At 40.4% G+C, this 72089-nt stretch overlaps 2 protein-coding genes across 2 annotated transcripts; one reads left to right on the forward strand and one right to left on the reverse strand.

Moving 5' to 3' along the window:
* Positions 1–13195: 13195 nt before the first annotated feature.
* On the reverse strand, positions 13196–21248 carry CCT5 (chaperonin containing TCP1 subunit 5). Its single transcript, XM_042048702.1, has 11 exons — positions 21082–21248; positions 20108–20168; positions 19850–20014; positions 19171–19369; positions 18224–18416; positions 17174–17323; positions 16728–16847; positions 16139–16324; positions 14987–15124; positions 14430–14610; positions 13196–13480 (listed from the first exon to the last, which is right to left on the reverse strand). Exons 1-11 carry the CDS (start codon positions 21184–21186, stop codon positions 13353–13355), a joined length of 1626 nt encoding a protein of 541 aa, XP_041904636.1. The 5' UTR covers positions 21187–21248; the 3' UTR covers positions 13196–13352.
* A 149-nt stretch (positions 21249–21397) lies between these two features.
* On the forward strand, positions 21398–40652 carry ATPSCKMT (ATP synthase c subunit lysine N-methyltransferase). The gene is made up of 5 exons (XM_042048703.1): positions 21398–21612; positions 22057–22328; positions 24187–24324; positions 25062–25112; positions 29853–40652. Exons 2-5 carry the CDS (start codon positions 22062–22064, stop codon positions 30048–30050), a joined length of 654 nt encoding a protein of 217 aa, XP_041904637.1. The 5' UTR covers positions 21398–21612; positions 22057–22061; the 3' UTR covers positions 30051–40652.
* The last annotated feature ends 31437 nt before the right edge of the window (positions 40653–72089 follow it).

Below are 72089 nucleotides of genomic sequence, written 5' to 3' on the forward strand. Positions count from 1 at the left end.
CCCAACCTTCATGAATTTAGCAGTTAGGCTTCTGGAGTGATTTCTAGAAGCTTCCATGTAACTTTCCTTCTGCCTTGTCCACTCCAATGCTATGTTATTTCCATCCCTTCCCACTTAAACCCCCTTAAGTATCATTACTGTGTTTGAATCAGTTTCTTAGGAAGGGTAGTATTTCCCAGCTTTCCCTGAACAAGACCACATGCTGACCACCCTTTGTGACCCTTCCCACTCCACCCACAAATGTCAGGTCTTGATACTGCAAAAGGACTGAGCACCAGATACCAAAAATGAGTGGGGGAAAGCATCTCAGGCCAGGGAATATGATAGGGCAGATGCAGGACTGCATGATGTGTGAGCCTGACTCCTCCCACACTGCTTGTTCTTGAGTTTTCTTTCACTTCAAAGACAAATCAGGCCAGAGCTTTGTTAAAAACCATAAAATATGTCCCTGTTCTGAGCAACTCTCCTTCTGAGCACAGGGATGGAAAGAGAAAGTAGATAGGGAATAGAAATGGTGAAATTTGTTACCTTTCATTCTTACTTGTGTAGGGGCATGTTGATGATAACTACAACCCAGCTGATGTCTTCTAGAGCTGCCTGTAGCTGAGAAGCCATGAGAAGTCATAAAATGCCATTGTCATGCCGAAGAGTTGCAGGATATAAAGTGGCTGGATGTCCTGGGTTGCAGTGTATTCTATTACCATCCCCATCAGCTGTTAAAATCAGGTGGGGCAGTGTTTCCTTGCCTCCTCCCCCCCAGACTATCTTGCTGTTAATTGCCCATCATTGTCCTGCCGCCTGACTCAGAGATAACTCCCTCCGGACTATCTTCTGTTAATGAGCCTAATCAACACTTGGCCTCATGACTCGTTACCCCATTGTGAGATGCTCCACCCAGAGGGAGGAACCAAGCATCCCATCGTGGATATAAGCTGAGGCTGAACACCAGAGACACTGGGCTTCCCACTGGATTTCCAGAGGACAGGAGCTACACAGCCACCACTGGGCTTCCAGAGGAAGAGCAGACTGCTTCACTACAGGATCACTGCTTCAGAGGACTGCAGCCACCATTCTACCAGACTGCTACCACCACCCTGCCTAACAGGGTGTCAGGTTGTACCTTGACTCTGTCAGTTTGACAGTGTTTTCTTTTACCTTTTTTTTTCTCCTTTTCTTTAATTTCCATTAAATTGTTATTCTGACTTGGTGCCTCCCACTGGTTTGTTTTCAAACTAGCACACTGGAGTACAAGATACCTGGAATTTCAGTTTTTAGCCTTTTTTATCTCTATCCTGCATCCCTGGGTGGAGATGAAGAAACCAGAGGGAAACACCTCAGACAGTGAGATCAAAGGAACCGCCTCGGTGTTTTTCACATCCCATAGCTTGGGTTGCACAGCACCTTGCTACCCATACTGTAATTTTAGTTCCCCTTGTGCTGCACTGTGCTATCTGTGTTGCTGCTGACCACAAGAAGAGAAGTTAACACCACTAAATCCCCTAATGGCCAGTATCAGCCAGTATCCTAGACTTCCCTACTTAGGATGCACTGAGGTCTGACAGCCAGGCACACCAGCCAATACTCTGGGCTTGCCCATATACAGGTCTGCCTGTTGCTGTGGTGCATTTGTTTTTTTTCCCCAGGGCTGACAGGCAGCTGGGCATGTTTATAAGCCTGGTGCCTTGGCTCAGCTTTGTGCAAGAGAGGGAGGAAAGGGGATTTGGCCTGGCCCAGGGTGGTGACAGAAGGCAGTCATGGTTGTCACACAGACTAATTGCACTTCTAACCCTCTTTGCTGTTTACAAGCTGCCCCCCACCAAGGACTTGTGACTCTGGCTGGCACCTGCATCTCAGGGTAGACTCACACAAGGCTCTGGCTTCCCTGGTAGCCACCTTCTGTGTGCTAACTCAGAGTGCAGCTTCCACCTGTACTTTGCTGACGTATTTCTTAGGGGATAGCAGGAAAAAGGACTCATGACTGAACAGATTTATTTAAGTGTGGTGCTTAGGAGAAAATTTATCTTAAGTGGTAAAACTAGTTTTTTTAAGTGTGTATCTGACATCTAGATATACAGAGCTGGCTTCAAGCAAAGCAGTCATGTTACCATGATAGAGGTTGTGCAGATGTCTTCAAACAGCTGCTTGAACAGTGCTCTGTCCTTGACCCCAGAGCTCCCCAGTGCCTGGCTCAGCCGGTTGTCTTCCCTTGCACTGGAGGAATAGGAGATGGAAGCAGAGCAAGGACAGAAATGTCAGAACATTGGTTGACATCTGCAGAATCTGCTCTTTCCAAATTCAGGTAGAGAAAAAGTGGCAGCTTTCACATCCCGTTGTTCTGTCACTAACAGTTGTTGCAGCTGACATTTGCTTTGAGATACTGTTTTATCTTCCTCATCAGGACAGTAAATCTCGCAGACATTGCCAAATGCAGAGCTAACTCATAATTGTCTTCCCCAGGGGCATCATGGACAGGCTTAACTCCTGACAGTTCCTTCAGCAGAGCCTCTCTCTGCTTTATCCTGCACCCCTTTCCACAGTTGCTGCATAACTTTTGGCTTCTCAGACCTCTTGGAAGGAACCAAGACACATTTAGTTGTTCATACCTTTATGATATGATAAGCCCTTTGTTGCCTACAGGTCAAATCCCTGAGGTGTGGATTTGTTTACCCATCCAAACCCCTGGAAGTGAGTAAGATGAGCAAATGGTAAACCTCCATGCCTTTGAACTGGACAATACAGATTAAGTGCAGGAATTTCACAACACACCAGATTTACATGATGGATTGAAGTACAGACAGACCCATGCCTGCCCGAGTCCAGGACTCAGCATTGTTGCATACAGCCACATCTCTATCATGGAGGCATGATAGGAAATAACTGTGCTATCCTCAAAGGTCCAGATCATCCCAGGTGGGTGGTGAGAGCTGCTCCATGGATATGAGGCTTTGGTAAAATTACAGTGCTCACACTGCTGTGCACTGACATCCCTTACATTGAAGAAAGGAAATTACCAGGGATTCTTTTCCTCCTTCATCTATGAGGAACTTTCAGGAATTTTCCTTCTGTGGTACAGCTTATTTTCTATTTCTTGCATTTTGTTCAGTCTCTCTCACTCCTTAATCTCTGCTTCTGTATCACTTGTCCATCCACATTTTCACCTTGCTGGGATCATCCTGGTGCAAAGGAAGTATCCTTTGATACCAGACCTTGGAAGACTTTATATTCTCAAGAAGCAACACAGGGCACTCACTGTACAAGTCAGTGGCTCCTTTCACTCATGTGGGAGAGGTGCCACCCATTTGGATCAATTCACCTCCTTGCACCACTGATCTGGGGACTGTAGCAAGAAGCAGCATGCACTTGTGTCCTCAGGTTCTCCTCTCTCACAGCCAGACTGCTCAGAGTACTTCAGAGAAGACTGCAGTGCCTTTATCCCATCAGGACTGTTTATGCCTCAGCTGGAAACATAGGAGAACACTTGCACAAAGAGAAGCTCCTGTTTGGGTACTGCTGGTAGTGGGGTAGGAGGGGACTTCAGCAGGCAAGTTGGGTGGCTTCTATTCCCAGCACCGGCGGAGGTGAGTGCTGAGGAAGCTGGACCTCCTGGTGATTCTCTGCATGTCTTTGAAGGTATCCATTGCCAATCTCTGTTTGAGTTTACCATTGCTGGGCTGTCCCAGGAACTGCTGAACTCATTGGTCTCTTCTGTACTGCTCCATATGGAAATCTGGGGATGAAGTGGGAGCCACGACAGGCAGCCATTCTGCCCTATCCCTGCACAGCCTGCTACCCTCCCACTGGTTCCTGGCTACACAAGGGCATGTCAGGAATTGGATAGGGCTGGCAGAGACCTGGCTGTAACAGGATGCCCCTGTCCTTTCCTTTCTTTCTGTAACAGGAGAGAAATGAGTTTATGGCATGTGGTGTGTGGGGGCTGCCAAGTGGCACTGGTGAAAAGAATGGTGGCACCTCAAGAGGGTAGCTTGCCACCCACCACCACAAATCTGTTTGGTTCAATGAGTGGAAGCCTTGCTGATAAGCAATTTGGACACAAAGCAAAGTCTTGAGCTGCAACGTGGGTCGCCCAGCAGGCTGGAAACTATACTTTAGTAATCCTGACTTCAGGTCTCCTTAATCGTTAGATGTATCACTGTTCTTCCAGAGTTAGGCAGAGAACTGCAAGTCCTGACCCTGACTGCTCATTTTCCTTTCCACTCATTCCCTTCTTACCTCATGCTAGCGAAAGCAAGGGCAATAATGTCTGTATGGACCCAGGTCCTGTTTCCTGTGCTTCCAGTTTTTGGCGTGGCTACTTATTTTGCCAAGCTCTGATACAGATTTTGTTGCTGTCCTTTAGCAGCTCAGGAGACTGTTTTGAGCTCTCTAGCAGAGACAGGATGGCTGGGTATCATCCTTATGTTGGAATTATGCAGGGGAGAGTAGCAGGTAAGGACCAATGCTCAGGTTGGATTAGGCTGGATTTCACATCCCTGCTTCTAAATTTTCATCTTCTTAAGGTTTGAAGAAAATGGCATGGGGAAACTGCTATTTTCCCATATGTAATCCTAATTAGATAATGGTAAAGGAAAAGAAACTCTTTGCTAGAGGAGAGGAACCCTTTCTTACCAAGAGCAATACCAGAGCTCCAGGTCTGCTGCAGGTCTCTAGCAAGGCTGGCTCACTTTAGGCTGGATACTGTTCAGCTCTTTCTTCCGGCTCTTCCCTTTATTCTGGGGTCTCATGGGATACTGGAAGAAATTTCCATGCTGTCCACAAAGCTGTTGCTTTGCAAATCTCCCTCATTAGCCTCAGCTTCATTGTCTTTGTGATTTAAAGATGTATTTACTTCAGAGATAAATCTAGCCACCATTTCATTGACAAATAATTTTCTTGCAATTAGGAGGCAAGGGCTACTACCTGGCAGGCTGCAGACAAGGGAAGAGCTTATGTAGACACATATTGCTTAGATTAAAGGAGTAAATCTCACCCTTCTGTGTAGCTTGTCTGGTAAGCACCAGCACACCAGTCATATCTGGGCAGTCCCTAAAGCAGACAATTTCTTGCCTGTGTCATGGGGCTGAAAAGAAGCATTTAAGAACAGAAAATCAGCCAATACATGTCTTGAGACAGACTTCGCAGCCTCAGAGAAGAGGAATTTATTGGATTGTCTTCACATTCACACATTTTCTTTCCTTATAGTGCTGTCACTAGGCTACTGATTAGGGAATAGCTGAGAATAGTTGCTGAGAAAGGGGTTTATAGCCTTCTCAAACCTTCTCAATTTTCAGGTCTACAGCTTTGCCCCAAGATTTAGTTATATTAGTATGCAGAGAGGATAAATATACGTGTTTACTGTAGGTTAGTAAATCAAGCACTAGATAAATTCAGCATTACATTAGGGGCTGGTAAACTGTGGTAGCATGTAAACTGGGGTATGTGTAAATGATTTCCTGCACATCCTTTCTGTATCCCTGCTCCATGATGGAGCACAGCCTGGGTGTGCACTGTTACTGGTCACTCAGGTCCTGACTTCCACAGAAATCCTGACACACACAGCAGAAGCCAACAGGACCAGGTCTCTGATGTGGACAATCAGGACACCAGATTCACTGAGTTACCCTCTTTGTGTGCTTGGCAAGACTCTGCTAATCTCATCTGTGGCACTGCTTAAACCCTCATAGGAGCTGGCCCATCTTCCTTTAATGAGCTGGAGCAGAGACTGCAGCTCAGATCTGGAAGTAAGGATTATACTCCCACACTAACTACCAGTGGTGTGTGGTCCTGTCCCCTATTCTGCCTTATCTGCAGAGCAATTTCTTGGAGCAAGGTATGATCTGCTTTTTGCATTACCTTAAAGGGACTGTTTCACTACAGGAATTCTCACTGCCACATCTCAGTCCCTTGGATGCTCACACTGCTGCATTGCAGTAGCTGAAGCTTCCAGTGCTGGGAGCACGCCAAGGATTCAAACACCCATACCCACTATAACTCCTGCCTCAGGAATCCAGATTTGCCTGGGACTTAGTAACATGACCTGTTTTCCAGCAGCTCTAAAGTGCTCCCTCCAGAACTGAGTTTCATCTCCTCCCATACTTATTTTCAGCCAGGGAATGAAATCACTGCAGCAGTCTCTGAACTTTGTTGTCCCAGTTAACTTCTGTACTTCTACTGAAAATCATTAATATTCACTGCTCAGTTTTGGAACAGGTACATCCTCTGCTCTCTGCTCTTCCTAACAATCAGGAGCTGGAGGCTACATACTTTCTATATTAGCAAAAGAGAAGAAATTGGTGCAAACTTCCTTTGTCAAGGAAAAGAAGGCAAGGCTGTGATCATCTGTCCATCTCCTGGGAACTCACATGATCCCTGCATGAAATAGCAAGAGAGAGAGCTTGACCCAGATCCTGGGGAGTCAGAAATGGAGCTCCCATGGGATTTGTAGCAGTAGCTTTTCTTAGGAGCGAGTCAATGTAGCTGAAATGCAAGGCAGCGTAGCAAGTGTTAAGAGGATGTACCATTGCAACCTTGTGCCGAAGTTACTTGGCTAAGGATGTTTCCTAAGTGGATTTTCAGTCATTTCAGTCACTCCTTCTTCCCCACTCCTTGGCCCAAATCACCTTCTGTCCCTCTGTGCTCACTCCCAGTCACTAGCACTTGCACTCACTTAACCTTAACTATTAGTGCTGCCCTTAAATCAAAGGCAGTGCTGGAAACTTGCCTTTCCCAGCCTTTGGCCTTCTTCCAATTGCAGCGGACGCGTTAATGAGAAGACCTCATATCGAACTGTCTAGTCAAGGCACTTGCAAAATGCCAGCCAGCACAGTAGCTGGATGTGGAAAACAGAAACCAGCTAACGTCAGCTCAGAGCAAGACTCAAATTCAAAGAGCAGCAGAGAGCAGGGAGAATCCATGACTACTTGGGGTGAGCACATCAAGACATGGTTCAAGGGTTCTTGGAGAAGTGTTATTTTCACTGGAAAACCCAGCTGAGTGTGGGGACCATCAGCTCCTGCCAGTGGGTTGTGGGTACACACACCTAGCAGCAGGCAGCTGGGGAGTCAGTGGTGCACACATAGGGGAATGGTCAGGAGATTGCAGAGGACTTCTCACTTGTGAGCTGGGTGATGAGAATGGTCAGTGAGTGATGAGTACAAGCAGCTGGTAGAGAATTTCCCCACGAGACAGTTCAGTTTAGAGAGTGGGAACTCAGCAATTTCAATGTTGGGCAGTTTTTTTATGATACTCTGAGAACTAGGTGCCATAAGGCACATAAATCAAATCTTGAAACTGAGACAGTGTGAGACCCTGATGCCCTGAGATCAGAGCAGCTGATGTGACACCAGATAGTTCCCTGTGTACATAGCCTCTGTTTGTGCCAGCAGGGAAACCACTCCCTCATGATCTGGAGAGAAAAAATAAATGACATTTTTTAGGAATCAGCTTGGTTACTTACAAGTTGTAGAGAAACGGACGATTTTCTTCACATGGTATAAAAAGGCACCATACTGCATCAGAAATCACAAAACCTTTAAATTCAAAACAGATTTTTAAATATTTGACTTCTATTAATTTTTCTTTTAAAACCAAATAATTTCAAATTAAATGTGAATTCAAGGAAATCTTTTCAAGACTGTTCATTTAATATTCAACTAATCAAAATATTTAAAGGAGGAAAGCAATGTTGCTTCAGTGGCATCTCTGTAAATTTTAATGAGTTAAATGTTTTGTTAATTGAACTTATACAAGATTGACCCAAATATAAAAAAAAAAAATTGTTTTCTCACAGAAATTAGGCTATGGGAAGAATGTACTCTTCCTGTAACTTTGGACTATGCTCCAGGAAAAGAGGTACATCTAAAAGTCTTAGATGTACCTCTTTAGAAGTCTTAGACAGCTACATATTTTTGACAATTGCCTTGTGAGAATCAGAAACAATCTGCCAGTTCACCAGTGTTAGCCAGTTACTCCTTGCTCTTTACATCAGCTAGTTTTATCTATAGCACAAAGTTTGAAGAGCTTGTCTCAACATAGTTAAACTTCCACATTAAACCAAGGGTTTAACCTAATCCAATATCCTGTCTCTTAAAAATAGTTATAAGGACAAGGCAAGCATATAGTCACAATTCCTCAAAGACACTTCCCAGCTTTCAGCAGATTTTGACTTAGGAGGAGCCTGCAGATAGGTGGAGAATAAGTGTAGCGGTCTGTTGGAGTGAAAGCTCCTCTGGACTCAGGCCCAGGGGGAAGCCAAAGCACAGGGGTTGAATTAAAACCTTTGGACAAGCTGACATACATGAAGCCACACCAAAGTGAAATAGAAATAGAGATTTTTAACTTTTAGTAGAAATATATGCTAAGTGCTTTCAACATTAAAAAGCTGCAGCAGAGACCTCAAACACAGTTCTTACTGCAGCAGTGTTACCTTTTCACAGAATTTTTTACTTTAGACAAAATATAGATAGAATTATACTGCTCACATTTTTTAGATAGTGTTCACATAAACAATAAGAGCTGATAGAAACTGTACACACAAATCTGTGTAATACCTATGTAACACTTGTGTAAGACTTAGAACTGTTAGAATTAGACCAGGATAGGTTAAGAAAAACTAGAACTGTGTGTTAATCTTATTGGTCAGATAACAAATAAAATCCACACTTCTGTAAGAAAAAATATAGAGTCTAGAAAATAGAGTATATAGAGGATAGAGTATAATGTATAGAGCATATAGAAGAAGAAGCAGCTGTTTTTGCCTGCTGCTGCTGTTGCTGCTTGCCCTTCGAACTCTGCCTTCATGAGACTATGAAGTAAAGAACTTAGCAGAACAGCAGCCTCCTCTGCTCTTTTACCCTGGTCTGAGAAGGAAGGGTACCCCACCAAAAGCTCAACAACAGTCCTTTATAGATGTTTTCCTCCCCCATGGATTTGAGAATTAAACTGCATATTGCAGTCCAGGGAAGGGAATATATATCTTCCTTGGCAGCACAGCTGGTTCATACAGAGGAAGAAGTTCTTCATTGCTGCTCCCTCTTCAGCCACTGCACTGGAATACTTTGAAGATGACACTGAAGCAGTCATTATCTTTTCTTCTTGTCAAAAACCACTGTATCCCATTATGGGCCCTACTTCAAACAGATAAAGAGTTGGAATACACACCAAGCGTTTGAAATCCTGGGTTACTCAGCTGCTTGACTTTTCTGAGAGGGAGAGAGAGCTTCTGCTAGTACCTCATCCCTCAGAGCTGATGCCTTTAGCAGTCCATGACAGCTCATACTGACATCTATTTTCCTAATTCTAATATTTTATATTTCTTTACAACCTGACTAAAGTTCCAAGTGCCCACCATTCCCTGTGATCAAGTTATCAGATTGTGCTGATTTCCTTGAGATTCTCCATCTTTCCTTTGCTCACTCTACTTTTGCTTGAACAGACCTTCTTGCTTGTACACTGCAGGAGAGCTGCCCATGTCAAAGAGTAAGGACTCCTTCAATAGCCTTCAGAAATTCTCTTTCCAGACTACTTCTGGCCACTGTTCTCTTCCAGAGATCCTTGGCTTCAATGTACCCAAACAAAAAAAAGCAGGGCAGGTTCAGCCACAGTGACCAGGGTCAGTGAAAAGTCAAGATCACCAGGCAAGTCCAACTTGACAAGGCAAAACTGAGGACAAGCCAGAAAGCCAAACCAGCATCAGTATCAGCAAGGCACAGGCATAACTGAGACATAGTTCAGGCAAGCAGCAAGGGCATGGTCTGAGCTTAAATGCAGCACTGGAGCAGAGGAGGGAGAGCTTCTCCCCAGCTCTCTCTCACCCCCACCATTTTCCCATGCTCAGTGAGCACCTAGGCACCAGAGAGCTGGCAGAGACCTGTGTCTCTCAGTGCCTGTGCTGCAGTGAGCCAGGAGCCTCACCACAACACCACTACTGGTCCCAAATAGCTTGGGGAGGAATCTCACAAGGAACACGGATTCTAGTGCATGTATACCAGGCAGGTATCACAGAGTCCACATCTTACAGAGAACAGACTACAGCTTTACTCCAGAGTCATTTGAGTTTAGCAAAGTGTCTCTCTTGTGTCACAGAGATGAGTTGCTTATAAAGCAAACACTGTCAGTCCAGTTAATTAGCTCTTTAACGTGGTGAGAAATGTTCCCTGGCAGAAGGTTCCTGGGAAACCCTCCAAGACATGAAATGGAGAGGTACTTCTGTGCAGGGAGGACAAACAAGGGTCTCCCAGACCCAAACCTAACAACTGAGTCATCGCTCCTCAGATGATGATAATGAGAGTCCAGAGGGTGTAATAACCATGCCCATGGCCAATGTAACAGCAATTATTAATACTGCAAGGGACAGTCCTGCCATCCTGCCACAGAGGAGAGCAGCTACCATGGTGCCCGCTTTCCTGCGCAGACTTAGCATAAAAACATACAGCCCAGGCAGGTTCTGGAGCCACTGAGCTTAGATTAGGTACGTCTAGGTATCCTAATATCCAATTGTCTTGATATTAGTGGGAGAGCTAACAGACCTGCGGATTAGCAAAACCTGCTTGATTTGCTCCACTTATGATCCTATCTGTAAACTTGTCAGATTGGATCATTGGGATGGGAACTGTTCACATCATAAGGCATCTTTCCCCATGCAGTATGCAGAAATGATCAAAAAGTGACTTTTTTCCTAAGCAAAGGAAGAATTAAAGTGTCTGTAGAGAAACGAAAGTTGCTTCACAGCTCTGCTTAATCCTATTCCTGAAAAAAGTCCACTCAGACTGTGACGCACCTGAAGTCAAAAGCTCAGCCCTGGATGCACGGCCCCCCACAGCTGCTACAGTCTGAGTGTGACCAGGAGGGAGCGAGAGGAGTCTGTGCACTGTGCATTGTGCTCCTGGCAGCCTTGCCTTGTGTCCCTGCACTGAGGAGGAAAGGAGCCCAGGCTTGGCAACACAGCAGGAGAGACCAACAGATGAGGCTGGGGAAAGGCAGCTGGTACCAGAGATAGAGGTAGCAGGACATTCAGGCAGGGCCAAGTTAAGGGTCCTATGACGATGTGACAACTTAGATGTAAGAGGGCACATGGAACTAGTAATGAAATTATCTCAAGTAACTGAGCCCTTGAGGGGAAGTTGGAAAGATTCAGGTCTTGCTGATGACATCCATGTGCGCCCTCAGTGATGCCGGGAAAGACCCGCCGGCTGCCTCAGCTCGATTTTAAAAAATCCACATGCAGTCTGCCACGGCAGTGATGGGTGTAGGTTGCCCTCCGGTGGTGAACCCTGCATTTTCCCAGGAGTCATGGAGCAGTGTGTGAACTGTGGGCCCATGGACCTTATTTCCAAACACACCAGCAGGCCAGGCTTTTATTGCCCAGTAGTTACAAATGTACCGTGATTAATTTGAACATCACTGTTTGCCTTGCCCAACCTTGCTGTTATTCAGATGTTTCCTGTTTTGTTTGACCAGAGCCAGACCAGCACACAAATTACCAATATGGGTATTCCCACTGTTCTGTCAAAGCACAAATGTAATTACTCCTGCTGCGAAAGTGTACCAGTTTGAGCTGCAGTTGCTGCATTAATTTGGTTTAATACTTCCAGTTTCATGTTGCATGCTGTGATGAAAGCCATTTGTCCTCCAGTTGCCTCGATGCAGCACTGACTGACAGTGCTAATGCCACACATTTGTTATGTTGCAGAAGTACAAACCCCTGAAAAAATGAACCACTTCCATTTCTTACAATTTTATCAAAGTCCCATTGCCAAGCTTCAGACTTCCCATACTAAGATCTAGTTGAACATTAACAAGTATTTATATACAGACCACAAAATGTTTATTTCCTCAAGTCAGATCAGTAAAGCCGTAATTTCAACTTTCAAAGTCATTTGTCCTGTGTTCCTAGGGGCTTCTGTATTAGGCAGCAGTTTAGTCAAAAACTGTAACTTCATGGAGCTTAGATGGCAAAAGGGGTTCGACCATGCCAGAGGAAAGAAGGTGAATAGTAAAACTGGACTGTTTTCTCACTTCCTTTCTACCACATGGACAACTTCACCATGAGGTGAAAGGGGTACATTAGTAGAACTACACTGCTCCCTTTCAAGTTCTAGCTACAGCTGTTTTCCTCTTGTATTAGCAAGCAAAGTAAGAGGTGGCTCTACATGAGCCCAGGTATTTATGGATTTTTAGACTCACACAACCCTGAACAGATTCAGAATGCCAGAGCTCAGCAGCAGTAAAACTGATAAACTGTTGTTGCATCTAAATGAAGCTGATTTGGGAAAAGTCAAAAGAGTAATGATGAAACACCTACGACTAATTTTTTATCAATGACAATAAAGCTTTGCATGATTCCTCCTCTAACAGTTCTAGAAATAAAACCAGTCCTGTAATTAGTCAACTTGTTTCTACCATTCTTCCTCTATCAACACTCACTGAAGAGTTTTGTTTGACTCAAGGGAGGTATAGTCACAGCAAAAACCCATCAGAACATGACCTGCTAGCAAACAGTGGCCAGTAAAGAGCTTCCTCTGCCCTACGTAACACAAGTAATGCCAAGTTGGCATTGTTACTTGTATTTGTAACACTTCCCTCACTTTTAAAATCTTTCAAGGAAATCATACATTAGCTCTGGTCTACCACTTGTTTCTTGCTGACAGTTTCACAGCCAAGGCACTTTACTAATCAATCTTACTCTACCACTCTAAGATCATACTGGGGACTTTTTAAGTAGGCACACTCACCTGTGGTATTATAGACAAAGTTTTGGGAAGAACCCTCACTTGGCTGAATGTGTATGACCCTGGGAAAAAACTCTCCTTAATCCTCATAAATCAGGAACAGGGCAACAAGAAGAGAAAAAAATGGAAGCAACTGGAAGCAAGAAATACAGTTCCTTTAAATCTTCAGATTGAAATGTTATACTTAATATATTTAACATATGAGAATTACTGGAGGCTAAAATAATTAGTTAATATTTAATTAAATTTAGTTAAAATAATTGAAGTAATTTCTGCTAGTTTCACTGAAGAGTGACAGACCACTTAAAATGAGACTCTATGGGCTTCCCCCATAAGGAACAATGGAAAAGGATCCATCACATTTTACTGCTGCATTATTTATGCTTTTTTCCCTATACATTCAAGAAGTGTTTTCTATGAATACTCACACCTGTCTAAGAAAAGATACAACAATACTTCTGAAACAAGTCTTGAAATCACCAGTGCTAAATTGTTTTATTTCCAGCAACTAGCCATTACAGTATGTGAAACAAGAAGTGTCCAGAATAAATAGCTGAAGATGAAGCATCAGAATACTACCGTCTTCGCTACTGCTGTGGCCCCTTAATGTTTCCTGCTTTTCAACCTTCACTCTTCAGATTCCCCAGGCCTACGGATATCATCAATCTTCAGGATCATCCTAACAACCTGCGTTGCCAGAGAAATCTGCTGTTTCTTGCCAATCAAGGTTTCTATAACATGCTGCTGCTTCATATCTGCCAAAAGGAAGCAGAAAAATTAGACACCCTCCTCAAATCTGGATGTAACACCTAACCTGTAAGTGTTAGTAATCAGTGATACTAAATTCCACATCATTTTAAAGAACACTTTGAAATTACTACTCTTGGCCATTGTGGTTTACAAACATAATTTGTACAAACAAGAGTTTTACATCTGGGTTCTTACCAAAGATCCTAGGACAATAAGATACAACTCTTTTCCCAACTAGATTCTGCTTTTCAAAACGTAATGCAGAATGGTGGAAAGCAAAGTTTCCATAAACATATATTAAAAGCACCCAAAGCTGACCAAATGCTAAAGAAGTGAAAGTTCAAATGCCATCAAACAGGAACATTTAATCAAAGAAGGGTTATGAATGTACAAGTAACAGTTTACCACATTCTTTTCTGAAAAAAACCAACAGAGAAAGAAGGTGAGAAGTGTAGATCCAGATGAAAATAACGTTTTATACACTGGCTTCTTAGTCTTCACATATTTGCTCCAGGTTTATATATGCAGACATATTGGTGTGAATATCATTGTCTACAAATATTTCCAGCCTTTTGTCCACAAAAAGCTTCTTCACAAGCTGTTTCTGAAAACAACTGTTTCTAGGACTGTAGTGTAACCTGGATCACTAAAACTGCAGTATTTAAAGCACAGCCTACTCATCTCATCATAAAGCAACCTTCTTTCCAGCACTACAATATCAGTCAACATCTTTAACTAATCTTGACACCAAATAGAGGTTTTCAAACAATTATACATTTTCTTCCTGGAAGACATGCATGTACTCTCCATGTACATTCCCATTTATTATGGCAAGGCACAACAGTTAGAATAATTCAAGTGATGCACAGGTTTAAAAAAACCATATTGAGTGTTTTGAGCTTTTGAGAAAGAAAAGCTTTTATGCTCCTCCATCTCCACGTTGCAGTTTCTTACCGTTTGTTCCCTTCTGCAAACAGTCAATGCCCAGGGCAGGATTATTTTCTTTCACCTGCCTCGCCCGCACTTCGGTCATCGTCTGTATTGGATTCATACCACTGTTCTCCGAGAGGGCCATGGGAATTACTTCCAGGGCATCTGCAAAAGCTCTCACAGCATACTGTTCCAAAGATGGGCACTAGATGAAAAGAAATTCAAATTCATAAGTTATTAAACTTCAATGCTAGTAAAAGCAGATTTTCATGCTAGATATAAAATATATACACACAATATGCAGGTTTTATTTGGGTTATAATAACTTAGCGAATACCTCTGGATGATAACTACTTGAAAATTAAAGAAAAATTAAACTGCTCCTAGCACAGAAGGTAAAAAGTACTGGTAATGACTTTTTACAGGGAAGGGAAGGATAACTTTTAACGCTGGTTATCAGGGAATGTCAGAAAGCGCATGTTACGGAACTTTCTGGAAGATCTTTGAAGTTCTTCTGGAATCTCTTTAGGCAGGCTTAATCCTTCATACATTAAAGGAAGTTTTAACTGCTCCTTTCTTACCTTATCTGCTGCCTCACTGACTGCCAAGGCACAAGATATTTCAGCAGCGCCACCACCGTACACAATACGATTGTCACGAACGAGATTCCGGATCACACACAAGGCATCGTGAAGAGAGCGCTTTGCTTCTTCAATGATCTGGAAGCACAGAATAGCGTGTGTTGGACAATACACACATCTGAAGGCTGTGAAGATACAGTTCCTAATACAGACATGGAAACTGCAAATAAACTGTAAGATCTTTTTATGGCTCCAATGCAGCTCTACTACTGCTATGGTACACTATTTAAAAATAGAGAATGTTAGACATCCAGTGGCAAAGAAGGAATAAAAATATACACAAAAATACACTGTTATTTGTTAAATCTATAATTTGAAATAACAAAAGCTTACATGGATAAGATTTTCAATCTTGCATATGTACAAGACAAAAACCACTGAACTTTAAATGCCAACATTATTTTCAGGCTGCAGTTTCTGTCCTCTCTCCGCTTCAAGAGATGTAGGAGATTAAACAGAAACGCTAACCTTTAAAGCAGTATTTCTGCTTTCTTAAAAGAAATTTTCAGACTAGGGTATGCCCTTTTTTTCCCAAGGTTTTTCATTTAAAGTAACACTTGACCTATAGTAAATATAATTTAACACTAATAGTGCAACCAAAACCCAGTTTAAATACATAAGCATTTAAAGTGGTTTCAGTTCTGGGGGAGTGGGGGATATAAGGTGTTGGGATATACAGTTTGCACTAGTTGGGGGTTTTTATTTTAAATAATTTTAACTGGACTAAATCAGAGGTGATACAACTAGGTCTACAATAAAACCAAATCTTTCAAATATGCTAATATGTCTTTACTCATAAAAGTGGCCCTCTCATGAGACAAAAAAATTAAGAGCATCCACAGGTAAAATTATTTTTGTATTTATGAACTACATGGTCTAACAGAGAGAAAACAGAAGTTTTCATTCAAAAACATAGGATGTAAATCTGACAAAGTTACTTCTGACACACAGTCCTGACTGCCTATGAGCCTTACCCATTTTTATTTGCCCACACTCTAAAAAAAATGTAGACAAAAATCAAGAAGGGTGTACTAATCTGCTTTACAAAGAAACTAGACATTCTGCAACTATGTATCAAACCAAGCATCTCACCATTTTATTTCCTCCTCTAATGAAAATGGTCACAGCTCTGGAGTTCTGACACTGCTCGATGAGAAGCATTCTGTCCTTGGTTGTTCCGAAGGAGATCTCTCGCACCACACCCGCAAAGCCCAGCTTCTCTGCCGTGAGCTCGCAGAAGCGAGGCACAATGCGCCCTCCCGTCGCAATGGCGATCAGCTGAAGTTAAACAGCCACGAGTTATTCTAACAGAGTATTTCCATGGTGTTTTCAGAACATAAAACTAGTGGAAAACCATCTGTCAAATGCCTGCTCCAAAAGGTTATCTTCCCATCGCTTCAAAGTACTTCAGACACTGTTTTATTTCTGCAAACATCAGGACTAAAGCAGAAACATTCCTAGACACCTACAACTTTTATTAAGCAATATGCACATGCTCCAATTATAAAGCATAATCCCCTTCACGGTAGGTTCTTCTCAAAAATCCCCAACAATTTTTCTCCAGTACCCACCCCATGTACACAATTATGCAGTTCTACCCAGAAAGCCTGAACTTTTAGCTGGTACAGCCCATTACTTCACCAATGTTTTGACAACTGGTACAAAGTCCAGTTTTACTTACTTCTATTTCAGGTCCACCAACCCAACGAACAGCAGGCAGCTCATTCTGGAGCAGCAAGTGATTTGCCTCATCATCAAAACCCCACTGGCAAATGGCAAGGTTTGCACCAGTGTCTTTTATCTGAAAGCAACACAAATCATCAACTTCTGATCAGAACTAACAAAGGAATAAAAAACACTGTCCATGGTTTTAATTCTCCCAACTTACTCAAAAGACAATTCTCAAGAAGAAACCTCTGGCACACAGAGAGATCAGAATATATTTTAAACCAAGCTGGCATCTCTTTCTTACATAAACTTAACTTTGATTCATAGTATTACAATCACTTGGTATGTTGCTTCCCACCAGGATTAGCAGCTCATTTACAGGAATAAATCAATGCACTATGCTGTTTTTTCCTGAAGGCCATGAAAGACAAAGAAAACAGGTATCATCTTAAAGGTTACCTGCTTCACCATCTCTTCAAACTTCTCTTTTTCATATTTCTGCAGTGCCTTGTAATCATCCACAGATGTGACATCAAGCTTATGTTTGGTTTTAGGCTTAGGTGGCTCAAATGGACAAGTAAGGATTGCAATTTTAGCATCTTTTAGCTCCTGGGCAATTAAAAAAAAAAAAAAGAAAGATGATTTTTGACCTCATTAACATAGCTTTCTTGTATCTGCAAAACATACAGTCATATCTTTATAAACACAAGCATAGCAGGAAATGTGAAGATCATTTAACTTATTCTGAAGTGAACTAATTACATCAAAATAATTCTGTCAATAGTCTCTATAAACCACTTAGAACAAATTCCATAGCTCCAAGACACTGTTTAAGCCCTTAACAATCTTTACCAGTGATGCCTTTTTATGGTTTAATGTTTCACAAACAAAACCAATTTCAATTAAACCATCCCTATGCACTGTGACCACTGAGAATACTACTCATCTTTGTAACAACCTTTCAACTACTAGATGAGTGATACTTTCCACTTGTCTTCCTTTTCACAGGATACAGTGTCACCTGCTAGAAAAATATTTTATAACAGTAGAAGTTTTCTTGAAGTACACTGCCCAAAGACTTGGAGACCTTACCTACACCAAGCATAAAACCAAGGACAGCTTCTGGGGTGTTCCAAACAGGACAACATGGCAATTCATAAAGGTTAAGAATCTCGACACTGCATTGCACTAAGCATATTAAGCATATCACACATGAGGAATAATTATTTCTACACAACATAGAACCCTGCACCTGTCCTCACTTAGTAATACAGTAATTCCCCCCTTCCACCACAATTTCTCAATATTGTTGTAAATTCTGACTTGATCTCTTCCAATATGAAAAATGTCATGCTCCTTGTCCCTTCCTCTGCTGATACATGGGTCAAAAGCCAAGCCAAACCACAAGACCGTGTAAATACTTAATAAATGAGGGTGACATCTGAGGTAGACTAGAAATTCTTATTTAAGCCGTTACACACAAGAAATGCACACAAGGACATCACTTACTTTAGGCATCTGTGGATGACTGAAATCTTTATCCACAATCACTCCTTTAACCAACTGAGTATCTTCCAGTCTACCACCCACTTTGCCTTGCACTTTGATCAGCTCAAAATCAACATCTTTACGTTCCATGTCTGCTACTGTCAGTACGGCGTTGACGGCAATCTCTGCCATTTGCCTGTGACAGCGGTTCACTCTAGGTTTGAAAAAAATACAATCAAGTTGCACTCCATTTCCCCAATTTGGAAGAAAAAGGTGATTTTATCAATCAATCAATCTCAAACAGCAAAAAAGTATCACTATAGCAATCAACTTTTGCACACTACACTAAAAGAGGAGGCCCTGCTTGTTTGTTTACAGAAATAGAAGGTGCTGGCTATCGCAGAAAACAGAACACACAATATGGTTAGTGTGAGGAGCCTTTGTGAACATAGTCTCAATACAGATTTGGAACAAGTCAGGAGAACTAACTACTATAGAATATTCAAGAAACAGAAACCACTCTTAAGACAGCTCTGCAAAGGAAGCCCTTCTAATGTCTGAATTTATGAATTACACACAGAACCCATAAAGGAAAATGAACTTAAGGAACCATCCTAAGTTAAAATTTTTTTAGCGGGGAAAAAAGCCAACAAAAGATGACACATAATTATTTTTAACAGACTTACATTACTTTTGGAACCTGCTATGATGCAGAAACCTGGAACTAACAGGTTAGAATGAAATTGATGCTGCAGCTGTTTAACTTCATGGAATTGACCCTTTAGAGACACAATTTCTTATCCTGAGACATGAGTCCACTGAGGAATTAGCCAAAACAAAACACAGAAGAGCCTTCAGCAGCATCCAATAACACAAACAATTTAATAATCCACCAAAACACCAGGATTTCTCCTTTCCACGCACAGGGTTTTCAACGGAAGGTTAAATACTCTGTTTTTATGACTCACACTTTAGAGCCCAGAGTTGTCTTCGCTGTCTGGATCAGAGGCTCAATGTTCTGTGGATCAACTGGGAAGCTGTCACTGATTTTGTCTAGATGCTCAATAGCAATGCGTGCTGCCTGCTCATAACCATCTGCTATTCTGATGGGGTGAATGCCTCGGTCTAGTAACTGCTCAGCCTGTTCCAATAATGCCCCAGCCAGAACTATAAAAAAAAATTAAAGGTTACTCTTGATTGGTGCATAATTTTAAGTACATTATCAACAGATTAAAAAGTACACTTTCTGATTTTTTCTGCAGTATTTTAAGAGTTCAAGGTTTCCTAAATAACAAAATGAGTCCAAGAAAACCCCTACTTGCTACGCTTAGGAGAAAAAACCACATTATGTTAAGACCAAAATAAAGCACAGGCACCAAGGCAGGACAAGTAGATTACAGAAGAAAATTATGCAGAAGAATTTTGAGGGTATAAAAAGGGCTCTCAGCACTACTTTAAAACATAACCATACTTAAAATGGACACAAAAGTTTCTTTCTAATTAGAAGACTTCTAATACAAGAACTCACAGGAATACTGCAACAATAAATACTCTAAAGAAGAACTTCTCAAAACGTTTCTTAAAATAGCTGAAGCATCTTGATTTTAACACTGGAAAAGCACAGTTAAATTTAAAAGACTTTCTTACCAACGACTCCAGTAGTTCCATCCCCAATCTCATCATCTTGAGATTTAGCCAGCTCCACCATAAGTTTGGCTATCTGGTGGTCCACATCCATCATATTCAGGATGGTAGCACCATCATTTGTCACAGTCACCTCACCATCCTTGTCCACCATCATTTTATCCAAGCCTAAAAAACGCATGTTGAAAGGATGAAGGAAAGTCTAGAAAATCCCCCCCAATAATTACAAAGAGAGAACCATTAGAAGTTTTTCATTATTACCATTAGGCCCAAGGGACGTTCTCAGAGTACTTGCTACAGCCTTTGCTGCCATTATGTGAGACTGTACAACAAAGGAGAATAAAGACAGAAGTTAAATCATTATCATGTATTCTGAAATCACAACATTAAGCTATGAAAGACACAGTGAGTACTGCAAATGCTGTAATTCAACTGACAACTAACTATGACTGGGTTTATGACAGAAACATTTCCTATGCCTTTTCTTGTATTGCTTGTGCTGGCTGTGATAAAGCATTCGAAAGGAGAACAGCCAAATGACAGCCCTAATGCTCAGAGCATTACTAAAAGCTGGCAATACTAAAAAGAGAAGGCAGTGCAATTTCACCCATCACAGAATCATCACAAAATGGTTTGGGTTGGAAGGGACCTTGGAGATCTTCCAGGTCCCACCCCCTGTCAGGGGCAGGAACACCTTTCACTAGACCAGGTTGTTCAGTGCCCCATTCAACCCCCCCTTGAACGCTGCCAGGGATGGAGCACCCACAACCTCTCTGTTCCAGTGTCTGCTCCATTCTTCTGTCGGGATTTGTATCACCCGCACTCAGCCCCGGCCTTCCTTCGGCGGCCAAGGTTCAGGCGGCGGTCTAAGGGAGGGGGCAGCGGGGACCTGGGCAGGACCCACGGGGAGAAGCGCGCTGCACCCACGGGGGTGACTGCCCCAAAGCCCCGGGGCGGATCTGCGGCACGGAGACCCCACGGACGCCGTGCCGCCGATTCCCAGCACCAGGGGCGAAGTCTTCTCTCTTCCTCCATCTCTCCCATGCTTACAGGCCCAGACCAGGCTCCATCCGCCCTGCGCTTCGGGCGGGGCTGGCGATGAGCGCGGCAGCGCCTCGCCCCAGGGGCTGCATCCTCCCGCCCCTCGCGGCAGCATGGCTCTGCACAGCATGGCGCGGCGCGGCCCAACCAGCGCGGGCCCGCGGGCAGCCCCGGCGGCCGCCCCGCTCGCTCACCTTGAGCGCCTCCAACCCCATGAGGCGCGTCTTGCGCTCCTGGTCCTTGAGGATGAGGAAGGGCCGCCCATACTCATCAAACGCCAGAGTCCCCATGGCCGACATGGCTGCGACTCCCGCTCCGACCGCCGCCGCTCGCGCGCTCCGCCCGGAAGCCGCCGCGCCCGCCGCGACTCCGCGCAGCGCCCCGCGCCTGCGCAGCCGCCGCAGCCGCGCTCTATTTCGCGGGCGGGACCTTTGTGGCGCCCCCAGCGGAGCCTTCTGGAAGCGTCCGGCGCCGGGGGAGGAGCGCGGCGCTCGCGGCCGCATCCCCCCGCTCACGGGGGCGGGGAGGGAAGGAGGGAGGATGTACTGAACGGGGTGGAGTACGAGCGCCGAGCGCGGCGGCAGGGGGCTGCGCCGGGGGACGTGAGGGCGGAGGAGTGAAGACAGGCACACGGCGGAAACTGTGTGCGGCGCTTCTCTCCGGAGCGTCTTCAGAAAGGTTTCGGTCCCCCACCATTGCGTAGTGAAGTGGTACTGCCCTTCTGTGTAAGTGTTGCAGGCCGAGCGTAGTGCTGGGCTGGTCATTGGCCAGTCGGGGCGTGTTCAGGGATATATCGCTATGTCCCAGGGAAAAGTTCCTCCGCAGAGCAACAGCAGTAACCCCGGGACGTGTCCCCGGTCGCGGGCTCCCGGGCGGTCCGTGGCGGGAAGGTCCCTGTTGAGCTGTTCGGGGCCCGCTGCTGCCCGCTCTCGTGTGGAGGGCCGCAGGTTTAAATGGAAACCGCATTCCTGCCCCCTCGTGCGCCAGCTTTTCAGCAGCTGTAGCATTTCTCTGGGATCTGGGAATCGTCTGCAGGGGTATAAAGTGCTTTTTTTTTTTTTTTTTTTTTTCTCTTTTACGTCCCATCTCTTTGCTACAATGTACTGATTTTTCTCAAGTGAGCGTTTAATAAATGTGACAGCGAAAACACTCTCTTTGTCCGTCCCCAGGCGCGATGTCCCAGGCGGTAGCGAAGGAGATCCCGCAGGAGCAGGGCGAGGGCGGCTCCCGGAGGAGCAGCTGGGGGCTGCTGGTCACGGCCGGTGTGGGAGGGACCTTGGTGGCCCTCTATGCTGTGGCCACCCCCTTCGTGACCCCGGCCCTGAGGAAGGTGTGCCTGCCCTTCGTTCCTGCAACTGCCGCTCAGATCCAGAATGTGCTGAAAATGCTGGAAAACAGAAGTGGCTCCCTAGTTGATATTGGTAGCGGGGATGGCCGCATTGTAAGTTACGGATGTTGTCTTCCTCTTAGATCACCTCTTAAAAAGGTGCCAAAGTGCTGGGGCTGTATTTTCTCACACTTATGAGTGTCTTGTCTTTGGCATCCAGTGGTTTTGCCTGAGTCTTATGAAGAGGATCAAAGCTGAGAAAGGTTTACATTCAGTTTTGATGAGTAGTAGTTTTTGCTGCAGTCTTACCAGCAGCTTGACCAAGGTAGTGGACAAAATGTCATTGTGCTGACTGGAGGGAATCACAGTACATTCACGTGAAAAGATGGGATCAGAGTCTTGATACTGATTCCACAAAGGTGTGTAACTGCAGCAAATGAGGCTGTGAGGTGCTTAATGCATAAAGGTGATAGAAGTGCAAAAAGAAATGAGCACTGAGCGATGGATTATAAAAATAAAAATCCTGGTGTGGCTAGAACTGTAGTCTTCGCACCTTTGTGCAGTGCTGGCTTCCCCACTTCCAAGTCCATGTGGTGAAACCAGAATAAACACCAAGGGAAATGGTGAGAATCATGAAAGACAAAGTGATACTGTGTTTCCAGGGTATTGTTTGAGCCCCAGTTTGTGAAATGTGGTGGTGAGGATATAGAGGAGAACGTTGTCATTTGGTTTTTCTTTGTTGTTGTGATGTTCCGTGTGCTTTCTCATAACTATCTGCTTCAAGTCCTATTTAGCAACAGGGTGGTGGTTTTTTATGGAAACAAGCAAGTTCTTGAATGCTACGTTTGTCCATGTTTTATGTGAATGAGTCAACACATGCAAAAAAAAATTGATTTGGAAACCCAAATCTGTGAAGATTGCTTGAATTGTGCCTGGGTAGGAAAAAGACCAAAAAACTTAGGCGTTACATAAGTGCAGTTTCTGATGCCCTGTCTGTTCATCATTCTGGCTGCTGACTCTCATCAGAGGTATCTAATTCGAATAGGTATTGCACCGTTAATTCCGATGCATTATATACGTACCTAAATGGAGACTGAAGACTGCTTGGAAAGCCAGGTACCTAAAATTGAATGCTTGGTGCTTCCTTAATGCATCTGTTTTGAAAAAAGTATGTTCAGATGCTTTTAAATATTTAGCACTTACTCAGGTGTAATCGGCGGATAAATATGAAGATATTTACCACATTTCCATGTCAGGTTTTTGGTGAATTTGCAAGTGCTCTCTGATGGAAGATGCATTATTTTAACAGTGTGAAATATACTGTCCAGGTAATGCTGTTTGAGAAGTTTTGGTAAGAAATGTGACTTCCTGATTTCACCTTGCTTGTTTTGAAGTTAACAGTTCATCAGGTGATTCCTGATTAGAAGTTGGCAGTAACCTTTTAAATTGTGTCTCAAACCTTTATTCTAGAAATCAGTGCATTTTTGGATTTTTTAAAATGTAGATTGACAGATCACTTTCAGACTCTTTCTATTGGCATGTCATTTTGGCTCTGATTCAGGGGCTGCTCAAGTGCCTTCCCCTCACTGCTTTTCAAATAAGTGGTCTAATTTTGAGCATTTTTGCTTGTGAGTTTCACTGTTCTCTCAGTGGTACTCTTTAATTTCAAGACAGCATCATGAATGAGTTAAATTAAACTTTCATGTAAGTCACAGATGTACTGCAAGCTGACAGCTTTGCCCTGTGAATGTTTGTTTTCATATTGTTTGCCTGACTATATTTCAGTTGGACTAGTAATAATAGTAAAATGTAGTTTTGAGTTCTTGTTCACTATACAACTAATCTGTTGGGCATTAAAACCTGGGTGACTTAGAAAAGTGCTTTCCCTTATATTTTAAATAAAACTGTGTGCTCCTGTTTAGGTGAATAGACTTTTATGTTTCTAAGTGAAGATTTTTTTTCTTCCTTGTAGGTGATAGCAGCTGCAAAAAAGGGATTCCAAGCTGTCGGTTATGAATTAAATCCGTGGCTAGTCTGGTACTCCAGATACCGTGCCTGGAGAGATGGGGTACATCAGAATACCAAATTTCATATTTCAGACTTATGGAAGGTAGGTAGTGAATTATGTAAGGATGAATCCGGGGTGATTGAGAGATTTCATTAGTTTGGAAATACTTTCCTGAAAGAGCTGAAATGCTGTCTGACCACAAGGTTCTATATTGGGCTTTGAGTAAAGTACTTGTGCTGGGAATCTGGTTTCTGTGGGCTCAGTATGCTGTTTGCTGCTTTTGTGCTTTGTTGAAGTGATTCCTTTATCAGTAGAGGCTCCTTGAGCAGGCCTGGGCCTGATGAATTATCTGGGAGGTTTTATGTGGGTACGGGGGTTTTTGTGTTCAGAGAGAAGCATAGGAGAACTTCACGGCAGTGACTGGAAGAACCCAGTCACTAGAATGCCTAGAAAGTTTTTGGAGCTAGCTAACATTTAACAAAAGAAGGGGCAAACTTAAAGCATACATGATTATATCATATACAGGAGTTGTGAGAATAACCCCTTAGTTATTAGTAAAATCATGTAGGTATTTTCTAAACTAATGCTTTCTGTGCTACTAGAATTGGTGCTATATTCTTGGCCAGACAGTAGAAGTTTTTTGCTGTTCAGCAATATAAAGTTTTCTTTATGTGGAAATTTTTGTGATGAAAAGTTGGTAAGGGATCTCCTTACATATTTTTGGTCTAAATCCTTGTTGAAAGAAGTGCAGCTAGAGGGATTGGGAGAAAAAAATGGTCAGAATTTTTTCTACTATAAGTACCATTTTCAGTAAGATTTGTTCTCAAATTTTATTTCAGGTTTCTTTTTCCCATTATACAAATGTTGTTGTTTTTGGAGTACCTCAAATGGTAAGCTTACTGTTTATTTTATATTTTTATTATAGTATTGTATTTTATTTATTATACTGCTTAATTATTTGTTACGATGTTTAGATATTTTAATACCAAGGTATTCAGTGTTAATACATTCATCTGCAACATGGATCAACCTGCAGACGGTCAAAGGTAGTCAGTAACAATCATAGAATATTAAGGGATTGGAAGGGACCTTAAACATCATCAAGTCCCAACGCTCCTGTGCTTGGGATACCTCCCACTAGATCAGGTTGCTCAAGACCTTATCCAACCTGGCTTTGAACAGTGCTAGGATTGGGGCATCCAGAACCTTCCTGGGCAACCTGTTCCAGTGTCTCACCGCCCTCACAGTAAAGAATTTCTTCCTAATACCTAACCCATATTTCCCCTTTCAATTTGTATCCATTCTCCCTTGTTCTATCACTACTGTTCCTGATGAAGAGTCCCTCTCCAGCTTCCCTGTAGGCCCCCTTCAGATACTGGAACATTGCTATGAGGTCTCCGTGCAACTTTCTTTTCTCTAGTTCCAACCACCCTGCCATGAGCAGGGGCACTTTTGACTAAACCAGGCTCCTCAGAGCTCTGTCCAACTTGGTTTGAACAATTCCAGGGCTGGGGCATCCACAACTTCTCTGAGCAACCTGTTTCATTGCTTCACTACCCTCAAGTGAAGAATTTCTTGCTGATATCCAATCTAAAGCTACTGTCTTTCAGTTTGAAGACATTCACCCTTGTGCTGTCACTACATGTGCTTTTAAAAAGTCCTTTCCCATCTTGTAGGATCCCTTCAGGTACTGGAAGACAATTAGGTCACCATGTAGCCTTCTCTTTTCCATGCTGAACAGAGCCAATTCTGTCAGCCTTTGCTTCTGTATTGCTTGTTCCTTTGCTAAGGCAGATGTGAGATGAAGTGAGTGAAGAGCTGTATGTGGTGCCATACTACACAGCATACACTGAAAACATTTCTGCAGCGGTAACAGGAAGCAAAATAAACCTTTCTATTCTGTGCTTTTTTGTTTGCTTGTTTGTTTTTTCAACGGCACTGGAAGTAAATCTCTACTTCTGATTCCAGTTGTAACCAGTATTGGAAACTGAAGTGGATGCGAGTGGGGTATTAGTGAGCACCGTGGTGCTCCTCATGCTGCCAGCTCTGGGTGGTACGTGCTCTCTTGCCTGAGTTCCGGCAGGGGGCGCTGGAAACGTTTGGATTTGCCGTCAGGAATTCTCTCTTTGCACCGAGAGGAAAAGTGCTGGTGGGGAAAGATGTCTCAGTAAACTAGGAATAAACAAATGCCCTGGGAAAATGTGAGTAAGCCCAGCAGAAATACTGAATTAACTTTTAAATGTAATAAAGCAGGATACATTAGTAACAACTGTGATAAAATGGGTTCAGAATAAGTCTCAGAATAAGTTTTGTTGTTTCAGCAACAGTACTGTCATAAATGCAACAGATGCAAACATACGAACCTCCGTGTTTCCTGAGTATTTGTTTGCTTATGATCCCCTTTAAATTTATTTCAGGAGCTGTTAATGCTCAGCCTCCTGAATGACTAACTTAATTTTCTAGAAACCTTAATGCATTTCTTCTTTTTTACTGAGGAACAATAGATCTCTTTAGCTTTTTAAATAATGCTGGCCTGATCTGATGCTGTCACACAGTGCTTTTATTTCATATACAAGATTAGCTTTAAAAACCTGAATTTATTGATCTTCAGGGAAGACTAAGACCTCTCTTGTTCTTGCAAGCATCTGGGGGGAAGGTGTGTTTGTTTCTGAGTCATTGCAGAGAGAGACTTACTTGTTCTGGGTGGGATGATGGAATTCTTACCAGGTGTTCATGTTTGCAGCTCCTGTGTATTTTAACTGATTATATACTGTACAAAAGGTTTACTAAACTATGTATCTCTGTTGACACACCAAAAAAAAAGCCCAAACTCTGGCTTCACATAAAATACAGTATGATTTTAACACCTAATGTAACTGATATATTTCGATTAAAAACTAGCTTGACTGGTTTAAGGATGCAATTCTTTTTTGGCTAAACTTGGCTGAACTATTAGTGATGTTTTCTAATTTGAGCTAATATGGACAATGCAGTGTCACTAATTTTCGTAATTACTCCTAAAAAATTAGTCCATATCTGTAATTTCTGTAACAAATCAAAAAATTTTCTGGTGCCTCACCTCAGTTTTAGATAACAAAGTGGGCTTATTTTTCTAGTTTGTTTAAGGTGCGGCAGCAAAAGTATTTGCAGTGGATGAAATCAAAGCCTTAAAAATATTTGGAAGTAACTCTTTGATCTATTAGATCTATGACTATAATTTTACTAAAATACTCCATTGTTAGCTTAAATGTAGCTGTAATAGGATATTACATCAAAGGCACACCCTGCATGTATGTGATAGTGGAAGCTCTTTGCAGCCTTTGGAAATACATTTTCTTCAGTCAGTCTTACTTTCTAATAATTTTTTTTTGGGCTTTGTTTCTTTTTTCTTTTTTGTGAAATTTTATATATTTAGTGTCTTTGTGGCTTACTGCTCTCTTAATTTTTTAATATCTAAACATTACAGCATGATATCAAAGTAAATAGTGTTTTACATGTGATAGAAGTAGCCTGTAGAGTTTGCTGTTAAAATTATTCATTCAGATAGATACAATATATAAGAACAAAAGGAACTCCAAATGCATGTGCAGTGCTGATCTCCTTAAGCATACCATCAAACTTTTCCAAAGGACAAAAGTGGCTAAATCTGTTACATTTCTTTTTTTTTTCCTAGAACATAATCGCTATCTGGGATGGGAAAGAAATTTCTTTGAAGTCTACATGTGTTAATTTATTTCTCACTTAATCCATGGCAGGATTTGCAAAGCACTTAGTAGAAAAAGAGCATCTGGCTGTTCATGGTGTTGCTCTGCTCCAGGAGGGTAGTGATATTTCCCCTGACTTTGATCTCCTCTCAGTTTTTGTGAATGGAGGAAAGCTGGACTGTAGGTGTTCAACCAAGGAGAGTTGCATAGTGGTTTGTGACACAGTTCCCCCCAGCACCCTGCTCTCCAAATTGAAGAGAGATGGATTTGGTGGATGGACTGTTCAGTGGATGAGGAATTGTCTGGATGACTGCATTCAGACAATCAATGTCTCAGTGTCCAGATGAAGATCAGTTACAATTGGTGTCCTTCAGGGGTCTGTTTTAGGAGCAGTCTTGCTTAATATTTTCATCAATGACATAAATAGTGGGATTAAGTGCACTCTCAGAAAAAATTGCAGATGACACCAAGCTGAGTGGTGCAGGTGACATGCCTGAAGGACAGAATGCCAGCCAGATGGACCTGGACAAGAAGTGGGTCCATGAGAGTCTTATGAGGTTCAACAAGACTGAGTGCAAGGTGCTGCTCCTGGCTGGGGCAACCCCCAGAACCAACACAGGCTGGGGGATGAACAAATCAGAGCAGCCCTGCCCAGAAGGACGTGGGGGTGCTGGGGGATGAGAGGCTGGACATGACCCAGCACTGTGCACTCACAGCCCAGAAAGCCAAACGTGTCCTGGGCTGCATCCAAGGCAGGGTGGGCAGCAGGGTGAGGGAGGGGATTCTGCCCCTCTGCTCTGCTCTGGTGAGACCCCACCTGCAGTGCTGCATCCAGCTCTGGGGTCCCAGCACAGGACAGTTGGGGACCTGTTGGAGTGGGTTCAGAGGAGCTCCTTTCCTATGAACACGGGCTGAGGGAATTGGTGTTATTCAGCCTGGAGAAGACTTGACTCTGGGGAGACCTTATTGTGGCCTATTAGTACTTAAAGGGGGCTTGTAAACAAGATGGGGACAGACTTTTTAGTAAGGCCTGTAGGGACAGGACAAGGGGTAATAATTTTAAACTAAAAGAAGGCAGATTCATATTAGATATAAGAAAGAAAAATTTTGTGAGTAGGGTGATGGAACACTGGAACAGGTTGCCCAGAGAGGCAGATGGGGACTGCACTGAGCTCTGAGCAACCTTTATCTAGTTAAAGATGTTCCAGCTCATGGCAGGGGTGTTGAACTAGATCACCTTTAAAAGTCCCTTTCAATCCAAGCCATTCTATGATTCTACATTCCATTTCATGGAATGGTGCTGAAGGGATTCACGTGCGTATGTTAATGGGGTGGGGACTCGACTAAGCTCAATTTCAGTATTATTTAATGTAACAGTATTTTACCATAGAGTGACAGCATAATGTTTGTTTTGGGTTGTTGTCTGTGTGATGTTCTGAGTGTCCCAGGATCTGTCTTGGGGTTAGACTGTAGATTTTGAGTGGTGGTGACCTTTGAGTATCACTCAATAGCTCATGAACCTTGGGGTGTCATAAATAGCATAAATTCAGGGGGCTGAACTTTTATTCTCTACAGAGAAGAATCCCACTGAAGAGAATCATGAATTGGAGCATGCAAAGTCTCTTCTTTGCAGTTTGTTTTTTTTTTTTAATTTAAAGGATAATTTATGGGTTTTGGTTTAATTTTTAGAACTTAAAGTTATGATTTCCTTGATCTTACCCATCTGGGCACAATAACCATTTTCTGGTTTTAAATATTTTTTGTCATGGCATCAAAGTCAAAGCATATATCATGAATACTTTCTTAAGATTAAAAAAAAAAACCAACCTGAAATCTTGGATTTGTCTTGAGCACTTGAATTAGGTTTTAAAGAGAATGCTTCTGGTTTTTTACTGCTTCTGAGAGGTTTTTCTTGTAATTCAACAGATGCCACAGTTGGAGAAGAAGCTGGAAGATGAACTTGAATGTAATGCCAGAATCGTTGCCTGTCGCTTTCCTTTCCCTTGCTGGATTCCAGATCATACTACTGGAGAGGGAATAGACACTGTGTGGGCCTATGATTTGAAACGTTCTAGGGGATGCGAAACAAAGATCTTGGAAATTACAGCAGAGACAGAATCCTAAACATCTAATTCGGTTTTTTACTGAAATTTTTAGCTTTGACTGGGCCTGTTGAAGATAAGATTAACACAGATAGAGCCCTGGCATATGAAGATCTATATTCACTATAAAAACTGAAGTACAGTGATTGTCTGAAAGCACACCAAGGTTACTGAAAGGTGTAGTTAAATTGCTTAATACAGTGTCCTGGTTTAACGCCTTCTGGCAGTGAAATACCACACAGATATTCACTCACCCCAGTCCCCACACTCCCCCAGTAGAATGGGAAAGAAAATTGAAAAAAATGTCATACCTATGACCATGGATTAAGATAGGAATAGTTTAATAATTCAAATAAATTTAATAATAATAACAACAATACCAAGAGAGGAGTAAAACCCAAGAAAGATGAGTGCTGCACAATACCCTCACTCACACCCACTGACAGATGCCCATTCCATCCCAGAGCAGTGATTGGCCCCTCCCAGCCAACTCTTCCCATTTTGTATACTGGGCATGATGTTCTGTGATGTTCTGAATAGCCCTTTGGTCAGTTCAACTCAGCTGTCCTGGCCATGCTCCCTCCTGGCTTCTTGCGCACCTCCTTGTTGGCAGAGCATAAGAAACTGAAAAGTCCTTGGCTTGGAGTAAGCACTGCTCAGCATCAACTAAAACATCAGTGTGTTATCAGCATTAGTCTTATTCTAAATCAAAAATACAGCACTCTACCAGTTACTAAGAAGAAAATTAACTCGCAGATGAAACCAGGACATGTTGTTAGCCAAAATTATGAAAAAGTTTTTATAGAGGTGGAAAACTTTAATACGGAAAATGGGTTAGAACACCATTCACTACAGTTAGGGGGAATATATGTATAAGTTAAATGCTCAAATTGGTGAACTTACACATTCTTTCAGAATTGTTATTGGTGTTGGAAGTGATGTGCAAGTGGCTCCTCAAATGAGCTGTTTGCCAAATGTCTGAATTACGTATGCCAAGTGATATGATGCTGCATGCACAAAACTGATCCAGATGGAGTGTGATGATGACACCGATGTTTCACACCTCAGCCTTGAATGTGTACTTTTAAAAGTTGAGTATGACTAAAGAGGCAAATATAACTTGTCGTTCGTTCATTATCACAAGTGCCACCTCTGATTATATTAATGTACTTTTATTTAACTTGTGTGCTGTTTTAACAGCAGCTGGAAAAGAAACCCCAAGTAAGCCCCTCCCCTTCTCCTTCACCTCTTTCAGTAAGGGAGGGGCAAAAGCAGAAATTATGGGTTGAGGTAACAATTTACTGAAAGCACAAAGCAAGAATAAGACATGGCACAGGAACAACAGCAATATTAATAGCAAAAGGATACAAAAAGAGCAGGTATTTTACTGACAGAAAAGGTGTTCACCACTGGGAACAACAATAAGATGACGGATGCTTCCCATAGATCATGTCTGCATGGCTTCCCCAGACATCGGCAGCATGATGGCTGGGGAGGCAAAATGGCCAACTTTCAGTGGAGCACCAGAATTTTCCTTCCTACCGAAACCATCCCCCCAGCAAGGGTTTGGGAGGTATAGAACACCAAAACACCAACCTGGCCACAGCGCTAAGCTCTGACCCCTCTCTGCAACCAGGACAACTTGTTATGTGAACACAAAACTGCAGAAGGATGGATGCTCTTGCTGAACTCTTACTGGTATAAGCTGTTGCAGACAACCATAGTTTTTCCTAACCTTTCTGATTTAGGAAGGGTTTCAAAAGTCATTTACTTGTCACAGAAGTGCCACCAATTCTGTGTGCTCAAACTTTGGATAAAGATACGGATGAGAGTTGCTTACTTGAATACTTGAAGTCTGTCTCTTGATTCCAGAGCTAGTTGTTCTGGCTCGTTTGTCTATATCTGATTAAACTTCATTTAATTCATAGTGAGATGAGAAGGGAGGTTTTCATCAGACTTGTTTCCCCGTCTGTTTTTCTGTGTCATTGGATGAGATCTCAGAAACTCATGGTATCGCTGTGTGGCTTTTCCTTGTAAGTGAAGCAAGTTGTCCCTGTCCTTTTGCTGATGCTGGTTTGCAATGGAGTACTGTCACTGCATGGAAGTTTTCCTTTTCTGCCATGGTTACAACACCTTTCTGTTGTATCATGTTCTGCTTACTTGTTCTTCTTTTCTGGTTCCCAGGTAAAGTCTTACTGTGTTCACCCATTAGCAATTAGTGAGAGTTCATAGTCAGCCTCCCCTGGCCCCAGTTAACGTACAGTCTCTTTGTTAAGCAGTAACTGTGCAAGTTTGTCAGATCTTTGCATATATGTTTCCCATAGAATGAAGCTAAAAAAAGCTGGGCAATTGTCACCTGACTTCAAGGCAGTCATTACCACAACTAAAATGATCTCAGTCCAAGAGAAGTACTGAGACCCTACAATTTGAGGTAAATACAAAGTCTGACATTTTATCAGGTGTTGGTAAAGCAAATTTGGCTGGTCTGTAGAATCTGACTTGAAGAGAAGTTGGATGTTATTTGGGATGTACCCTGGCTTTTTGGTGCAAGGGGACAGGAAGGAGAAGTTAAAATATAAGTATAATAATCCTGCTCTGAGGATTTGAAATGGAGCATGGTTTTGTCCTGAAAATGTACACAAAGCAGGAGAAGAAAGGGGCAAATATGTTTGGAGTGTGCAAAGGAGAGGTGATTTCAGCCTTGCGTGGAAAGGCACAGCTGTGAACATGAGGACTGTGTGTACTGAAGAACACCAGTGTCTGGTAAGCAGTCTTACAGACTTTTGCTGCAAGAATGCATAAAGCATCTTGTAAAACTACACTAAATTCTTTCTATAATGATTTAAGTGTTATGATCATTGCACAATGACATGACAAGGGATAGAGTGGCTTATCTAAAATGCCTGAATTTAATATCCCAAGGCTATAAAGCTGGAACCTCAGACAAAGCAAATCTGAATGTTTTCTAATGAAAATAGACTAACAAAGGGGAAATTGGCTAATTAAGCGAAGTTCTTCCCTGAATGATCATAAAGGAAAAGAGGAGGCAAAAGATTATGATCCCTTGAATTGTGACTCATCTGCAGTGCAGTGCTTTGACCCAGGTTTCTACAGCCTGCTTTCACTAAACTTAGTTTGTAGGGAATGAAGCAGTTATTTATTTTTCTCCTGTGTGACTATATATTTTTCTATTGCATTAACCTTTGCCTGTTAAAAGTTAAAACTGAGTTTCTCATTTTTGCCTGTGGTAGAGGTTTTGGGATGTGCACTTCCTAGTTACCACCTATTGCTCCAGAACTACTTGCTGAGGAGGGCACAATAGAATTAATGATGTGGTGACCTGAGCTTTAGGAGTACTAAGTGCTGTCCTCAAGGCAAGGAGAGATTTATGAATGTTTTCAAGTAATGCAGAGGGCTGTTTCTTGCTCTGGCTATTTACTTTTGGGGGCCTACACTGAATTAGGCAGTGGTCTGAAGGTTTGGGATTCCTTATGACATAAGGAAATGTGCTGTATTTCCTGTTTCCGTGGCCTAAGTGTGAAATGGAAAGCAAAGTGTTCCAATTTACACAGGAGGACTGGGAAATAATTTTCTTGACATATTGTCCTTTCCTGTCACTTGCTATGTTCATTTGATAGTTTTCAAGATTAACTACTTGACTGTGACTTTAGTTACCAGTGTATGGATTATTATGTTGATACACTTCCAACTGCTAAAGTAATGTATTATGATTTTGTTGATATGATACTTCAGAATAAAAAATTGTTGCTTCGGAAAACCAGGAAAGAGAATTACCTTAATCAAATGATAGCATAGGTCTGAAGCCAAAAGGAGGAAACATTCAAGCTACACATGCTGTTCAATACCAAAGTAATTCAGATGCACAGAAAAACCTGTAGTTTTTCTTTGTTTCTTCTACTAGAATCACTTGCCTTTTGGAGTTACTGATGTTATTCTTTCCTTGCCCTGCCAGATTTTAGCAAAAAAAATTGCTGAATGACTAATGCTTTCTTGAAATACTGTAGAATTTGATTTGTTTGTAAATAGTAAAGGTTGGGGTCAGACCTAGAAATGTTTTTGTTCTCCCCCCCCCCCCCCCCCCTTTTTTCTTTATTGAGACACATTATGTCCATGCAGGTTTTGTGATGCAAGATGAATTGTGCCAATGCAGCATCTTAGTGCTGCAATTCTAATTTTGTAGTTTTCCATTTCCATTTTTCAGAAATTGGCTTTGTAGAGAGAAGGAGGTGGTGGTATGGCTGCAAGAAAGACGTGATAGGCAGCTTGCTCAGTAAGTTGCAGTCACTACAGCCACACAGCAGTCAACCAAACTTGTCCAGATTTGTTTGGGAAATATACACATTTTTTGTGGGTTTTAGGCATTTCTGTATTACTGGGCATATTGAAGTTCTTGGTTTATCCTCTGGTCTGATTACATGCTGCTACTTAATCTAATACTGCTCCAAGGAAGTTAATCCTCTGTCTCTGAGCTACTGTTTATTTCTGAGTCAGGAGTTGTAGCCAGGTAAGAAGATACAGAATCTAGTTTCAGATTAAGCACCACACAAGCCGGTTGAGTGAATATGGTCTGTGGAAAGAGTTCCAGATTCCAGGCTTTGGGGAAGTCTTTCACCTTTCACGAAGGACACAGCTCAGAAGGCAGCAGAGATCTCCTGAATTCTTTATAATTCAACAATGACTTCAGCGTTGCTTTTCTCACGTGTGTTTTTACAAAAAGTTTGACCACTGTAAGACCATTTTAAAATCTGTAGAAGAATTAAGCAAAGGCAGCATTTTAGTTACTATTTATATTTGGAGCTAGGGGAGGAAGGGAGAAAGGGGATCTTATAGCTCAAGTATGGCAGTTTGATCTATTTCGGAAGCAGTTTGACAGACTTGCATCATCTGTGTGTACTTCTCACTGCGTAGGAGAATCCATGCCACAAATGGGCTGTGATGAGCATTCACTCAGAAATGGGTTCATGTCTGATACCACTGCTCTTGGATGAACACTGATTATTGATAGCTTGCCTCATACCTCTGTAGTTTCACTTTCCGTAGTTTGCTAAACACTGAAGCATTTATTCAAGAAAGGACACGAGTCCTTCAAATTCATAGTTGAATTTTGGACTGTCGTGTGCAGGGCCAGGATGGACTTCAATGATCCTTGTGGGTCTCTTCCATCTTAGGATATTCAAAGATTCTGTGGTTGAAGAGGGCAGCCTTACATCAGATTTAACGCCAGTAAATTCTGCTGTGAGTGAATTATTTTTCTTTTACATTTGCCAAGATTGTGGTTCTGTAGTTTTAAAATGTAGCCCCAACTTGCTTTTCGGAAATAATATACGCTCCTTCTAGAAGATCTCTTGAATTCTTGATAAGATAGTGTGGCATCTATGTTTAACTTAAAAATCACCCTTGAGTAAGATTACAAAAATACTCATTCTGCAGCTTTTTTCTTTGCATGATAATCTTGCTGTTCATCCTTGTATGTTTTACTGAGGGAGATTTATACATGGATAACTACCATTTTTTCCCCATTCTTTTCCTGAGTTCTCCCTCATTTTTAAGTGTTTGCTTTAATTTTTCATATTGTCTTTTTACAATTTGACTGACTTCATAAATGAGTCAGTGTTTAAATTTCCTTTAGGTTTTTTTTCCTGTAAATTAGTTTCCTTTTTTTTTCCCCAACCACTTTGAAGGAAGACTAAATATGTTAAGGAATGTTCTTTTTCTGTCTAACGTTTTAACCTTGATTTATTTTGCAGTCTGTGTGCTGACATAGCATGACTTTTGTTTCCAGTATATGAAAGAAAAACACATCCACACCAATGGTATTTAGACTGAAAAATAGCCTTGGTCTACAACAATTCTGGCTATTTAGTAGTTTTAAGTACCTAAATGCACATTTTTATAATATTTCATCATATGGCAAATGAATACAGGCCTTTTATCCCTTTGGTAGTTCTTTGGATTTGGGTTGTTTGTTCAGGTGTGATTTTTGCTGATTTCTTTTTCTTAGTATAATGTTGGTATTTCTATTAGAGGCTTTGGTTGAAATGTCAGATGGATGTTTTTTCTGCAAGTTGGTGTGTAGACCTGGAACAATCACTGTGATATACTCCTGTGAACTGCTGGCATTGGTAAAAATTATGTGAAACCTGCTTACCAGTAAATGCACAGGGATATTTTTCAGCTTACTGTGTATGTTGTGGTTTTTAAAAGTAAAGGAGATTCTTGAAGACCATATAGAACTTGTGGCACAAAGAGGTCTTTGCAAGGTCAGAAGCAGTAAATTACTGGCTTTCAACCTGAGGTTTGTGGCTACCTTCTGAGGAATCCACAAAAAGTAATTTAAAATTAGATCTACTATTGGTAGGTTTATATTTGCTACCCATGGTTGTGTTCTTCCATTGGAAAATTGTAATGTGCCTGAAATGATCATTTGAGAATCCCTGAAGTAAAAATATGGGTTGACGTAAGGTATTAGCCTAATGGAAATGAGCTTATCAAAGTGAGGAAGTTTTTTTTCTTCTTTCTGTTGTTGCTTGCCTGGATTGTTGAGCTTTGACCCTCTGCAGTGTATGGGCCTCTCTGTCTCTTCTGATAAGCATGTAACTTCCTATTCTGCTATGTGAGAGCCATTTCATGGTTTTGCACATTCCCATTGCATTCTAATAAGTCTGGCTTTTCAGGTAATCTATGATAGATCTGCTATAAGGATCTAATTACTTGGGTTTTGGTTTAGGATCTGCTTAAACATTAAAATTACATCTTCAAAACACCTGATAAACTGCCACTGAAGCCTGTCTAAAAAGCCAACAGAGCCTGTGAAAGTCTTTAATGCTGTAATGTCTGCAGCTATCCATGCCAAAACTTTGGTTCAGAGAGGCAGAAATGTGTGTCTCTCTTGTATATGCTCTCTTGATTCTTGATTTTTTGATTGAGAATGGAAGCGTGAGGAGAAGACACAAAAGGAGTTATCAGGAGGAGGATCACTGCGAGCTCTGTAAGACAAAAATGTGAGTGGTGAGTGATATAGCCAAAATCTGAGCCATCTGTGTCACTCTAGCCCTTAAGGTTTGATGCTGTCTTTTTTTAATTTCCCCTGACGATTGTGTAGCTCTTCTTGAAAGTATACTTCTTTTTCTTTCTTTCCTATTTTTTTTCGAGTTTTTCAGAGTGTACACAAATCAAAGTAATTTATATGTCCAAATATGCCATTCTCTAAATTGTGCACAGGAACCCTCATCATCCATGTTCATGTATATTTTATTGCTGCTTCCTTCTTTTCAGTACACAGAGACCAGACTTATACTCTGAATACCTTTATATCAATACATAAATAAGTTTTGTGGGTGTGATCAATACCAATTAAGTTTATTTGCAAGCACAGATCTCACACTGAAGCAACTCTAAAAAGAGTTAGAGCAGGAATGGGACAAATAGTGGTCATCATGGGAAAATACTAATGTTACTTAGAGACAGTGATGGTAGAGTCTTCTGCCATTGAGGTACTTTTAACTTCAGTGGGCAGCCTGATGTGTCAAGCAAAGTCAGGGAATGAAAGACTAGGAGCAAAACAGCACTGTGTGGGGTGCTTTAAAAGAAATTTATTTTTTAAAGCTGTCTTCAGAGTCTGCCTTCTGGTTTCATCTAAGTTGTTAACTACAGTTGTTGTTCTGATAAAGAGTATGTTGGTAGGAGAATATTATTGGCTGAGCTAATACAACTAGTGAGCATCTTGAAGTGTTTATTCTGTAAGTAAATAGATAAACAATTCAGATAATTTTTTACCCTTCCCTCCACCCCACAAATGAAAAAAAAAAACCAAACCCAAAACACAACAGCCCTTTAGAGTGACAACGTTGCAGAATTAAAATGGAAGCTACCTTTATCACCCTTGGAAATTAAATGTTAGGAAACAACTTCCAATATCAAAAAAAGTTGTCAGCTTCAGCAACTGGCTCTTATTTACCAGAGAGCATTACATATATTGTTGGTTAGATCCACACTGACTTAACAAGTTTAAGTTGCTTAGAAAAAGTTACTCCTTCTTGTGAGTCTCCCAGGCATACACTCTGAATTAGGTTGTTGGCTTATTATAATAAAAACACTGATCAAATAACACTCCTCTCAGGATTGTTTGTCTACTGTAGGAAAATAAAGCAGTCTGAGCACTCACCATGCACAGGAAACCTGGATGCTGGATCTGTCATGTTTTGTCTATAGCTGTTTTCCTCATGCTTGTCTGTACTTTGGGAGAGCGTGAACATCAAATGATTGGAGTGGGGACATTTTTCCACTTGGGTCATATTTGCATATGTAAGGACAGATGAGATGTTGAAGCCTGCCTTTAATCCCTTTCACAGTATGTCATCAATAGTGATCAATTTTCTAGTATTGTTTTAGTCTAACTGCTGAAATTTTCATTTCCACAGGCATAAAACCAGATGTTGCTGATCATTCATCTTTCTGATCTGTTGTATGTCTGAAGACTTTATGTTGGCAATATAAGTCTATTTCCATTTCTGTGCATAATACCCAGGAGATGTTTTGTTGTCCTTGAGCACCTTAATTACTGTGGTGAGACAGTGTTGCTTCCTGGTGCTGGATATGCAGGTCACTCACTGTCTGAGCTTGTAAGTGCCAGTGTTGTGGATGCTGCTGCTTTCTTGTTGGGGTGCTCCAAGCAGTGCTGAAGCCAGGATACTGGAGCTGAAGCTCCACAGCAGATAATCCAATAAAAGGATTGAACTTTGCTTTGCATTTATTATTGTTAGCTCCTCCCTGATCATTACACCCCATCCCATCTCCCCCCACAAGAATAAACATCCCCTCACCCCAATCTCATCCATCAGAATGTGTTTATTTGCTGTTCAGCTGCTGGTGCAAATGACCACATTCCTTTCCAGCTTTGTCTAGGCCGTGGGCCTACTGAGACCTGCTAGGTTTATGTTTTGGTGTAAGTAGGCTCAGCTTTAGTTTCACAAGTGTCAGTCAAGGGTCTGCTTAAGAAATCCTCAGAGTCTATGAAGGTGCTGAAATGAGCAAGCTCAGGGTGCTGGAGATTTCCTGAAGCTGGCTGTCTTAGCATGATGGAACACAGCATCAATGTTTTTCATAGACTTTTATAAAGACTGCTTTAGCACTGCTGAATTTTCTCTCTCCCCCACTTTAGGAACTCTGCTAAGCAAAGGATAAATTCAGTCCACTTTACTCTCTGACTAATAGTGGTAGAATATTGTGGTTTAATTTTACACTGCTGTTTGTTTCTAGTATAGTCTATTTATAAAGTTTCCTTCACTGGAGGGAAAGACCTTGGAATCCTTCCTCTCCAGCACAAACTTAAGAGCAAGGCTCTTGACCTGAGGGGCTTCCCCTTTGGAAAGTCTCTCAGCAGCACAAAGGTCCTGTACCAGGAGAGATGGGAAGGCTTTCTCTTAAATTCCTGTTGCTGATATAAATGCTTTTTGTCAGGACCACAATTAGGAACGACTCGATTTTCCACCAAGACTTCCACCAAGACCTGTGGCTTAAGGTTAGTCTAAAGGGGTTGATACTGGGTCTGGTATGGAGTGTTGGAGTAGCAGGACTTCATCTATTTGCCTTTTGGGGGAATGTTGAAAACCAAGTTTTGGTCCTTATGATAGCATAATTTCTATTATATGTCATTAAAAGTATCATAATGTTTTGATATAATGAAAATATAAGAATAATCTTCTGGTACTAATACTCTGGTAGTAGCCTAAGCTAAATGCTACCGAATGGAGATTTCTAGGTTGGAGAAAGAAATTTCTAGGTTTCCCTTCGGTAAGTATGTGTTAAGCCTATTAACTTTAGGGAATTTGTTTGCATGTATTTAAAAGAAATAAAAGTAGATGTAGAAGATAGCAGTTGGAATGCTAGTTATTTGTTTGCATTCAGCCCTGAAGTAAAATGCAATGTTTATACAGCAGTATTCATTTTCAAACCGCTACTGAATAATAAATCTAGAAACACTTTTTTAGGATTGGCTCATATTATCTTCACCCTTTACAACTACAAAAATTGTAGCAAAGAGCTAATTTGTTCGAGACCACAAAAGTAATTGGTGGCAATGCTGTGATTAAAATGAAGCCTGCAACTGCATGCCTGTGTCTGCAGCTGGAAGAATGTATTTTTCAAATTGCTGCTCCTCAGGGTGGCAGTACCTGTGCGCTTTCAGAACGGATGGAGCCAGAGATGGAGCAGGCAGATGCTCACTTATGCCATGTAGTGCTTTCTCACTGCTTACAACTATCAGATATAGCACCCACAGTGGTTGTGTCTGTCAGATTCATGATCTTGGTTTTGTTTGTTTGGTCTTACTTTTTTATTAGTTCTTACTAGGTGTGATGTCTCACAGTTACTGCTTTTAACTGCATTTGCATCCTTCTGTCATTGTTTAGACACGCTACTTCACAGCTAAACTTACTATTTCTATTGAAGTGTACGACTTTGTGTTTTGTACTACATCCTGGTCTATTTTTGTGTGAGACTTGATCTGGTTCTCTGTTTTGGTGATTTCTATTTGTGACAGAAAAGTTCCAGGCTTAAATTTCTTGTTAATGGGAGTATTAAACATAAGTTGTCTCCAGTCCAGTATAGGTGTTGTGACTTTTATATCTTACTGTTATACTTGCCTTATAATTTCTTTAACCTTTGTGCATGGGCTGTGTCTTAATTCCCTGAGGCCACTTCACTAAACATAAATGAAACTTGATTCTTATGAAGTCATTAGATCTGTCATGGCCTATATTAGTAAGCCTACATGTTCCTACTACTAATTTTTATTTCTATATTTGTTCATGGGTACAAATGAGATGATCTGAGAGAAGAACTATTTTCCTTAGGCCTTAATAACTATATCCTATGTCAAAATGGCATGTAAAATAGAATGAAAAAGTTTTCTGTTGGTGTGACTCATCAATAGCTCTTGCTACTATAACTTTCTGTCGTGACAATCCCAAACTCATTTTTACCTGACATAAGCATTAGTTTTAAGTACAGTTACTTTCTTGATCTTCTGGTTGAGAAGTAATCAGCTTAACCAGCTCAAAACCAGCACTTGAAAAACAGGCTGCTGAAATCATGCGTGGAATCTTGCTAGATTATTTGCTTTGTCTTATTTTTCTAAAATAAGAGGCAACAACTTGACATAAATTCTAAATATGAACAAACTCAAGACAACATACTTTCTTTACCATATGCAGGAAAATGCGTAGTGAGCAATGCATGAACAAATACACTACCTCCACCCTGGCAATCAAATACTTTATCTATTAGTTAAGTAAACATAGTCAAAGTTTGCTAGTGCAGAAACAATGCAGTAAACAGCGTTGCTGGTTTCTGCATCTGATCACTGAATCACAGAAGCAATCACAAAGTCAGACCAGTCTTGCCAAATAAAAAAGCAATTCAGAATGGCTATATAAAAAAGGCTGCTTGAGACCATTATCTACACTGTAACATGAATTATTTGGTTGGGGGCTTTTTCCCCCTAATTGAAAAATTAGTGACAACTCTTCCCCAGCCCTGAGACTGCAAGACTTTCCTCTGCATCCCCTTATGCAGAATACTACTTTTGTTCAATATGTTAATAAATGTAATTAATACCACTAGAATTACATAAAATAGGAAAAGATGCTGGGGAGAACAGTAGTTACAGGCAGTTAGGCAGAGTTATGCAGCCCTAGTAACACTCGAGTGCTCAGCCTGTGGATCTGTCATGCCACATTGGTACAGCAAGAGCCCTAAGATCGAATAAAAATCAATATGCTTTTCCAGCCAGGGCCAAGAGTGGAATGGACAATGCAAAAAGGCCAACTGAACTGAGAAACATTAAATCTTCCCTGAAGAGCAAGAAGCTTCTGTGGTAGCTGCTTTCAAAATGTTTATTGAAAAGTGATAGAGAAGAAATGTGTATCTCTTTATTTAAAGTGTTTTCCTTATTACAGAGTTTTTACACCATCTATTTTATCTATATGCATTAGGGAGTGTCTTTTCCAAAGACTGCTTTAATAGTAATTGATTATGCTGATAAAATCTATCTGAAAAAAAAATTGTCCTATAGTTTGTATTTAAAAAAAAAATGCTAGAGCAGCTGAAACCCTCAGTTCAGTGCATATCCAACAATTGCGGAGAACCCATTTGCTCACACAGGGGTTTTCACTTGGGCATCTGCCTCTTCTGGAAGGGTCAAGCTCTTTTAACTGTTGTCTCCTGGTATTTTCTGAAGCAAACTGGGTGTGTGTCAGCAGGCCAAATCCAAACATGAGATGTGGTTACAAATACTACAAGACATGATGAGAGGGCTCAGCCTTCCCTTAAGTGCATGCTGCAGAATTGGCTAGCAATGTCACAGTAAGTTCAGAGCCTTTTTCTTGCTATTGGCAAGACACTTACAGTTGGCAGTGCTCTTGTGACTTACGGAGTAGAATTAGCTTTCTATCTCTTGAATTAAATCTAGGTGGTGGGAGTCAAGGTATTAATTAGCCTTTCCTAGTGATAAATCCCCCTGAAGTGTCACTGGTCTGGACCTACTACTCTTTCATATTTGCTGGCTTTTAGCTGATTGAACAGTTGCTTGTCCTTTGGCCTATTGAAATGGAAGCTGATCTCAGTATCAAGGTTGAAGACATCTGCTGTGCATAGGGATTTACACAATCACATGCAGCTTTGCTGAATCCTACTGAGCTGTAGTAAAGTCGTCAAATTACGCTGTCAGGATTCAATGAAACTGTAACAAATTGGGAATCCCATATCACAGTAACCAGTCCTGAAGGACAGCTTTGGCAGAAAGATCCTAACCAAACATGAAGCAACTTTTCTGCCACCAGAGGAGTAAATTTCTCTCACCCCGCCATGTCCCCTCTGTTCCCCATATTTTCAGCAATGCGGGGCTGTCCATGCATTATCGTGGTACAGAAGGGATGTGGAAACTTCTGCACCCTGGACAGGCTTTGCTCCAGCATTTGCCAACTGAGGAGCTGCTGTCTGCTCACTGTCCTCCATTATGTTAAGGAAACTTCCCTGTCTAATCATCCAGGAATCACGCTTTCAGTCACTCTTGCACCATCTGACTGGGACTGAGGCCCTTTCTCAGCTACACACCCCACACCCACACAGTCAGGCCAGGTTTCCCCTCAACAGAGTCTCAGACGTCCAGATCCTTCAAATAGTGTAATCCGAGGAGAGACCCAGAACACAGAGCTACCTGCACTACACTTATTCCTCAAAACTTCACTCCCCTTGTGGGTGAGGAGTGCAGGAAAAGGTCAATGCCAACACTGGGCATGGTTCTCCTTGCTGTGTCCAGGTCTCATGTTTTAATGATGCTGCTAGTGATGAGGACAAACCTCTTCCTGAGGCTATTTACAGAGCTGCACCAGCTGCATGTTCAAGCTGTGTGAGGAGATTCACAGAATCACAGAACATCCTGAGCTGGAAGGGACCTACAAGGATCATCAAGTCCAGCTCCCAAATGAATGGTCCATAAAAGGATCAAACCCACAACCGTGGCATTATTAGTACCATGCTCTAACCAAACCTGTTCATCTTCTGCCTATAAACACTTTAGGCAGCACTAAGGCTTTGTTTCTGTCATAGTAAACCTTTTCGGTTTTTTGGATTTAAGTGACAAATGAGACAGACAAATATGTTGCTGTCCAGGAAAGTGTCACTTTGGATCATGCCCTAAATCCATATAGCTCTGACTACCAATATATGCGGTATGTTTGAACTGGAAAAGTTATCTCAATCTCCTGATCGTATGGTATGCATAAAATAGTCAATATAAAAACTTAAATATGGAGCATTATTTAAAGCTTCTTAATATGCAGTCCTTTATGATGGGTTTTATTTTACATTCTCTTGCAATGCATAACTCAGTACTGCATTCTATTGTAGCACAGTGGAAACTTACAATACCATGTTCATATACTTATTGTAGTCCACTATATTTTAAATATGTGAAATTTTTTCTTTCCCTTTTGAAATATATTATTTTTTTAATGTGCTTTGGGATGACAGGGACTAAAACCTGACAAAACTTTAACTACTACAGTGTTATAGTAGGGCTATGCTGGAAACATTGTAATTTGTGGCAATTAATTGAAAAGTTTGTTAGTTCATCTTCAAAATTATTTGCAATAATATCAAATATCTCACTAGTCTTTTTTAAGGCAAGAGAGTGCTAAATTTTATTTGAGTATGCTTGATCAATAGATGGAACTAGGGTGCCTGTTTGTTATTTACACAAGTTTGCGTCTTGCATTCATACCAAGAAGGTGAATGACGTATTTCATATTTCATGTAATTTACTTGAAAACTTTCAACAGTTAGTCATCAATTCCTTTCCACATATTGAATTAAAAATTTGTGATTGAAAGACCCTCAAAACCATGATGTTGCTTTCTGAAGATGGATGTTATTTGAAAATTAATAAACCCTGATGCTAAAGGGAAGAGAGTTTGAGGTAAAAATTGAAAGAATGAAAAGTATGTTAACATTTCAAATCGCAGTTATTGTGGCAATTAAGTGACTGTGTGAAACAAACAGAATTTCAGAGTGCAGTAAGTGTGCTAGTCACATCAATCTAAATGATAAGAAAACAAAACCAGAATAATACCAAGAAGGTTATAATTTGAAAATAAATCTTGCAGCTCAGTTCCTGTGTGCTGAAGTGCTTGCTTTTTCTTATGAAGTGTTCCTACGTGAATCCATTTGTAGCGTAACTATTTTCACTTAATTTGCTCATCCTGACAAAGACTTTCTCATTGAGCATTTGCACATCATGAAAAAGCAATGAGGATTTGTTTACAGAGTCATATTTTTGCTGTAATTATTGATAAAAGTCTGTAGTTGCAAGGTTTTCAAGCAGTTACACTTTTTGGATTGTTTTTCTTTCAATGGAAAGCAGTAAGTGTAAAGGTATTTCTAAAATAGAAGTATTCATGCAGTCTATCACCTCATGTTTTAGTCTTCTGATAAATAGCTTTCTCCAAAATGAAATGTTGAGGAAACCATTTGCCTCAGCAATGATCTGAGGTTATATATATATATCCTGGCAAAAAGTTGATTTCAAGCATTGCCTGTTCAGTTGCATTTTTTGTAGTTTATTTTCCATGAAATTGTAAAACCACATGGACGTCAAATAATTTACTGCATTCAAATCTGATACATAAGAAAAGGTCTCTGTTTTGATGTTGGTACAGGGAAACAAAGGGTTGTTATTTCTGAAGAGCAATTTCAGCAGGGTGATTTTGCTGTCTAATGTGAAGCTGTCCTGTAAGCACAACAATTGGAGAGAGTTGTTGATTTTCTTTCTGCAGAAAAATCAATGGATGCAACTTAAAAAAAGGTGAAGTTTAAATATCAGCTTCCACATGAGATTCCTTTAAATTTTTGTCAAGTTACTTTTTGTACTTTTTCAAAAAGTATATTCAGTTCTAAAAAGTGAATGGACAATAACCATAAAAAAAAAAAAAAAAAAAAAAGATGGATGACATTATAATGAGGAGAAAAATAAGAACTTTAAGGCTTTTTCCCTGGAATGATGGAAGCTTATCACAATATCTTCTAAATAATGCAAATTTTATAACAGCAGCTGTTGTTTTCTTAGTATGCTTGAGGATAGTCTTTGATATAACCAGAAATTAAAGTTTTTAGTAGTATTTTGGAGATGTGAGCTTAGCCAGAGAGTTGTCATCTGTTTTTAGCAAAATGGATGTCACAAGACAGTTATATCTCTGTTAATGTTCTATACTTTCTTGCAATCATCAGAACATTTGAAGCATGTTTAGTCTTTGAGTGGAAAAATGCATATAAGTAAATAAAGAGAGAAGTCTGAGGTTATTGGAAAAGTGAATAGGGATCATCATCTGAACTCAGCAAACTGCCAATAATGTGTATGAATATTGAGTTTGTGTTTATTTTATTAGTTTAGTGTATTTTAAAAGTTGAAGATAGAAGATTACTTTATGTAACTGCAGGCAGGTGAATGCATTTCAAATAAACCATTAAAGTATTCAGATGATTACTGAGATAGTGCTATGCCTGTTGATTTGTAGTCTGAGAGGAGAGTAATTAGTTATTAATTTTAAAAAATATAATTACTATTCATGTGTCTTGAATTTAATTATGTAAGTATGGATAAAATTATACTGAAGTTCTTAAGCTGATTATTTTTTAAAGGCCAAAATTTCAGCTGTGGGCAAATAACTGCAGAAAAGCAGAACGGCAAATACTTAACTACTTGCATATGTTTTTGTCTTTTATTTTTTCAAAAACTCATCTTTGAAATTGTTCTATAAAAGTCCAACGTTTTTCTTATGCACTCATGAATTTTTTTTCTTGAACCTCTGTCAGGTCCTCAGGCCTCAGTCGGCAGTTCTTTGGACATTGTAAACTCTGGTGGTACTTGCAGAAAGGAGGGGAGAACACAAAGGGTATCGAAGGTTAAGCATCCTCTTCAGGAGCCATAAGCATTAGAGGAGATTCTACAGTAGCTGTAAACCCTCCATGGTACCTTCTGACTGCTGTAAAAGTCTGGATAGCGCGTGTCCAACGTGAGTTACAGGTATTTCTTTGGCAACCATTGCTTGTTGCACTAGTTTGAAAACAAACTAGTGGGAGACACCAAGTCAGAATAACAATTTAATAGGGAAATAAAAGGAGGGGGAAAGAAAAAAACAATAAAAGCGGATAACACTGGGTTAAACTGACAGTGTTAGGATACAACCTGGCACCCTGTTAGTCAGGGTGGTGGTGGCAGCCTGGTAGAATGGTGGCTGCCGTCCTCCCGAAGTGGCGATTCTGTAGAAAAAGAAGGGTCTGCTCCTCCTCAGAAGGTCCAGTAGTAGCTATGTAGCTCCTGTCCTCTGGAAATCCAGTGGAAAAGCATCTCTGGTGTTCAGAGTCCCAGCTTATATCCACGATGGGATGCTTGGTTCCTCCCTCTGGGTGGAGCATCTCACAATGGGGTAATGAGTCATGAGGCCAAGTGTTGATTAGGCTCATTAACAGAAGATAGTCCGGAGGGAGTTATCTCTGAGTCAGGCGGCAGGACAATGATGGGCAATTAACAGGAAGATAGTCTGGGGGGAGGAGGCAAGGAAACACTGCCCCACCTGGTTTCAACAGCTCATGAGGATGGTAATAGAATACACTGCAACCCAGGACACTTGTGGTGTGGATTCTGTCAGTCTGCTTTGTGGAAGCCTCTTGCTTTAGTCATCTAAAAATCTGCTCTGAAGTTTCTGCTGCCCACTCTTTAATACTGTTGCGTTACCCTGGGATATGTGGGGAGCACATGGCCATGCAGATTTGAAAGTAGGGGAGCTTTGGGACACTGGGCTTAGGCATAGCACTAAATGGTCTGGCGATTATATTTAGACAAGCATCTTCCCGTGTTGACTATGATGTATGTTGAATGTTGTACTTGGCTTAGTCTCACATACCACCATGAGCTCTATGTTTTGTCAAGTACTTAGAGAGGCTGGAAGTAATCCTCACCTTCTGTTGAGAGCTGTGTCTGAACTGCTTTGAAGGGGTGAGAGCCCCCCAGCTCCCACTGACATGAAGTGAAATGGTGAAAACCAATACTCAGTCTTAAATGCGCCATATTTTACAAATTTTGCATGCCCAATGGAACCGGTTCAGGATTAATTTGAGTAGTCAAGGAAAAGCACTGCCTTACCAAACAAACCTTCAATTAAAACATTAGTATCTGGACAAAAATCATTTGGGAAAGCAAAACCCATTGCCTCAATATATGATTATTTCCTTAAATGTACAGAAGATAAATTCGGATCTGTTACCAGCAAAATCTAATGATAGACATCTTTACATAATTCATGCATGTACAGTTTTTGTTTAATTACTTTGATTTTTTTCTTAAGATGGATTTTCTAACACCACTTCACTGATGTTTTATTGAATTCCAGGTAATAGGAATTTAACTACTAAGTTTCTGCCCTTCTCTTCTTACATTTCTTTACTGTTTTCCTCCTTTACTGAGTTTGCCTTTTATTAAGGAGCCTCCAGCTTGTCCAGTCAGTAACCAAGTGTCTTGTGGCATTGCTGTGCATCTTGACACAATGGGACAGCTACAACCAGACCAGGCAGAGTTCGAGGGCAGTGGCCATTTGCCAGGTGTTGAAGTCACTGGTAAGACTGTGTGCTATGTCCAGCAAGGAATTTGAGTGAGCCAACAGAAAAGGTTGCCAAATGCATTTATATTCTTTTGTTGGTTTGGTGGAGTTTTTTTGGTGTTTATTGGTGGGGTTTTTTTAGTTGTTGTTGTTTTGTAGTTACATTTGTCTGTTGTATGTAGTCTTCTGTTAAGAGAAATGGTTCCAATTTTAGCAGGAGCTTTGGCCCAACTCAGCTATTGTTTTTTCTTCTGAAGATTGTCATGGAGAGGGGAAAGGTCCTTGAAATTCTTTGCAGCTGAAAGTTGTCCTGTTGAAATGTTAAGTGAGATTTTCTTCAAAAACCTAGAATGTTCTAACTGAGTTTTCTTTTTAAAGGTGTGCAGAAAGATTTACAAGTGGTGGTTAGCATGAGACAGACCAGATGCACTCAGCTCTGAACCACAGTAACTGCCTAGGACTGGAGAATGACAGGATCTTGCTGGCATTGACTCCCACAGGATATCTATTTCATGGTAATTAAGACAGCACTTTCCATTTAGTTTTCTGCCAGTGCAGTGCTATTGCCTGAGGCATCATTTGCCTTGCTGCAAATGTTGAGAGCATCTTCAACCCAGCCTACAGCTTTCTTGCTGGATTTTTCTGATCACTGTTTTGTGGGACAGGAATGGGATTGCAGAAACCTCAGTGTTCCTGAGCTGGGGAGAAAGGGTAAATTTATACTTGGAAAGCAAACTCATTTTCCTCATTTAGCTTCCCTATTTCCCCTATTCTTATTTTGCTTGCAGCCAGCATTCCAGCTGGAAAGCAGAGAGACTTGTCTCTTTATTTGTATTTTGCCTTTCCTACAATCCTTTTTACTCCTGGGTTTTTATAGTGTATTTCTGTTTTCCTGTAATTTCTATTCCTGTTTGTTCCTGTGTTCTTTGCTTAGATTCTGAATCGCGGTCTTCCAAAATACCTTGGTGTAGGTTACGGGCGGGTTCGGTCGGGACGGAGACGGCCGGACGGATGGAGAGATCTCTATAGGCAGGTCTTGGGACACAGTCGGTTTATTGTAAAGGCTTGGGTATTGGGGCACTGCTCAGAGCTGCCTGACTCAGCTCTGAGCAGGCCCAAGAGAATAAGCAGGTGAGAGAGAGAGAGAGGGTGTAAGAGCAAGAGTGGAAGTAAGAGTAGAAGTGGAAGAGAGGAATAGAGAAGTGTCTGAAGTCCTGGTTACAATACAATAAATCATCTTCTGTACTGAATATTCTAATTGTCACTAACCAATCTAATACAAGATACAAATCCTATAGCATTTACATACAGCCTATAAGAGTTCTTATATTACCATAGAGTGTTACATCTTAACTTCTAAAAACTACTCTTTGGACCCCTTCTGCTGAGCTAGTAGGGTCTGCTCTGACCCTTGGACCTGTTTGCAAGCAGAGGGTATTGTTTCATCAAGAGGGGATTACTTCAGTGGCCATACCATTGTTTTCTAGTTGTTCAGTAACTAAGACCTGGTATTTCAAAAGTGGCTTTCATTTCGATGTTGCCTGTAGTTTTCATATTCCCAAAATCTTTTGTCAGGCAATCATATTTCCAAGGTTTTCCTGTTTCATCTTTCCCAACACCTTGGTTTCTCCAAAACATTTACATTTTCATCTAAAAATCTCTCTTGAATACTTTCCAGTCTTCTGCTTTCTCTTACCCATACTATGAGTCTGTGGAGACCATTAAATGCTTCCCTCAGGTGTTTGTAGAGCTCATTTCTTCATCTTCTTTGTTTGCTTCAAGGAAGCTGATGACACCAGTAGAAACTTGGCTCCTAAGTTCCTCTACATTTCAAAAATCATGTCTGTGACACCCACACTTGCAAGCCAAATCAGGAGTTGCCATTGTCTGGCACCACTAACTAATTTCTGAGGAGCATAACACATTAGCATTGCTTGTATAAACGATAGCGTTAGGTTAGGAGAATATCTTTTATAACTCAGAAATGTCTAAATTCCACAAAAGGCTATGTATGGTCTGAGATTCATCACATGTAGTTTCAGGCTGGTGTCATGTTTCTTTTGAAATTTCCCCAAAATTGGTTCATCTTTCTTTTCTCTAAATAGTTGCATGAATATGGGAAGAGGCCAAGAAGACCTACCTCAATTTTTTGTGCTTAGGGAGTTAAAAAACTGAATTATTTGGAAAGATTAAAAGGTTTATGATTTGACCAGGGGAAGATGGGGTCATTGTATCATCACATTGTATCATAACGTATTCTGTGAAAACGATGTCTTCTGGTAATGGCTAATAGCTCTTATGCAATCATATATTTTTGCCATAAAACAAAGGAAACATGCATAGCTTTCCAATTAGATTAATGCATAGAAATCCAGCATATTTTTACATTAAAAAAATAATATTATTTCAACATTACACTACCTTCCAGATTTCCCATAATTCTTCCATTTCTAAAGAGACAGCTCTGATAGGTCATATAAATTTATCAAGCTGATTGTGTGCTGAATAATTGCTCTGCCTATTTCAATAAGATGCTTCTTTGAGCCATCTTTCTGTTGTATGTCTCTATATTGTATTGAATTTAGTGTGCTGAGGGTCAAGCCAAACAAGGCTTATACTTAATTATGTTTGCCACAACAGTCTAGATGCAGAACGTAGCCTTTGTGTTGTGCAGCGTGTTGTGCCAGCTGATGGACCAGAAGAATAAATATCAAACCATCATGCAGGTGTCGGAATGCAAACCAGTACCTGTGTGATGAATGTGCTTTGTGGCCTTTGCTGATCAATTTAGCTTGTAATAGTAGTAGTAGATTTGATTGGCTTGTAGCTCACAACGGTAGTTAACTTCATAAAAATAAAATTGTTGTATAAGAGAGTCTGAAAGTGGTGAAGACTGAAGAAAATGTAATTTCTAAAAAATTCCATGAACATTTTACAAATCACAGTTAAACCCCACAGGCAGATACTGAACTTTTGATATTGTCCCTGTGGGGAAAATGTGATGCATGGGATCATAAGTTGCACTATTTTACCTTAAATTCCTTAGAAACCTCTGTTGTCCCAGCGATTGAAATTCACCAACAGCCCTGAAACGGGTAAAGTGCTTTCTGTAATAAATATGACAACATAAGCAAAGCTTAAAAAAAAAAAAAAAGCCAAAAACAAATCCCAACCCTCTTTATTTCAGTAGTATTTTTCCAACCTAAAGCTTGTGTTGATTAAAGCTAAATTACAATTCAAACCTTTAGTTAATTATTAAACATAAGCAATGCAACTAGTACCAATATTAGTGGCATTTATATAGCTTTGTATTATGGGGTTTTTGCTTATTTGTCTAAAAAGTTCAGCTTTCAACTTGTCATGGATATTTGTGTTTACAGCCCATAATTACATTTTAGTAAGTGTGGGGGAAAAAAATGTAGGCTTCTGTAATTCCTGGTATGGGATCTTGCATTCACAAGGTCAGTTAAGGCTTTTGACTTACTTTTCCTTTTCTCTTGGAAAAGAACATAAAGGTGTTTTATGACATCAGGGTTCTCTGTTCTGTAAAGTTTTAAGTGCACCCACTTGCCTGTTCTTCTATTGGCTAACATAACAAATGGATGTGTTAGTTGTTTGTGCTGAATTATCAGCCATAAATTTAAGAGCACTGAATAGCACTGCTGGTGCTGTAAAATTAGCAGTGGAATACCAAGTTAACATTAAAGTCTGTGCTGAGCAGATCATGGCTATGTAAACCTTGCACTGCCTTCACTCTCCAACATCTTTTCAAGCTGAAGTTACAATTCTGTTTTAAATGTTCTGTGCTACATTTGCAAGGTTCAGTGTGCAGCCATTAAGCTCAGCATCCTTTAGAGTGCCACTTAAAATGGGACAAACACATGACCAGGCTGCTACTGATTGGCATCGATGGTGATTCTGCATGTCTGCTGATTTATGTTCAGAAAGCTGTTGCATAACTGCATAGTTACCAATATATATGATTATTGTTGACCACTACTCAATTGTGTTGAACTTAAAAAAAATCTGATGCACAGATAAATAGCCCCACAGCTGAAATATTATTCCACAATATTATTTGTCTTGAATACAAATATTAGGAAGCTATAATACTTTATACATGAAGGGAGCAGAAAGCCTGATGTTGTTAGATGTGAACCTTTACATATGGCCCAATGTTTCCCATAATGAAAGATCTTGGACATTGTTAGTTTATTCAGTAAAATGCTTCCTTTGCTTTTGAGTTATGTCAAACTACTTCTGAGCTATCTGCAGAGACCATTACTCTGATGAGCAATCCAGGGCACTTATTAACATGTTGATATGAAAAGGAGAGAATATGGTGGAAAGGGAAGATCAAGGTCTATGTAAACCCCCCCAAGTCTTACTTTATGAGCTGCTTCAATTTTTTTTCTAGTAGAGACAAACAACAGCTTGTATCTGGATATGTTTTATTGCAGCATTAGCTTTATTTTCCAGCTTTGGGGAGATAAATACAATTCCATGCTGAAGGTGGAATACTAACCCATGCATTAAGGCAGATACGACCAATTTTCCTGAGTCTGTACACTGTAAAACAAAGTGTGTGAGTCCCTGAGAAAGCTAAAGAGGACTTAGCACATGGTTTGTGGGCAGGGAACAGGAATGATTTCCCCAGTTCTCCACTTCACTGTAATGGTAGGGTTGGACATGCTGGAGCCAAGCAGTTTCTTTGTGTTTGAACATTGATTTCTTGTATAATGGGAAATGCACTAAAATTTTCCTTCATTCCTTTTTCTTTCAAAATCTCCCCTTCTTCTTTCATGTGAGTAAAAGGCAACAGTTCTATATCAAAGTATTTTTTCAACTGCATAGTTAATTCTTTCTCTTGAGGTATGAGTAGGAAATAGATATAAGGTAAACTTTAATTCTTTACCTTTCTGTGCTGATGGTGGCTAAGAATGTTCATTTAATCAGGTATTTAAAAATGCTGTCATATTGTATATGGCATATATGTATTGTATATGTATATTGGTCTAGGTCTATATTAAGAAACCTGTCACATGTTCTTGAACAAATTTCCATGCCTGACCTTGTTTTCAGCAGGAGCTAGACATCTAAGGCACTGAGATCCAAGTCCTGTTAAGTGTCTGACTTCTACTGATGCTCCTCTTGTTGATTATGTCCTTAACTGTGCATTTCCTTGTCCAGATTTGTCAGTAAAAGCATAAAGATATAAGAAAAGATATTTGGAAAATGCTAATTATAGTAATCAAGAAAGCTATTTTGAGATATTGCACACTCATATTCTGGGAAATCTCATTTTTTGCCTTTTTACAAAAGTCTAATCATTTATTTGGATAACACATCAAATAAATTTGAGATTTATTTATTTTTTAAACAGAACAATAAATATATTTTTATGATATGTATTTTTTTTCTGTGAAGACCTGGAAAAATGTATTTAAACTTGATGCTCAAGATGAGAGGGCATTTTGACCTTTCCTGGAGCATTATTTCTCCAGGACAAAACATCAGATTTACTTTGATGAAGGGAATATCTTCAAAATATGTAGGACATAAAAATAACTTAGAGTATTATTTATATAATAATGTAAATAATTATATTATTTATACACCTTTTGCATGTGTATATTTACCTGCGTGGACATGTTTTTAAATATCCAGAGACACAGTGTTAGCAGTGAATAAGTTACAAGGGATTTGTTCATCTATCTGTGGTTCAAGAATTTCTAGAACTTCTAGAATTAATAAGAGGTGGGTTTTGAAGAGGGTTTTGTTTTTTGTTTGTTTAGTTGGGTTTTTTTGTTTTGTTTTGTTTTTTTTGAGATCCCATATGGTCTTTTAAAGGCCTGACTGACTTAAAGAACTGATGATTCCTTTTTCTACCTGGAATGGCATTGATTCATTGATCCTTGGCTGAAACTTCCACTCCCCAAATAGAAAAATCCTTGGGGTTTTGTTACTTTAGGATTAAGGTCTCCTTATTATCTGAGTTCAAAAGCCTGAATCAAACCACACTCATATGAATGTGATTCATTTGCTTGTTGCATGCTACCAGTGGATTTCATGTTACCAGAAAGACCCTTTTGTTGACTGGGAAACAGACAAATCTCATATAATCTGAAGAAGGAAAATGAGATAGGAGAAACCTCTTTCTCTCCAAAGCCAACATCAAAATCTTGAAGAAACATCTAACAGGGAGAAGATTTAGAGTGTTATGTTGCATTTTTATTTGCTTGCTGAATTGGGTATTTAGGGAAGGAACAATTCACTCTGTAGGAATTTTCTCTGGACATCTCAGCTTCTCTTGGGGTCTGAGTTCCAGTTACAATTTCTGAGTGCAGTTTTACTTTTCCTATGATTCCCAATTTCTGCTTTGCTCAAAAATGCTACAATTTGGTTAATTCAGGAATTGTTGCTAAGATGGAAATTTGGGTTGAGATGTATTAGTCAAACCACATGGGAAAAAAAGCATTTTCCCTCCTCCTTCCTCTCTTCTGGTTTCGCATTAAGTTTTTAAAAGCTGGCCAAATTCCTCAGAGGCTGCAGGTAGTCCCAGACGCTTCCTTTGCAAAAAGGAGATCCAAGCCAAGCATACATCTTTTCTATCAGGCTGCTCAGTCCAACTTTTAAGAGATGATTTCACATCTGAATAAAGTATAAGACTCTGCTGGAGACTGCAGAATAAAGTTGAGAGGTAAAGAAAGGGATATGTAGATCTAATCTATACTGACTTTACTAGCGAATTCTACTGGCTGTAGATGCAGTTCATCCTTGCCAAGAGATTCTTTTCCCACATTGCTCAAATAGCTCAGTTACTTGTCTAAATACACTCTTAAACATTGTCTGTCTGGACTAAAAGCAAGGGGGGCTTTCGGGTGCTGCTCTTCCTTTCCAACTTCTTTGGGTCCATGTGCTTGGTTTTCTTCATTTATAGCTTGGAGGGGTGAGGAGAGAAGGGCCACAAGGGTACTTGGGTCACAGTTTGACATGGAATTAAGGACATGTTGATTGCATCCACAGTATAAATCATAGTCTGTATTTGCCTTCAGGTCTTTGGCATATAAATATTTGAGTACTTTCACACTGATGTTATGCCAAAAACTTTCACCAGTACGGTAAACATAGTTTTAAGTCCTGAGCATGGAGGTGGATAACTAATGCTATATTGGCAGATGAAAAAAGAGCAGCATTAGAAAAGTATATTTGGACCTATGAATAAAAAATCTAACACTGCCATATGTTATTTGACAAACAATAAATCCTCTCACCAGAAATAAGTCCCAAAACCTTGATAAATGAGCACTTGCTTTTCTGAGTTTGTTACTCAGTCAGAACCATACTTCTGTCCATAAGTAATAGACAGTAACAAGGAGTAGCTATTAAAATGGGCATTTTCTTAACCAGTTGTGGGATCTGAGGTAGGGGTTTTTTGTTGTTGTGGGAAAAGGTGAACCAACCAACCAGCCACACAGAAAAACTTGCATATAGGCACACCTTTCTTTAAACGGTCTGTGGTTGTGACCTGATTACCAAGATGCCATGTGCTTCATTTAAAATCAGGAATTTGTAACTGGATGGTTTTCAGCTATCTTCCACAGCTATTATTGCCACATAAATTTCCTAGTATGCTGTTTCCACATGCTTATGCAAGCAGAAACTTCAGCGAAGCCATGAGCAACTTTGCTAAGTATAGGAAACTGAGGGTGTAGGTCAGAAAATGTCTATTTGAATAATAAAAATATGCCTGAGATGTGCACTTTCTTGGGTGAGGGTATTTTATTCTCTCCTGATAACTCTACAGTGAAAGAAAGAAAAATAAAATAAAACATTGTTCATTCAGGACGTTCATTTAAAAATACCTTGAGAGTTTTCCCTGAACAGGTTGTGTGAATTCTCCTAATCTTGTAGGACTTCATTTTATCCTGGAAACTGTCCTGGAGAGTCAGATGTAATTCTTTGATTTCTTCTCTTTGCTTAAGTGTTCAGTCATTGCAATTTGAGCATTTGCCAAAGTGGATGAAAGGTTTATATTCTTTAAGATGTGCAGCTGCTTAAGGCATGACCGACTTAACCAAAAAAAGTAAGAGCTAGATTTCAAACATTTCAGTCTTTCAAGCAAGAAGGAAGAGTAGTTCACAGTTGAGCACTGAGTTTTCTGAAGCAAGTGAGCAAGCAGGTTTGGACTACTCTGTCAGTATGATCACAGGAATGCTTACCCCTGCAGGACACTTTTTTTTTGTTGGTTTTTTTTTGTTTCCTTTTGCATATTAATTCCTTGCTTCCTGCCATGTGTTCCTATAATTACTTTTCATGCCAATTCTGAAAATGAAGGCAACATTTCTTTAGAAAACTATAAGCAAACCTAATATTCTTTTTGGTTCTTGGATGCTGGAATATTTAACATTTTTAATTTTAAACAAGTACATTGCTGTTTGTCTTTCCTTAACTCACGGGATTCGTGTTTAGCAAGCCAGGCTTACACTTTTATAATTTCATTTTTATCAGAGCAAGTGCATCTGTCATGTTGGAAAATACTTTCATCTTGAGATTTAAACACTTTCCTATATTTCATCACATTACTTTCATGGCAGTAGATCCAATTCTTCCTTCTTTTAAGCACTTTTATCATAGTTGTCACTGGCAACAGAAACCATGGTCTTTAATCAGTCCTTCCAACATTGCTGTGTGGTAAGTATCCAGAATGGGCATATGATTTAAAAGTGAGTAACTCAAGCAAATGTGATAAATGAACTGTTGATCTCAAAATCTTTATTGGCAAATGTACAAGTTTTAATTGAGATGGGATGAGTAGGAGCACATAAAATGTGAGTTACTGTGAAAGCTCAATCTGAACTTGCAACTGAACTCAATAGTTTCTAATAATCCAAAAATATTTCTTATTTCTATGCCCTTTTATATCTTCTTTTCCTGTGATATAAAGCTTGCTGAGCTATAGGACAGCAAAGGGGCAGTATAAGTAGTAAAAAACTAGGAAATATAGAAGTGAAAATTAGTTCAGCATTAGGATAATGTTGAAGTACAAACCTTAAAATATTCAGCGAACAGAAGTGCATTTTCTGCACTGATAGTTATATTTGAATGGCCAGAATTAAAAAAAAAAATATATAGCAAACCCTCCATACCTCATCTGGTTCCTTATATAATGAATAATTTAACTATCCTCCCGAAGAGACAATTTCTAAAACTAAGTTTCCTACTGTAGAATGAGTTTCACAGGTATCACAGAGATGCAGTGAAAAGAATATGCTAAGAGAGGAAATAATCTGTCTTCATTTTGCAGAGCATGAAGCAAGGTACAAAGAGATTTAAACCTAAAATTGTCACATTCTCTAATTCTGTATGTTCTTTTAAATGCCCACAGTACTTTGAATTATTTAAATTTTTTTTCTTATGAAAATGTACTTTCTAGTGATTTTGGATGTACCTTTTTGCACGATCAGCTTTTCTGTAAATCTGTGTCTCAGCAAATGGATGCACAGAATGTTCAGTGATCAGCTGTGAGAAGTTTAGTTTGCTGAAGCCTGAGAGCTCCAGGACTGAGGAGGTAAAGACCAAATCAGTCAGGTCTTTGAGGAAGGCATTGAACTGCCTTAGCCACACAACCATCCTTCTGTCCCCTGCAGTCAGGGGACTCATTTGGTGCAAGCATTCCCAAGTCCTGTAACCAAGGGTGTAGTTATCCTATAGACAGGAGACTACAGTGGGTGACTTGCAGGAGAAAAATCTTTCCATCTTGTGCATGGAAGAAGTCAGGCTTCCTCTGGAATGAGGGAGAGGTGTAGAAAAACTGAATGATACCTCGTTAGAGTTGAATGCAAGAGTGGGAAGAGCAGAAGCTGTAAGAGATTGAAGCATGGAATTGAAGAGCTGCAGTGCAGAAATTGTCTGATGTTGGGTGATATTTTATATTGAAGTGAAAAAGGGTGTTTCAGCTAACGAAGTATAGCAGCCTACTTGCTGTTTAGCCTGTCTTCTTCTAATCTTATCTCTCAAAAGTGGAAAATTTTTACTTTTGTTCTACATTAATGTGAAGTGCACTGCCAAAGGTCAGGAGGTGAACCCAGGTGTCCTGAGTTTTAGACCAGAGTTCTGTCTGATGGAGCACAGTTGGGAGCCACATACAGATTAGTTGCCTATCTACTAAACAGTATTTGGGCTGGCAGCCCAGTAATGCTGTGCTGTTATTCCAGGCTTAATTATCAATTTGACATAATGCTAGTAAATGAGTGTAAACTTCTAAAAAAATTAGAGATTTTGCTGCATAATACACTTTACTTTCTCTGTTAGCTAGTTCAGAGTGAATTATAAAACAGACACGTATTTGGTGTACAGGGACAGTTCCAGATCACAATTAATGTACTGTCTCATACATGCTTTTTGAGTAACAGTGAAGTTGAGAGCCTTTAATCATTAAAGAGGTACTCTGTTCAAAAGTCACATGAAGAGATATATTACCATTGTCACTTCATCGATTAGTGCTCCCATTTGTTTGACTTTCAGCGCTGAAATGCAATAAATGAGATGATGCAAAGAGAACAGTGCATTGTAGTTGCTGTAGTTGTGGTGTCTGACTTTATGCAGTTATACAGCAATGCTCTGATACCCAAGAAATTCTGCAGTGTAATTCAAACGTTATAAATTGGTATGAGTTCATTGTTTCTTCTTATGGCCAGGCTTTTCAAAATGAATGCTAAAACGTTTCGGCAAGAATTTCCCCAGTAATTGGTGTATTGTGTTTCTATTTAAGTGCAGTTTACTAAAGTATTCATCTAAAGAAAACACTGTCAGTCTCTTCTGATGTGTACATGAATTTATTGAAGTGCACATTAGGGAAAATATCCTGTCAGCCAACTCTATCTGAGTGCCATGGTATGCTTTGAGTTTGCAATATATCTGTCTAGGAAAAAACAACTCTCTTTCATTCTGCATTTTCCAAGTACTCAATTCCACATGTAGCACCTATATGAGCAGCCTTTAAAATAATGCCTGAACTCTCCTTTACAAAGTCATTGAGAGCATAATCTTGACCTCCCTGGGACCTTCATTATCCAAGTGAAATAACAGTAAGCAGAACAGCTCATCTGTTGAAATTGGCTCATCTGGGATGCTCTGTAGGCAGTTCCAGCCAGCTGAGATTCCCAGCTATCCTACGAGGAAAAATGAAAGAACGTGGCTGCTTGCAGTATTTTGTTTTATGCCTTTTACACCTGATTCATGGGACTTAATTGCTGTCAATACTGATGCAGCCAAGAATTTTGCAGCTGCCAAGGCATCATGGTTGAACCAAGGGATTACAATGTCTAATGTGCCCTTCTACAAGGGTGTGCAGTGGAGGTATTGCCAGAAGCCTTCTTGCTAGACCTTATTCTCAGGGAATAGCCTCAAATAGCACATTAGTAGTGTTGCTTGGAGACTTCATCCCAGATCTCTTTGAGAAAAGAGGCCAATGAGACCAGATTCCTGCTCTGGATTTCTGAGGGAAGCAGCACCTGGCTAGTAAACGAGTGTGGTGGCTGTGGAGAAGTCTATCCCAGGTCTGCTCTGATGTGTCCTCTGCTGGATGGCAACCTGGCTTCGCTACCCATCCTGGACCTGCTGCTTCTGCTGAGCTGCCACCTGTCCTGCTCCTGAGGGCTGCTCTCTCATGAGGTTGCAAAGGCTTCATCTTTCATCCTTTTCAGGGCTCTGTTTGTTTGTTTTTCCATACAAGGAGATTCTTATGCAAGAGGTAAGCAAGTGTTTACACACATAAAACTGATAGTTATAAATGGTTTGGGGTTTTTTATTATTATTTTTTCTGTTCATTGATAAATAATTCAAAGCAACAGAAATATTTTCTCTATAAGTGTCAATTTTCTCTATAAGTCTAGGTCTTCCTAATATCCAGGAATTCCATAAATTTCTTGAGCTCTCTGGCTGGAAACACCAGGACTTTTCATGGTGCCACCGTGAAAATTTCTTCATTCCTGTGAAACATCCAAATGTGTGACAAGAACTTATTTCAGCAAAAAGAGTGTTACTGAAAATGTAAAAATCTGCCACCTTTTGCAATTATATTTTCACCAGCACTTTCATCTGCAAGATCTTCTGGTTTTGGCTTTGGACAAGAGGATTCTTATCTTCCCACTATTCTGGAGCCCTTTATATTGCTCTAAAGCCTCCAAAGCTAATAGAAGATTTATCACAGAGCAGGATATGGTTGCTTTTAATTCCAGTCCCAGCTGTTCTCTCTTGGATCTTCTCACTGGAAAAATTACTTGCATAGTGTTTTAGTGTAGCATTTTAATAGATTGCTTCCTTCTACCTTTCCCCCCCCTTCTTTATTTCTTTCCTGAATTTCTTTTATCTACTCTTGTTTAGCTGGCTGCTCTTCTCACTTTTAGTATCAAGAAGGGATATTTTTAAATGAAAATCTCTAACATGCAGAAGCAGTAGCTTGAAATTTGTAATTTAGGCAGAATTTAGTCCATTCCTCCATGTTAACTATGAATGGATTTATCATGCATGTGTAATTGAACATAACTTGATCAGAGGAGCACTATTAAGCTTGCATTCCTTTAAGGTTTTGAAAGAGATCACAGCAGTATTAAAATTGCAGTTTCTAAAACCTAAATAGTTATTAATCCATTTTGTATATTTTAATAAAGAGACAAACATCCTTGGTCACAGTTTTCATTTTCATTAGCTGTTATATGAGATCTCTTTCCTTTTAACAAAATGTAATTTTTTTTTGTCCTACTTGAAATAGCTCCTTGCAAGTCTTCTGTATTTGTAGCAGAGGTTATTTCTTGCCATTTTAATTTACAGCTTTTAAAAATAACTAGTCTGAAACTCTGCTACTTTGTTGATTCTTCAGGCAGCATGATAAATTGAATTTTGTGTCTTAAATAATATATATTTTTAAAATTCATGCTGTTTCACATACATTTGCAAAGTTCAGTTTGTTCTGAGGGGTCTTTTAATCAAAGCTAAACACTCATCCCTCTGTCCCCCATTTGCACACTGGTCTGTTAGCAGAACAGATTAAAATGTTACAATTCATAGCATAATGTGAAATCCTTTTGCTATTTTCATTCTACTCATTAATATATTGTGGTTTCCTTCCTTCCTGAACAAACTCTTATTTTCCAGAAGTACTTATACTACTTGTATAATGGCACAGGGGCCATTCTGTTAGAAAATGTGGTTTCAGCAAAGGAATGAATCTTTCTGGCCACCCAAATGTAATACATCTGTTGTAGTGTGTCTGTCTTTTATTTATCAAGGAGCATTGGAATGGTTCAGCATTTAGTTGCAGGGCTTTTAGTCTCAGAACAATTTGTGTATGTGCATACAGTGATTAGAGAGATTAAAGGAGAGCAATGGCAGAGCACATTGAACACCATAATCACTTAAGCATCGAAGCAACTTTGTTTTGGGGGGGGAAACAGATATCATACTTTACTCAGAATGTTGTTGAGAACTAATTTTTATTAAGAATAAAAGAATAAGAATTCCATCCTAGATTAACACACTGCAATCAGAACTCAGATCTCAGATTCTTAGTGTGCTGCTGCCCATGAGTTAGACCTCAGCCAGGTTGAGTCAGGGAGAGGAGGTGCTCCAGGCACCTGAGCAGAGATTCTCCTGCAGGCCCTGGCTCAGACCATGGTGAGGCAGCTGTCCCCCTGCAGACTGTGGAGTTCCACAGGGGAGCTGAGATCCACCTGAAGCCCATGGAGGACTCCACACCAGAGCAGGTGGATGTTCAATGGCAGCTGTGACCCTGTGGGAAGCCCACTCTGGAGCAGGCTCCTGGCAGAACCTGTGGGCCGATGGAGAGAGGAGCCCCTGCTGGAGCAGATTTGCTGGCAGGACTTGTGACCCTGCAGGCTGCAGTAGAGCAGCCTGTTCCTGGAGGACTGCACTCCATGGAAAGAGACCCATGCCAGAGCAGTTGCTGCAGAACTGCAGCCTGTGGGAAGGCCCCACACTGGAAAAGTTTGTGGGGAACTCTCTCCCATGGGAGTGACTCCACACTGGAACAGGGGAAGAGTGTGGAGAGTCCTTCTGCTGAGGAGGAAGGAGTGGCAGAGACAACATGTGATGAAGTAACTACAGCTCCCATTCCCTCTCCTCCTGTACCAATGGGTGAGAGGACATAGAGAATTTGAGAGTGATGTAGAGCCTTTGAAGAAGGAAGGAGTGGGCAGGAGAAACGTGTTTTTAAGATTTGGGGTTTATTCTTATTATCCTACTCTGATTTTATTGATGATAAATTAAATCAATTTTCCCAGGCTGAATCTGTTTTGCCTGTGGTGGTATCTGGTGCATGATCTCTCCCTTTATCTCGACCCACGAGCCTTTTGTTATATTTTCTTTCCCCTGCCCAGCTGAAGAGAGGAGTGACAGAGCAGTTTTGGTGAGTAACCATCATCCAGTCAGGGTCAACCCACCAAAAAAAGGGAGGTGCTTACCATTCTTAGAAGCCAACAATTGTATTTCTCTCCATGTTTCCACCAAGAAATGATCTTGAATTTATTCAGAGTGCTCCTGTACAATTCTATTTTCTTTATTTCTGAACTACAAGAGTAAACAGTAAATTTAAAAGTGAAATGAAGCACATACTGTTGAAAACAGGGAGAATACTAGTATATTTTAGCAAAAGATCACAGTACAGAAGTGCAGCATTGGGACTAAAATGTAAATCTACCAATTCTAGTTTTATCTCAAATGTATGTTTACTTCACATTTCAGATGCCCAACTTTCTGATTGACTAACTGAAAGGACTGATGTATACAGCATATTGATATGCATTGTGTTTTAGAAAAGTGAGATTAGTTCTGTTACTTGACTGAAGTTTAATTAAAACACTAGAAACTAGTATTTTAGAAATTCCAAAATAAAGTTCTTAAAGATATCCACAAATGCAAAGCTACATGATACAGATATTGAATCAAAGATAGCTTAGAAAAGTTTTAATGGCATATTTTGTACATAACACAGTATTAAATGGTGAACAGTTTTCAGGGAGTAATTCCCTGTGTGGGTTTTCTTTTTATTTTAAATTCTGTAAACTCTCTACCAGTTGCCCTTTTCATTGATTTATTGGACTCCATTGTTGCTATCTTTAACAAAAGACTTTTTTTTTCTACACAGGCATTAGCAAGCTCAGTTTTTGTACAAAAATTTAACTCTTTTGTTCTTTGCCCTTTTAAAATTTGTCTTTCCTCAGTTATTCTTTCCCCAACTTTTAGGTGCCGTATTGAAATTTAATGCACATATTGTCTTCACAAACTGAATGAGACAGAAATATTTGATATGATTGAACTCCACTCCCCTTCCCTCTTACCCTTTTTTGTTTTTAATGCCACACCTGACCTAGCCATACCTTACTGTTAAAAAATGGTATCTGCAGCAGCCATTATATGCACCTTGTTGAAGATGACACACAGCTGCCCTTCAGCACACAGTGGAAGAAATTATCTTAACCAATTTTCAGGGCACTGCTTCTGCAGCATTTCTCACCAGATATCTTAGTTTTGCCCTGTTAAGTGGTTTGGGGTTTTTTCCCCCTTTTCTTGAATGTTGTGCTATTTCTTTTATCACTCTTTTCTGCCAGAGGCAGGGAGGCCACTGAACAGCACTGCTCTGTGGATGAAAGCAGATCTGTGTGGAAAGTGCTTCATGAAGTGTTGCTTCTGGCTATGTTTCTGTGTCCCGCCATGAGCCTGCTTGCTTCTCCTGAGAAGACCTAAATTTGACACTTGCTTCCTGAATATCTGGTTGAGGTGGGTAACTTGTCAGTGTTTTGAATTTTTTTTAAGTCTATGAGATGTTAATCAGAACAAGGACCTTCAGTTTGTCTCTCGGTTTTTGAAGCCAATCTAGTTTAATTTTTTTTAATTAAAGTGCCTTCTGCTGCCTTGCTTGCTAACTTCCAGAGGCAGAAGCATCAAGTGAAGTCTGCAACAGAGGCATGCTGAACTCATCTGTCTTCCTTCCTTCCGTCCTGTGCTCTTATCTGGAGCACAAGCAAAAGAGCAGAAATAGCTGAGCAGTCTAGGGAGCCCATATAGTAACAAAGTAACAAAGCAAGTAACAAAGACTTCTCTCCTTCAATTTTATCGAAGGCAGGGAATTGGAGGTTCTGCTAAGGCCTGCCATGACCTGGGAGAACACAGTGAAGAGTCCTTGGAGAAGAATTGAGGTTGAGGTTTAGTCAGAACTGATGGGATAAAGTCAGGGCTCAAAACCCTCAGGAAAGTTTGGGATAGCAACCAGGCAGGTGTGCAAATTGAAGTTTAGAAAGGACTTACCTCATGGTTATATCACAAACCATTTATATTGCTTATATATGGAGAAAAGAAGGCTGGATTTGGAGGTTGGGCAGTAAAGAAAACTAATTAGCAGAGAGCTGATAATATTTTGACATTATTGGCAGTACTGAAGTTGTGTCAAGCAGCCTTGTGACAAGCTGTGTGTGCGTGAAGCTTTTTGATATATTGGGGCCAGCAGTGGGCCCTCCATGCCCTTGGTTGGGATGAACGGAGCCTGTGTCCCTGTGTCTCTGTTTGCAGGGATTCACTAAGCCAAATGGAGCCTCTGGCCCCGTGTGTCTCTGTCACCTGGCGTTGTTAGCGAGGTAATGAGATAAATCTACTCTTTGCATCTCGGCCATGGTTTGGTGGTCAGCGTGGTTACCTGTACGTGTGGATTCACACAGCATCCCCACCTGCTGGAGAGGTGCAAGAGAAGAGTTGGCCTCCAGTGCAGACCCCCAGCTGCATTGGGGCAGGATACAAAGATGAGTGAAAGGCAGCCCTCCCAAAGCACTGATGGTGCACCGGCAGGGAACGGGCAGGCATCTTCACCCATGGCAACCACACTCACCAAGGACAGGCTAAAGCACCTCCTGGCCTTGGCAGTGCCCATGCATCTCCACAGGCAGCTGCTCCCGCACTTCCAGAGCCTGCTGGAGCAGCAGGCAGTGAAAGGTTCATCCCTCTGGCCCTCTTGTTCCTACCAGTGCTCGGCAGCCAAACCTCGTGTGGTCTCCAGTGTGCTGCTTACGCCTCTCTGCCGTGTTTTGTGACTTTTCCACATGGACTGGGATGCCACACTGTTACATCCAGGCAGCCTGAAGACCCTGGGTCTGGCCTGCCTCCCTGCTGTTGTCCGTAGTTTACAATGCCCATGAAGCATACAAATGCCCTCCATATAAGGTAGTGTGGGGAAAACTCCTAGGAGAGATGAAGAGATTTTAAAAATAAATAAATAAAAGGAGGAATAACAAGATTTGGAGATTCCATTATTTAACAGATACTTCTATGTCTTGAGTAGAAATGTTCTTTAAGACTGCAGGAAGTGCTGCCCAAATAAATTATGTTGATTGCTTCTCAAGCATTTAGTGTTCTTTACTCTGCAAGAGGTTAATAGACTGAAGGATTTTTTCTGAGCTTCATCAGAGCTAAGAAATCCTTTGGGCCTTTACATGTGAGAAGATTCATATCATATTTTTTTTTATATGCATCTGGGGCTTTCCTTTTTTTTTTTTCAAACATGTTTTTCTTTGTGTCTTTACTCATTTTTTGGGGCAAAGGGGAGACACATTTACAGAAAACCCAGTATTTTCCCCCCTAACAGCGATAACCATGTAATAACATTTATGTTCATAGGGAATGTTTTTTATGTGTATGCTGCTCTGAAGCACAGCATTGACCTGACTCAGTGATGATGGATTTTGACTTCTGAAGTGTGTGTCTTATATTAATCCTGCATAAATGTCGTCCTTTAACAATTCTGAATCATATTAATTTTAATCATTTGGGTGCTACAGATAAATTCGAATTTAAAATAGAGACTATTATTTAGTGTCTACCATAAGGTTCTTTTGTGGTTAAATTGGTAGAGAAAATCTTCATGTGAATTATGCTTATCATATTGTGTAATTCACTGTTTTCCTAGATGTAATTCTGGTGAAACACCATAAAATATAGTAATTTCTATGATTTAGATTTTAATCTTGCTTCTTTCCATTTATATTCAAGTCACACCTTAAGATACTTCATAATAATTTAATTGCAGCTATTAAAAGTGCATTTCACTAAATATAATTCCTGCGCTTTTTTCATAACACGTTGCTTTTTTTATACAGCTAGGATTCTCTTAAATTGTGTTTTCTCCATATTTCATTTAAGAAGAAATCTTACTCTCCTCAGTAGTAAAGACTATTCTTCTTGTGGTTTTCTGTGCTGGGAATTCTTAAATCAGTCTCTTATTTGAGAAGAATATCAAAAGCGTAGGCCTGGCTTAACTGATTCCAAGTCTGTTTCTGAGGAGAAAGAAGTCTGCTTCTGTTGTTGGTCATGTTGGTCTGAATAGGATTTCTTTCATCCCAATCAGGGATGAAACTAAAAGAGGGATATGCTAAACTAAATGAAAATACTATCAAACCATATGTTTCCTGTATAGTAGTTATTTTTACCAGGTAAATCCAAGGTTTTTGTCATGGGACAGTGTAATTATTCTTATTTTATGAATTGATTGGTTGGGGGTTTTATGAAAGGTGTGGTAAAGAAAAACTAGAACTAGTGAGGTGAAATGAAAAATAGTTTGATTGTCTAAGGCTGACAAAATTATTTGCTAAAATTTAAGTAGTATATTGTTAGAGGATTCTGTTGTCTTGTACTAATTTGGGGCAGTTAAGGTACAAGATACAATTTGAGTGGGTTTTTGGCAGTGCTTTGTTGAGAAACAGGTTTCCTGTGCAGGGCTCCAATGAGACTATCTGAGGATTTCCAGTGGTATCATCCAGCCACAGTGCTGACCCTCTCATCAGTCTTTGTACCCTTGTTACTGTTTGCAGGATTCTGCTGCACCTGATAATGAACATGGTTACGTATTAACTCTTTCTTTCTATTATCGAGAAAAGAATTCTTAAAGTTATGCAGTGGAACAAAAATTTATTGTCAATAAAGTTATACGTCAAGGTGCTATCAAAAGTGATTTAGCAGAGAGAAAGGGGCCTTTTTAGAAGGCGTTTATAATTTTTCTTAATAGCAGCTTCCCATCTATGATGCAGCTGGAGTAACTGGGGTTTATCGAGATCTACAGAATAGAATGACAGTAGGACAGAGCCGGATTAAGCAAGGGAAAGCATTCCTTTGTGCAAGACAACATGGAAATTACTCCCTAGAAAACCTGCAGACTTAGAGGTTATCTTGGAAGATGCTGAGGATTCTCTCAGAAGTGCTGCCAAGCACCTTTCTGTCCTATTAATGCTCCTTAGTTTGATCTTTGGCTGTGCACTAAGCCTAGTCAAAACAAGTCTTAAACTTGGTGTAAGCATTTCTTTGTGCAATAGGAAATATTTGGTTGGCATGGTGACTTTAGTAAGTCTATTGCCCTTTCCTCTAGATAGGATCCAGACTATGGGTACCCAGCAGGAACACTGACATATGAACTTTGTCCTGGCCATTTAGTTGATGATGAAACATGTTTTGTGACAGTAGTTTCCTTACATTCACAAAGTCTGTTTTAAGATTTAATTTAAAACATTGGCTCCATAGAGTTTCTTGTATGCACATTGCGGTGTGTGTACTAAGGGGTCAGAGTGTGCCTTCTGGATAACAAATGTAGAGCAGGAAACCTTCCTTTTGTTCTTCTCTCTGTGCATGTTGTTTTTCTCTTCATCAGAGGCAATCCCAGTGATTGCTTTCATGGCTTCTATTGGGTGCCACAGAGCAAATCTGAGTTGTATTTTCTAGGTAGTTATGGTCAGCTCAAAACCTGTCACTTTATGTCAAATCTCTACTTTTTCCATATACAAAACTTTACTTTTATCTTAACTTTACTTTTATTTTTAGAAGTGAATGTCATTTGCTGTGTAACTGTCCAATCTCTTGAGGCAGCTGTGTGAAGACAAAACCAATGCTGAACTGTGTGCCCTTTACAGGGCTTGTTTGGGGGGCATGTTTTTCTTATGCAATCTTGCAAGTTATTTTTAAAACTGTCTTTCCCCTTCAAGGTTCAAATGCAATTTTTTTTAGAGCCCTCCTGCCCCATCCCTCGTGAGGTTCACTCTCCAATTTCCTAACCTCAATGTTCAATAATTAGTTTTGGAAGGCTGAGCAGAAAATAAAACTAAATTAATATGTGCATTTGAATGGTAGCTTTGTGCAGCTCCTCTTCTGCAATTAGAAAATTGTCTCAAGTGCTGGTCTATCAAAGGTAATTGTGAGCAAGAGGTTGAGTTCTCTTTTTTAATGAGTTCTGCCTGATGCTGAGAAGAAAATCTAGTCTTGTGCAGAGTATATTCAATAGTGCTAATTAAACCATTCCTCCCACTTATTTTAAGTCAAATTAGTTTGATCCAATTGAGAAACTAATGTTTCACTAAGGCAGCTCTTTAAGACTTAACAAAATAGTTCTATGTCACCTTAAAAGAGAGGGCTTTTTTTATAAAGGGGGTACCAGTCTCCATTGAGTGAAATGTAGCTTTTCTTCTTTTCTTTTTCCTCGTATTATAAGCGAAACAGTTGAGTAGACTCTGCTACTCAAGTGCAGTGATACCAATGGCAATTCTAGGTGTGTTGCAGTTTTCCCCCATTTTTGCATAGAATAACTGGTTTTTATTTTATTAGAAGGAATATGAAAAAAAATCGAGCACTTTTGGTACTCGTTCCTAACTCAGAGGCATAACTTGTTTTAATCTACTTGCAGGAAAGTAATAAAAACTTTATTATCAGAACTTCAGGAGATGACTTATTGAAGGCATCACCCTGAAAGCTCTTCAGGGTGTTAAGGACCAGAAGTTTAAATGCTTAGCGGGGTTGGATATTTTTTCAAAGCAGTTAAACCCAGTCGTGTACTGCTTACCAAATTTCACTGGTTTGATGGGATTATACAGCATGAAGTCTTTCTCTGTTATGATTATAGAAATATTATCAGGAACTGGATTGTTCCTAGCAGTCTCATGGACAAAATTTGCCTTTATTGCTACTCAGACTTGCTCAAGCATATGGGTTTTAGGTGGGGGTGCTGCACTACTTTTTAAGGTACACCATGTTCACCTAGATGTTCTGTTTTGGGAGGACATGTAGTGCTTTTCCTGCTGAAGTTGTATGATTGCATATCCACATAGTTAAAACTAGTTCCCCCCTGCCCAACATCACTGGAGAAAACCCCTCTAGTGTGGTAGAGGGGGGAATCTTGCATCTGCCTGTTCACTTATGGGGCTGAGCCCCTGGGTGTGCTCATTATTTGGGTACAGTTTGGGCCTGAGGAGGTGCCACTGAGGATCTCTGTCAATGCTGTGGGGGCTTCACATCACCCCAGCTTCTGTTTCACAAGGGCAGGTTGTGAGCTGTTCTCTGTGTGTCCTGTGAGCTCCAGCCAGTCTGGACTCCAGGGCTGGCCAGCAGCTGAGAGAAGCCTTTGAAGGTCCCTGGCTTTTAAATCTGCACTTTGTGGTATGCCTGTGTTGTAGCAGCTGCAGCTGGGGTGAACGAGTTGAGCTAGCTCAGAGCTGCTTAGCTCAGGTACTGTCAACATTACTGCTGCAGCAGGAAAGCCACAATGGAAACTGGTTAAAAACTCTACCCATTGAGGTTGGCTCTTTCTTGCTGTGGCTGCATTGTCAGCAGTACAGTATCCAGGCTCTGCATTTTTGGCTTATCAAGAATGTTTTTGTGAGCTGGGGTTACAGTAGTGAATGCCAGACGTACTCACTGCTCCTTGAGGGAGCAGTATAGTGTCATAATGAATGTACACTGAAGAATAAAGAGCACTGGAGAGCTAATTCTGGAGTAAGGACAAACTGGTTGCATTGGTGCTATCCGATACAATCTGTGGTTTTTATATCCGTTCTGATTCTGGGGCACAGGAGCGTGTAATGCTGATTCTTGTTCTGAACAGCTTTCTTGAAGACTTGAGAGCCGTCCCCATGGTAGAAAATAAAATGGACCATAGTGCATTTATGCATTCACAACACACTGTCCCTGACCTCTCTTATCCTACAGACTGTACTTAATCTCCCACTGTCTGGGAGAATATTAATTGCCAACTGTTGATGGCGTATACATGTTAGCAATTAAATGTTACGGATAAGTGTAGGCTGGTATTCAAGCCCTTGCCTTGCCTTTAATTCATTGATATAGGCACATGCAGCTAATTCAGTTCCTTTTTATGAGTTCTGAATATTCTCTATGAGTTCCCAGGATTTTTCTCTAAACCATTTTGTAATTCCACGACAAGTGGATTTTTTTATTCCTGTTTTCTCTCAATATGTTGCTTTATATACTATAGAAGTCAGCAAAACAGAATGGCTGCAGCAGCAGTACTAAGTAGCTCATTAGCTTTATTAAAGATGAGTGGCTTGATTTAAGCACAACGATTAAAAAGAAAACTGTTTTGCTGAAGGAGATTAGGTGTATCCCACAAATTAATGCAGTTTACACACAAATTTATAATGTTTTGTTATTTGAAAACACTCACCAATAGTAGGAAAAACCACTTATGCATTTGGCATAATACTAGCATATGCAGATACTAAATAGTGTGCATGGTAGGAGGCAGGCTTTTTAGCCAAGAGTTTGCAAGGACTGGCATCGTATCCAGGGGTTTCCTTCATAGTCAGGAAGAAGAAACCAAATACAATGATATATGTTTACGTCTTGGCAGTTGAAATGCAACGCTGTGCCATATTTTTATTGAAAGACATGAGCAAAATTCAGTATCTTGTTACTTTCTCACAGATTTAAATGAACTGTTTTAATTTGCAGTTTATTTTTATTTTGGGTTTTTTTTGGTGGAAGGCCGTTTTCAGTCTCATTTTTAAAAAGTAAAAAAATTCTTGCATGGGAGAGCTGCCAAAAAGTTGGCGGAATAATGTTCATGATTCTTTTCTCTGAACAAATATTAGACACTTTTGGCACTCATGTTGAAGGTGCTGTGACTGTAAAAACAAAAAAATGTTTAATACTTTATAGAAGGGGAATGGCATTTCATGCTGTTCTTTGATTAAAGTCTAGGCCACATTCTGCCTATGGAAAACTGCCTTTCAGTGTTGATTTGTAATTCAGTAAATGCTTGCTGTTCCTGAATAGGTGAAGAATTGTCCTTAACAGCTTCCATTGTAGGTATTATGAAGGGAGGTCTTACCATTTTGGATTAGTCCTTACTCTAACTGGTTACATTTATTCAAGAAACTTCATGAACCTCATAACCCTTCTAAGCATTACTGTAAAAAGCAAATTGCACTCAGCAGTGTGATTTGTTTCACAAATTTTCACAAAATCATTAAAATTTTATTTGGAAGTGTCCCCTGGATGCCATCAAGTCCATCCTTCTGCTTGAAGCAGGACTGTTAGCAAGTCTAGATCTGTTTTGCCTGACAATTTTGAAAGCCTCAGAGGCTAGAGATTCCACCTATGTGAGTAATATATTATAGTGCTCAACTATCTTTCCAGTGAAGAATTTTTTTCTTAATGTCCCTCCCTCTTCCTAAGTGCAGCCACTCCCTGTTGGCCCTTGTTTTGCCATTGGCCATATCTGATGAGAGGTTGTCTCCATAGTCACTCAAGCAGCTGTAGGCTGTTGTTAGATGTCTCTCTTTGCCAGACTAGACAAGCCCAGCTCTCTCAATCTCTTCTATGGGGCCAAGTGATGGCCATCCTTATAGCCTTCTGCTGGACCTTACTCAACTCCTCATCATCCTTCCTGAACAGCAGAGCCCCAAACTGAGCACAGCTTTCCAGACACAGTCTCTTCAGTGCAGGAGCTCCTTTGACCTGCTGGCTGCACCTTCCTCAATGTGGCCCAGTATTGGCTTTCCAGGTTCACAAGGAGACTGCACCATGGCTCATATTCACATTGGCAC

The sequence above is a fragment of the Corvus kubaryi genome, unplaced genomic scaffold (genome assembly GCF_017639235.1).
Source record: "Corvus kubaryi isolate FWS band 111438036 unplaced genomic scaffold, C.kubaryi_AGA036_p1.0 68, whole genome shotgun sequence".
Lineage (NCBI taxonomy): Eukaryota > Metazoa > Chordata > Aves > Passeriformes > Corvidae > Corvus > Corvus kubaryi.

Bases quoted from the DNA above. Each gene is read 5' to 3' on its own strand.
- ATPSCKMT (XM_042048703.1), top strand. From the start codon at position 22,062: ATGTCCCAGGCGGTAGCGAAGGAGATCCCGCAGGAGCAGGGCGAGGGC. The intron at 22,329-24,186 runs GTAAGTTACGGA...TCTTCCTTGTAG, and splicing joins GTAGCGGGGATGGCCGCATT to GTGATAGCAGCTGCAAAAAA. The intron at 24,325-25,061 runs GTAGGTAGTGAA...ATTTTATTTCAG, and splicing joins ATATTTCAGACTTATGGAAG to GTTTCTTTTTCCCATTATAC.
- CCT5 (XM_042048702.1), bottom strand. From the start codon at position 21,186: ATGTCGGCCATGGGGACTCTGGCGTTTGATGAGTATGGGCGGCCCTTC. The intron at 19,370-19,849 runs GTAAGAAAGTCT...TTTTTTTTATAG, and splicing joins TGGAACTACTGGAGTCGTTG to TTCTGGCTGGGGCATTATTG. The intron at 14,611-14,986 runs GTAAGAAAGGAG...CTTTTCATCTAG, and splicing joins TCAGTGAGGCAGCAGATAAG to TGCCCATCTTTGGAACAGTA.